The 72,089-nt window shown below is 40.5% G+C and overlaps 1 protein-coding gene across 2 annotated transcripts; it reads right to left on the bottom strand.

Moving 5' to 3' along the window:
* Positions 1 to 26,248: 26,248 nt before the first annotated feature.
* LONRF2 (LON peptidase N-terminal domain and ring finger 2) lies at positions 26,249 to 71,500 on the bottom strand. 2 transcript variants are annotated; one of them, XM_045445720.1, is made up of 12 exons: positions 71,357 to 71,500; positions 61,961 to 62,079; positions 45,939 to 46,061; positions 43,660 to 43,818; positions 42,928 to 43,129; positions 42,186 to 42,285; positions 41,798 to 41,912; positions 38,765 to 38,886; positions 36,398 to 36,556; positions 33,030 to 33,192; positions 29,718 to 29,867; positions 26,249 to 27,804 (listed from the first exon to the last, which is right to left on the bottom strand). In XM_045445720.1, exons 2-12 carry the CDS (start codon positions 62,027 to 62,029, stop codon positions 27,610 to 27,612), a joined length of 1,557 nt encoding a protein of 518 aa, XP_045301676.1. In that variant the 5' UTR covers positions 62,030 to 62,079; positions 71,357 to 71,500; the 3' UTR covers positions 26,249 to 27,609. The 2 variants fall into 2 exon arrangements, with proteins under 2 accessions (XP_045301676.1, XP_045301675.1); XM_045445719.1 differs by lacking the exon at positions 71,357 to 71,500 and adding an exon at positions 70,290 to 71,134.
* Positions 71,501 to 72,089: the final 589 nt, after the last annotated feature.

Raw genomic sequence — 72,089 nt, 5'->3', positions numbered from 1 at the left:
CCTGAGCTCCTTCTTGGCTTTGCTGATGCACCTTGTGCTGACTCTGGTTGAGACATCCGTCGGCTGTGCTTTGCTTGTTCACCTGCTATGGGCTCAGCGGCTCTCGCAGCAGTAACATGCACAGAAACCGGCTCAAAACGCCACATGTTGAAGAACGGTCCAGTAACATCATAACTCATTCGGGTGCTACAACTTGCTTTTTTTACGTGGCTTTATTCATGTGTTGATTTCAACTGCAACAGGAACCTAGGGCCTCTGGGCCTCTCAGAGCCTGTAAACAGCAGCTGGGGCGGGGCAGGGGCCCTGCCCCGTGCGGAGGTGGGTGGCAGGAAGAAAGCACCATAGAATCAGCTCTGGGTACAAACTAAGTATCCCCAAACCTAAGTACCCCTTCCCTTTCTCTAGCTCCAAGGCCCTGGCTCCAGCCACATTGGTTGTACTCTTCCAGTAAACAAAACACCAGAAAAATTACATTCCCCAGCAGCAATCTGGTGACCTCAGTTGTGAGCTGAGTTTTTTTTTTTTTTTTAATGTTTATTTATTTTTGAGAGAGAAACAGAGTGTGAGTGGGAGAGGAGCAGAGAGAGAGGGAGACACGGAATTCAAAGCAGGCTCCAGGCTCTGAGCTGTCAGCACAGAGCGCAGTGCGGGGCTTGAACTCATGGGCCGCGAGATCATGACCTGAGCTGAAGTCAGACACTTAACCGACTGAGCCATCCAGGCGCCCCATGAGCTGAGCTTTTAAAGGTCAGCTATTTATTTTAGGGCTGTGTTTATGCTAATTGCTAGGCTCTGCTTCTCAGGCTTCTAATGGAAATAAGCACTTTTCTCAAAAATGAATTTCTGAAAGAGTCTTGAAGTGGCAAAGAACCACAGGAAAAGGGATCTGGAACACAGCACTGACTTGCTCTCCCGTGCTGCTGCCCATGGGGTGGTCGTCTGTCCCGGGGAAGCCCATGCACTTAGCAACTGACCTACAGCTTATGGTCTGTCTGGGAGGAGTCGGTGACACTGTTGCCTCAAGAGGAAGAAATCTGCTACCTGTTTACTGTCCAAGCCCCTGGGTTTTTCCCCCTTCCTTCTGAAACAGGGCCCATCACTTTGTTCCGAAGTCAGCTTCCGAGGTTTCATACGGAATACTGACCTCTTACAAGTGCCGGGATGTGCATCTCCATGGCAGTCTTAGGTTTGAAGAGCCAAGGAGTAAGAGGTCTCTTTTTCTTTCAACAGAGCTGTCTCACCCATCCTGCCAAGAGAGGGCCTAGGAGATGGGTCAGGTCCTGGAAAGACAGCCATTCTGGAATGCATGCGTTTCCCCGGGGGCTGGCACAAATCACCACAAATTAGTTCTCTTTCAGTTCTGGTGGTCAGAAGTCTAACACAGGTCTCACTGGGCCCAAATCATGGTGTCCAGGCCTGCCTTCCTTCTGGAGCACCTAGGGGGGAAATCTGTTTTTTCAGAGTCTCCGGCTTTGCCCTTGCCAGGTTCTACATTCTGTGGCTCATGACTCTCTTCCATTTTCAAAGCCAGCACCTGCATTGCTCTGACCTCTGCTTCTGCCATCCCATCTCTGCCTGACTTTCCTGTCTCCCTCTTTCACTCTTAAGGACCTTCGTGATTACATTGGACCCACCCAGATAATCCAGGATAATCTCATCTCAAAATCCTTAATTCATTCCAATCCACAGAGTCCCTTTTGCCATGTAAGTTATCATGTTCACAGGTCTTGAAATGGGCATCTTCAGGGAGATATTATTTTGCCTACTCCACGGGGCCTCAACAGTCAGCCTGTGGGCACTTAGCCGGGCACTGGGCTCTTAGGCTGCAAGTAATGAGGAGCATGGGAACCTAACTAAGTAAGGTTTTCCTGCATGGCTCAGGCAGCATTCTGGATTTGGAATTATTGTTGGCCAAAAGAAGTCCATCCAATCCTTGCCTTGTGCTCCTGGTCTGTCCCTGGTTGCTAACAACCCCGTACTTCTGATTTGGTCACCAGACACAGGTTATGGTTGTTAACACATTCTGCAGCCTGTAGGTTTCCCTGATGTGATGTTGCAGGTTGGGTTCTGAGAAACCCGACTGAGACGGAGTTTGGCATGCAGAGTGTTTATTAAGGAATGTACCTGGAATCAGCACCTATGGAAGGGAAAGGAAGGAGGCAGAAGTGGACAGAGAGAGAAGTCAAATGGCAGCACAAGCCCAACAGTGGCCTGGGCTGACCCTCCTTTCGCCAGCCCTGGAAAGCTCTGGAATGGGAATGACCCTTCCAAGACGTCCAAGTTTGGCAGAGAGGGCCAGGCCTTCGTACTCTTGCATTGGTCAGTCATGGGATGTGAGCTATCTGGAAGCTCTGCACTGGAGACCGTTCCAGAAGGGGCAGGGGGCTGAAGGCTGTGTCAACGTACCCAGCCGCTTGAGCAACCAGCCCTCCACTGGAAGGGGTCTGGGCAGTACACCATATGCTCACTACATCCCACCCCTTGTGCCTCTCGGACATTTCTTCATACTCCGTTCGGGAAGCAGCTCCTTCAAGATACCGGTTGGCCTCTTCCTGGAGGAAACAAGACAAGACAGGTAGGGTGCTCTATAGCTCCCACGTCTGTTGCTGGTCTCACGGCCGTAACTGATGAGCGCTATCTCCTTCCCACACCATCCATTGCAGACTCCCTCACCTCAGCTTGCACCTCTGCTGGTCTCAGTGCCTTAACTGACTCAGAGCCTCCTCTCTGAGAAGTGTGCACCCTGGTCTACACACCCATCTTAGGCCGGGGTGCTGCACGTGTTCATTTTCCATCAAAACTGAGCAAGGGAGTTCTAGGAGGCACCCACGTGAGTCACCTGGGTTTCACACATTCCTCTCTTCCCCAGGGTGCAACAGCCCTGCCTCCTCCTCCTGATCAGAGTCAACTACCCCCCATCAGGATGGGGACACTCTTCCTGCTTGCTGGCTGGTTGGACGTGTCCAGGTGAAAACTGCAGCTTGTAACCCAGTGAGTCTGAGGGTGTTCGCAGGCAGAAATCTGCCTTTGGGAACCAAGACCTCTCAACCTGCAGAGCTGGGAAACGAGGCTTTGGGAAGTACAGGTGCTCCATCCAGGTGGTCACTGGGGGTTACAAGAACCCAGCCCTTGGCTCTCAGATCTGTGTCTTCTTCCTACTGGGGACATAGCACCACGTAAAGGTGCCAGCTCCAACATGTGTCCGCATCATGGAGGCTGGCATCCCATTCTTGTGTGGCAGTGCCCCCAAGGTGGCACTATTCCTGTAACAGGCCACTCCTTCTTGCCATCAGGGGTTCAGTCTGTGACAGGAGTCCAGGGCCACAGGCCCATTCTTGCCCTTTTGCCAGGAAGAGGATCTCTTGAGCTTGTGTGATGTGTGACAGTAATATTTGCCTCTGATGCAAATAAAACACTCCATGAGCATGTCAGAGTGCTTCTGACAGAGGCCCTGTTGTCAGGAAAGGTAAATTGATACCTGGAGGGTCTATTGCTGTCAGAATGAGTTACTGGCCCTTTTCTGGCTGGAGGGGGTCCAATGCAAGTCAGTGTGCTACCAAGTCTCCTGAAGGACTAGGCTGTGTCAGAGACTTGGTGTGTGTGTCTGTTAACGGCAGATTAGACATTTGGTGGTAGCAGTGGCTACATCGCCTTTGATAAGCGGAAGCCCATGCTGCTGGGCCCATTCATAGCCTTCATCCTGTCACCACCGTGTCAGCACAGGGATGATCAGTGACAGAGTCTGGCTGAATCATCTCGTCCCCCTGATTGCTCAGTGCCTCTTCTCTAGTGAAGGGTCTCCAGTTATCACCAACACGTGACACGAGTCTCCTCACACTCTGCCTACCATTCCCATATGCCATCCCTCCTGTCCCACATCTGCCCATCGTCTTCCTTCCGGGATCCTGCAGCCAGACAAGCCACTTGTCACTGCCCATGAGTCCACATATATTCTAATTTCCTCCTCCTTTTCTTTCTACTCCAAATGGACAGCCAGGTGCTCTGCTCAAAGTTCTGCCCATTGGGAGGTTTTCTCCTCCCTACTCATGTAAGACCACCCTTGAAGGAGCTGTAGACAGCTGTCACCTTTTCTCGGCTTCCATAGCCACATCAAGCCCACCTGACCATGGACGAAGGTTGAACTTTTTCTTCATCCTTCATCTGGTCATACAGAATTCCCAAACAGACATAAGTAGGAGCTGCCCAGCTGCACTGGGGCAAGACTGGGGGATCAAGGGGGGGAGGGGGTTTCGGCCACAGGCTGTGTCATGTGCTGCACCCTCTGCTCTTGTTTGCATGTGACTGTAGATATACCACTTCCGTCTTAAAACGGATTCTTGCCAGCCCACCCTACCTTATGACTTGGGTCAGAACCCAGCTCATCGTATGGGCACTTGTGGCTGCAGGGCCACTTTACGCCCCATGGTCAAGGGTTCTGTCTCTGCCAGGGCCCCACTAGCATACCAGGAGTGTTTTTAAAAGCTGTATCATTTTCTCCCGGAAATGGCATACACCTGCTCTCCTGAGGCCAAAGGTGTGCATGTGCTGCGACTGCCTTATTGTGGTTTGCCGTAAATTCTGCCTGGCTCCTTGCCCGCCAATGATACATGTGCCAGGTTATATGGTCTAAATGTCAGGGATCCTTCCACCACAGCCAGGCCTTCCTCTGCATTCTGGGCCCCACCGGAAGTCGGAAGCTCTTGTTTCAGCTTGCACATGGGTTAGAGCTGCATCAGCACTCCCAAACATGTAACACGGTGCCCCCAAAATCTAAAGAGGCTTTCAAGATGCTGCACTTTTTTCTTCACTACAGGAGGTGCAATAATGTGTCCTTTACTTTGGGTGGGATGTCCTGTACGCCTCTCATAACTGGACCCTCTTGAAACACAAGCCCTGTGTTTTTTTAGGGTTTATCTCCCATCTTCTGGAATGTATATGTTTTACCTGGGCCTTCCATGTGCTAGCCACTTCATGCTTGTCTGGTTTGATTAGAATCAGATCAGTGATGCAGTGGATTAATGTGATGTTCTGCAGAACTCCCAGATGGTCCAGATCTCTTTAGACTATGTCATGACAGAGGGCAGAAGGATCAACATTAGTCCAGAGGAAAGACTGTAAATGTATACATTATTTGTTGCATGTAAACGCAAAGTGCCTCTTTTCTGATAGGAAATGCATTTGCTAAATTAGTATCTGCACACCGTTTGCCGCAGCCTAAGTTATATGTCTTAGCAAAGATCGATCATCTGGCATGGCTGACTACAATCAGGGCCAGTACTCAGTTGAATTTAGAGAAGTCTGCTCTCACTTGCCAAAATCCACCTGGAGTTTTTTTGTTTGTTTGTTTTCTTTTTGAGATAGAGAGACAGAAAGAGAGAGTGCGAGCAGGGGAGGGGCAGAGAGAGAGGAAGGGAATCCTAAGTAGGCTCCACACTGGGCGTGGCTCGATCCCACGACCTTGAGATCATTACCTGAGCTGAAATAAGGAGTCAGTTGCTTAACCAATTCAGCCACTCAGGCACCCGGAACAGGGTTTTTCAGGGGCTAGATTAGTAAGTTAAGTGGAGAGATGATGGGATCACTACCTCTGCATCCTTTAGATATTTAACTGTGACAAAAATTTCTGCCATCCCACTGGGACAGGATATTGTTTTAATTTACTATCTTGGCTGAGGAAGAGGGAGAATAGTTTCAGCGGCTTCTACTTGCCCCTCCCCACTAGGATAGCTCTTACCTCTCAGGCCAAGGACACTAACGTAGGTCTATTCTGTTTATACATTCAGTCACCAGGGAAATGACCACCAGGGGGGGGTCTGTGAACCAACTGACCCATAGTGACTTGGATTCTGACTGGGACTGCATTTATTACTTGGTCCTCATATGCTCCACTCTAGTAAGAGTGCCATGATGGTGCTTCATGTACCTGGATAATGATACGGACTTGGATCCTGTGTTCAGGGGTCCTTGAAATGTGAAGTAATCTGCTTCCCTGGTATGTTGTTAGCTGAATGAATGGTTGAAGGTGTCTTTGGAGAAGGATCAGGGAAACTTACCATGGTGCTATAGTTCCCTTCCCTCTTGGGAAGCTGGTTATCCTCTTCCTTCAACAGGTTCTGGGCCTGAAACTGATTCAGATATGGAAGGCGGGCAAAGGAAGGTGAATTGTTACTGGAGTAACTCTTCTTCACCTCTTGATTTCTTTTGTTAGTACAGACTGGGTAGCTCTCTTGTTGGCTGTCCACTTATTTTGCCCCAGGGATACCTTATTTTAATATCCACCTTAGTATTCTATCTATGGGTCAACAGCACACCTCCCTCCACACCTAAGGCATTGGTGCACATTATAGTAACTGTTCATCTGGCAGTTCCATGCTGTCATGTGGCTTCTATTCCTTTGGAAGTCCATAATCCTAGTTGCCATCAATGGGCTGGGTTCTGCAATGCCCTTTCCTATCAACAGCTCTGGGTTGGATTTTAGGGCTGCTGGGACTCCTTTCACTAGGGCACTCTCCCGTCTCCTGGGGTCTTTACTAGTGTGTTATCTTAGGATAACTCCTGAATCTTAGGAGATTGCTCCCAAATTGGTCAGCTTTCTTTTAAGCAAGTTATATTCCAATTCCTTTGATGGAACACCCCACAATCCCATCCCATACAGTCTCCTGCCTTCTGCTGGTACATATGGGGTAGGTTTTGCTGTTCTTTGGGATATAGTACTCTCCCCAACCCCTTTATCAGGCTCAGAATATCCCTGGGTGGGTTCACTATTATTTAATCCTATTATAGACTTAGTGACCAGGAGGGTAGGTGGGCGTAGGTCTTGAGGAGTACAAGGTGTTATCCCTTATATGAAGGAGATTTACATCATCTCTAAGCTACTTCTTTGAATAGGTCACATAAATGAAAAATAAATCTTTGCCATTTGAAGACAATGAGATTGGGGGAATGTTTGTTATTGGGGCACCATGTAGTCTGTCCTGACTGATACATCTGACTTCATGCTGAAAGAAGGAAAAAGATCTTTCAAGTCTCAAGAACATTAAAAGAACATTTTCCCAGAACGCTATGTCTTTTCTTTTTTAAACACGTTGATTCAATAGTCATTGTGAGCACATAGGTAAGTGAGGCAGACAATTTTTTTTCATACCTCCATGTTCTTAATTAGTTTCACCAAATTTACTGGCTTGGGTCCCAGTTTGATAACACAGTCACCAGGCCTGAAGGGAGGCCCAGAAGAGGGCACTGAGGCCCAGAAAAGGGCACTGAGGTGGGCCACAGGGCTGGGAGTGGACAGATATATGGACAAAAAGCCAAGGTTAAAACTGAATTAAATAAAAAATTCAGTTTCTCAGCCACATTAGGCACTAAATGAGATACCTTTAAAAATGTATCTTATAGCTGATATACAAAGGAATATCAATTTAGGTTTTCCCTAATTTGTCAACAATCCTAATAATTTAAATGACATAACCAACAACTGCGAAAATTAAAAGAAACTTCTAAATCATAAAACTTTTTCAACAACCACATGAGAGGAAGAATTTAAATATCATCCTCTCTTGGGAAACTAATACAAAATTGTCATAGGAAGAGGTGATCAAAGTAAATGCAACCAAAAAAAAAAAAAAAAGGAAGGAAGGAATGTATCATAAAGGTGTCAGCAGTTTAATGAAAATAGTTTCTAGTATTTTGCAATAAGTGTGGTATGCCAGCTTTAAAATTTTTTAACTTACTCCTTTTAATATTCTAAATAAATATACAGTTTCATAACCTAGCTCTGTATTTGAAATTTTATATTCTTTTTTTGATGAAGACCTACCCCCACTCAGTTCCTATAAAATCTTCTATGACTTGGATAGAACTGTTCTTAAAAAGTAATTTTTCATAAGAGACTCTTTGATATGGAGAACAGAGGGTTACTGGGAGGGGTGGGAGGGGGGATTGGCTAAATGGGTAAGGGGCAATAAGGAATCTACTCCTGAAATCATTGTTGCACTGTATGCTAATTTAAATGTAAATTAAAAAATCAAATTAATAAATAGGTAATTTTTGTTTCTAAGACAAAGCCATTTACAGTCTCTTCTCTTATTTTTCTATTACCGAATTAAGCTGGAATAGTTTCACATCTGCACTGGGTTGAATAGTGTTCTTTGGGACAGGGTCTTTGCAAATGTAATCAAGTTAAGATCATGCTGGATTAGGGTGGGCCCTAAATCCAATGACTGGTGTTCTTATAGAAGAAAGGTGAGACATGGACACATATAGGGAGGAAGGCCATGTGATTGCCAAGACAGACATGCAGTTAAGTGCCACAAGCCAAGGCCTGCTGGCTAGACCACCATGAACTAGAAGAGCCAGGGAAGGATTCTTTCTGGGGCCTTTGGAGAAAGTGTGATCCTGCTGGTGCCCTGACTTGGGACTTCTAACCTCCATCCAAAACTGTGAGAGAATAAATTTCTGTTGTTTTAGGCCACCGAGTTTGTGGTGATTGGTTGGAGCAGCCACAGGAAACAAATATGATATGCTACACATTGAGCTGATCTAACTTCTGGTCACTGTACCCTATCACTTGGGTGCAATTATTTATTAAAGATCATTTACAACACCGTAAGTTTTATTTACTCCAAGTATCACATCTCAGATATCAAATTCCAAGGAATGAAAATGAACAGTACAAGAATACATAAAGTAAATATTGCAACATTTAAGACTGGTCTCACTCAAGCAACAGGAAATGCCAAATATCGTTGCTCCAGCTTTAACCCTGACTTGAACTTAGAAAATAAAAGGCAAGAAGAATAACATACATTACATGAATGTGAGAACACATTGCCTATTTCTGAACAGGTGAAAGCATAACTTATAAGTTTATCTACATTGACTTATTGGTTCAAACCTGTGTTTCTAATTAAAAGGAAAAAAATACATATCAAATTTTAAACTGGTAAAATCATTTCACAGATATAAAAAATGCTAATGACACCACTCTCTACTAGCACAGAACAATATACAAATAGAGCTGCCCAACCTATCTATTCACAGTTTTGTTTTTTTTTTTTTTTCCAGAGTTCAGTGGAAAATTGTGTGTATAGGTTAGGGGGGAGGGGGAATGGGGAGTGAGTAGTTTGAGAAGTAAGATAAGCCAGTCACTGATCCAACTGTTAGCATCCAAAACTTGACCAAGCCATTCAAGTTAAAAGACTACGGTAAGTAACAAAAGTCCCAATGCAATGCTTCAAATGATCCCTAAAAATAAAAGGTTAGAGATATTCCATGTTGCAAATGCCATTTGTGTCCTTAAGGGCCACATATGCCAACTCAGCTTCATGACTTAGGCAGACGTGCTCTGTGTAGTCTGCTGTTACCTAGGTTCGAGCTCTTAACCTGGACACTGGCTCATGCTGAGGAGCCTCTCCGCTCCGCAGACCTGTTCCTTTGCTGCACGACTATGACAGTGGTTCTGCTGCTGAGCTCTGCACAAAGGTCTGTGCCTGCAGGCCCAGGCCCCTCTGTAGAGAAATACCTACTCACTGGAGAGTTTCATGTCTCTTACTGAAGCTGAAGCCAGAAATGCTAGAATGAGCATGCTTTAAAAATATTTTGTGACATTTTGGCAACTTGGTGGACTCCCTGACTGTGGAGAGCCTGCTCCTCACGGACTGGCCAATTCTTAGAGACAGCAAAAGGCCCACCAGGGAACACACCTTTCACAGGAAAACCAATCCAGAGCCAAATTCTGAGCCACTTCCTCTACCTAGCTCTTACCCTCCAGGAGGCAATATTCCTCTGGCCTAATCACCCAGGGTCAGCACCACACAACTAGAGATCAATCTGCCCTATAGCCCAGAGCCAGCTGACCTTATCCAAACTAGCCAATCCTCAACTGTTCCTCTGCCCTGCCTGGCCTTTCTTGCAAAAACACTCACACTTCTCTTCTCCCCCATATTTTCCCAGCAAGCCTGTTCCTGCCTCCTGACTAGCTCTGGTGTGCCCCCTTGCAGGCTTTTGTGGCATGGCATTAGCTTCTCCATGTCGGCTCCTCAGTCACCTCCATAAATTAGAGTCCCATGGGTATATTTTAACAGTGCAGAAGGGTGACTGGTTTTGACAGAGGGACATGCCTCTTAATTGCTCTTGACTTACTGAACAGATTCCACTAAGTGGCCCACACTGCCTATGAAAGGATAGCCCGATGCTGACACACCTGGACTCTGGCAGCTACCACTTATGCTGCAGCTGCCATAGGCTGACACAGTGCTCCAGCCTAACTTGCAGGAGGACCTCAAAGGCGTGCACATCCATGGTCCCCATTTACCTTAGGTTCTGTAGCCTAGGCTGATGGTAATCCACATTCCCTAATGGACACCTTCTGGGATAAATAATTGGATCCGTGGGTCACATGTGATTCCCTACCCTGATATGCTTCGTTTCTGGACTGATGACCCCTCAGTGACTAGGATAACTGGCCAACATACAAGGCAGAGGCTTTTTGCAACAAGGAGTGAGGAGTAATTTTCTCCGACAGACTGTGTTGGGATGTAAGCCTGACTGACTGAGCCAGCAAAGCTCACGTCAGTGGGGGCTGCATGACTGAGTCACCTCCCTCCTCATTCGGTGAACTGATGCCATCACACTGATGCCAACTTCCTCCAGATTGTCTCCCTTTTAGAAAGTGTCTCTGGCAGAAGTCTGGGTGTTAGTCTCAAGTACGCTATCAGGATCCACTGGTAACACAGTGCTGAGCGCCCTCCTCATGGAAACCATGGCCCCCAAAAGGCTTAGAAAGTTGCTTAAATGGCAGATCTCTCTGTTGTCACTTGCCTTTCTGCTATTGCAATTTGTCCCGAGACCCAGAGTGATATAGGAAATCCCTTCCGTGGAGACTGGTAGCTCAAGGTTGTGCTTCAAGCTTCCTCCTTAAAACTATGTGCTCGGGGGGGGGGGGGGGGGGGGGCCTGGGTGGTTCAGTCACTTAAGCCTCTGACTCTCGGTTTTGGCTCGGGTCAAGATCTCATGGTTCTTGGGTTCAAGCCCCACATCAGGCTCTGCACTGGTAGCGTGGAGCTTGCTTGGGATTCTATCTTTCCCTCTCTCTCTGCTCCTCTCCCACTCTCTCTCTAAGTAAATAAATAAACTTTAAAAAGACAAACAAACTACATGCTCACACACTCAGGATGCTGCCACCACTGCTCTCTTGGATACAACATTTTTTTTAAAATTTTTTTTTAACGTTTATTTATTTTTGAGACAGAGAGAGACAGAGCATGAACGGGGGAGGGTCAGAGAGAGAGGGAGACACAGAATCTGAAACAGGCTCCAGGCTCTGAGCTGTCAGCACAGAGCCCGACGCGGGGCTCGAACTCACAGACCGCGAGATCATGACCTGAGCCGAAGTTGGACACTTAACTGACTGAGCCACCCAGGCGCCCCAGGATACAACATTTTATATAACAAATTATGTAGAATAATTATATATGCAGCAAATATATAATAAAATTGATTTACTAAAAGGTTTATATAGCCAAAAGATTTTTTAAAAAGTTTTCATTGGTTTTTGTGCCTCTACAACCTAGGTTCTACGTTACCTCAAACATTTTGCTAAAATGCACCAATTAACAAAACTTTTAGACTGAATACTGGGGCTCAAATTATAGTTATATCTGAGGATTCGACTAAGTTTAGACACTGTACCTCCTATAATCTCAAATAAAGTAACCACATAGAAAATAGAAAAAAACATAGGTACACTGTAAGTGTAGCCTTGTCTCAATCTCCTGTAGTGATGGTACCAATTCCCTTAAAATACCCCATGTTGAGTATAGACACTCTAACATAATGAATAATAAATTAAGTTACAGTAAGTCTTTGTCACTTACAAATTAGATCGATAAAAATGGGACTCCATGATCCCCCTCCCCCCATTAAAATAGTTTAACTGGCCCAATGTAAGTGAATAAGGCCTTTCAAGATATAAATTTATTAGATTTATTCTAGGGGCTGGCTGCTGGGTGGCTCAGTCAGTTTAGTGTCCGACTTTGGCTTAGGTGATGGTCTCATGGTTCATGAGTTCGAGCCCCACATGTGGCTCATTGCTGTCAGTGCAGAGTCAGCTTGGGATCCTCTGTCTCCCTCTCTCTCTGCCCCTCCCCTGCTCACTCTCTCTCAAAAATAAACAAACATAAAAAAAATTAAGATGTATTCCATAAAACCTAATTCACAAAGGGGTGATTATCCCAAATGCCTCTCCATTTTTATAGCTCAAATGTGCCTGTTCTTAAACCCGGGGAACATAAAGGGTCCCTCATGGTGGATTACTGCAGCCTTGTTGCTATGGTCCTATTGCATTAGGGCCCCCATAACCAATATCCAATATTCTTAAAATTACTAATTCTATTCAATCAGTAACTGGTAAATATTTTGCTCTTACAGACTTGGCTAGTACACTCTGCTCAGCACCTACTTCAACAGTCTCTCAGGCACACTTTGCCTTCACCTCAAAGGGATGGACCCATCTTCTCCAGCTCCCTGTGGGGTACCTCAGCAGCTTTTCAGACAAGATCTTAGCTGCACCCATCTTCTCCAGGAGCACAGGCATGACATCACAGTAATACCACCCTTGCTCCAAGGAGACTCACCTCACACACTCCCCAAGTGACATACAAGCCCAACATCTTTCAGTATTTTGGGGGTTCTGAAAGTAGTCCTCTGAAATATTCTGTAATAGTCCTCATTTACAAATTGCCCTTAATCTCATGGATGCTGCTACTTACAAATCAGCCCCCTTAAATGGGGCTGCCTCGGAAAAACATCTGAAATCTGATCAAATTAACACCAACAGGCACTGCCCTCAGAGACTCCCTCATTCAAGAGATGTTGGCAACCTCTTCTCAGGTCTCCCAGCATCTCTGGACCACCGATGCGGCTGTAAGTGGCCAAAAGGCTGTAGATGCAAAAATTGAGCCTCTCGGTCTCATGCTATGTACCATTAAAACAACAAATGACTGACCACATACCAGACTCTCCTGAAAACACAGGCTCTCACAGACCCTGGGCTATATCTCTGCATCCAGATGCCCCTGGGCCATGGAAGTAGCACCCCACAAGGTCTGCATGGGTACTGAGGCTTCCCTGATATAGGATGGAGCCAAACCTGACACAGTTCAGCTACAAGAGAGGGTGGTCTCTCCTGTCCTTAGTCCTTTTCCAGATGCCACTGTGCTGGAGGAGGTCACTCTCCCCAGACTCCCGGGCTACCTGAGAAGCCCTTGGGATTAAATGAGTGAACAGGAGGTAAAATTCACAGACCACATGAATGACCTTGTCCACCATCATGAAAATGATGGAGCTCAATGGAACACTGAAACGTTCTGTCTCTCAGCTAGGATGTCTCTAAAAGGATTGGACCCCAAGTGTCAGCACAAATGGCCAAACTTCAGACAGTCATATTAGCACTGGATGCTCTCCTTGGCAAATATCACAACTGTTGCCATTGCCTAAGCATTGTCCCTTTTGGGATAAAAATGCCTGGGAATCTTATCCCTCACAGCTATCTAAAACACAAATCAAACTCACATACATACTAGACCCACAACACAAGCCTTTGCCAGGACACTTCTTACTCCTCTGGGGTTGCAGGCATTTTCAATAGTAATCAAGACATACATGTCACTTCTCAGAATATGCAATGCCGGGCATTTGGAAAAGATGTTCAACAGAGCTTTCATGTCCCTGTTAGGTCCCAGATAACCAGTGTGAAAAATAATGACGTCCTCAAACATTTCCTTTTCAAAGTCGAGTCTAGCAAACAGACCCTTCGATGGCCCCAACTGTGCCCCAGGCCTTAATGTCTCTTAATTCAGGACCTCTTGGCTGCCTCACTCCTCATACAAACTTTTAAAAACTTCCCCCCAAAATATCTGGCGGTTGATGGGGTAGGTAGTCCTAGTGCTCTTCTCTCCCTGCCAAAAATAGCAAAAGCAACAAATAAATAACTCCACACCAAGTGGAAACAGCTCTGGATGACAAAAAAGCAGCAGCCACAACCCTGTAGAGCTCAAAACCTGAGGATGGCCACTTACAAAAGTGCAGGAAGCATTTTACATGCAAGACCCCAACTCAGTCCAGAGCAGCTCAGCACCAAAAGTGATGCCCTCAGAGGGATGTCACCCCACAGGGAAAGGAGAGCAGTGCCCCCCAGCAGTGGACATTTGCAGCCTTTATTACTGAGGACTCTGACATTCTTTATCAGTGCTGAACCCAGCTAACAGAGCTGCTCAGAGTCCTACAGGGTCTTCTTCCTGAGGCTGGAGTGGTCCCTGCGGTGAGACCTGCCCCCAGGGTCCTAAGTCACAGCTTTGACCCGCCATCACAAGCTTGTGCTGTTGCAGCTCTGTGTCTGACTCCAGGGTTCTAGTCAGGGTTTCAACCCACCATTACTGGGGCAGAGGTGCTGCTGCTCTACACCTCTTCCCCAGGTCCTAAGTCACAGTTCTGCCCTGTCATCATCAGGCCATGCCACTGTAGTTCTGTGTTCCCCCCAGTTCCTGAGTTGGAGCCTTGATCCAGCATGACTACTGGCCAAACTGCTGTTGCTCTGTCTCCTGCCCCCTGGACTCAGAGTTGGAACTTTGACACACTACCCCCAGGGTGTGCTGATAGATGCCGGCCACTGCCCCCTAGGCCCAGGCCACTGCTGCACTCTGTCATCCTAGGGTCTGTGCCACTACTGCATCCCCTGCTCCCGGGACCCAAATCATGCAGCAAGCTCCCAACCCTGGTCCCATTGTAGTTCTGCAAATGCCAGTACCTCAGACATGGGTGCCACAGCTGCAGCAGGCACACCTATGCCTCAGGACCCAGGCACCATGGTAGTTCTGTGTGCAACTGACCTGGACCACAGCTCCACTGAGTATCAGTGTACTGACTTGGTGCCGGGAAGGATGCTCTCAGCTAGAACTTCCTTCCATGGGCAACAAAGGAGAACAGGAGAACTCTAGCAACCTTCACCACCAAGGACTCCAGTAGCCCTAGCTGCCATTGCCACCAGCAAGCCCTGCACAATCTTGGCCACTAAAGATCTCCACAGTCCTCACTAACACTCATCTAACAGACCTGTATGGGGTGCCTGGGTGGCTCAGTCAGGTGACATCTGACTTCGGCTCAGGTCATGATCTCACAGTTCTTAGGTTTGAGCCCCACATCGGGTTTTGCACTGACAGCACATAGCCTGCTTTGGGTTTCTCTTTCTCTCTGCCCCTTCCCTGCTTGTGCTCTCTCAGTCTCAAAAATGAATAAACATTACAATTTTTTAAAAAACTGAAAAAAATTAACAGACCTGCATGGAGACTATGCCACTGTACCCTTCCCAGAACAAGAAATGCATCCTACTAAGCCAGGGCCCTCACAGCCCACCTTCAGGTGAAAGTCGTTCCCCACCATAGCCAGTCTGAAAAACCTAGAGGAGGTTAATTCTCCCTCAAATGCTCAGACATCAATGTAAAACCCACTAGAAACACAAAAAAAGCAAGGAGACATGACATGACAAAAGGAACACAGTTAACTTCCTGGCAACTGACCCCAAAGAATTGGAACTCTATGAGTTACCTGAAAAATAATTCAGAATAATTATTTTTAAAAAGCTCAGTGAAATTCAAGAAAACAGAGATAAACAACTCAATGAACTCAGGAAAAAATAATGCATGAACAAAACAAAAAGTTCAACATTTAGAAATCATTAAAAAGAACCACACAGAAGTTCTAGAATATAATACTGTGAAGAATATAATAAAGTAAATGAAAAAATGCAACAGAGAGCTTCAACAGCAGCCTCAACAAGCTGAAGAAAGAATCTGCAAACTTAAAGACAGAGCATTGATATTATCCAATCAGAGGCCAAAAAAAAAAGAAAAAGAGTGAAGAAAACCTATGTTATGGGACACCATCAAGCAAAAAAATATCCATATTATGAATGTCACAGAAAAAGAAGAGAGACAGAAAACCATTTAAAGAAATAATGGAAGAAAACTTCCCAAATTGGGGGAGAGATATGGATCATTCAGGCATATGAAGCTCAAACAGATTCAACTTGAAGAGATCTTCACTGAGACACATTATAATGAGACTCTCAAAAATCAAAGGCAGAGAGAATTTTGAAAAAAGCCAAAGAGAAAAAAAAAAAAAAAGACTCATCACATCACATACACGGAAACCTCATAAGGCTATCAGCAGATTTCTCTGCAGAAACCTTGTAGACCAGGAGAGAATGAGATGATATATTTAGAGTTCTCCAAGAAAAAAACCTGACAAACAAGAATGCTTTGCCCAGCAAAGCTGTCCCTCCATGAGGAAGGAGAGATAAAGACTTTCTCAGATACACAAAAGCTGAGGGAATTCATCACCACTGGACCTGCCTCACAAGAAATGCCAAAGGAAGTTCTTCAGGATAAAACCAAAGGATGCTAATTAGTAACATGAAAACATATAAAAATATAAAACCACTGGTAAAGATAAACATACAGGCAAGATCAAAATACCCTAATACTGTAATGGTAGTGTGCAAAGTACTTTCAACTCTAGCATCTACGTTAAAAGACAAAAGTGTTAAAAATAACTATAGCTACAATATTTTGTTAATGGACACACAATATAAAAAGATGGAAATTGTGACATCAACAACATAAAATGTAGAGGACAAGTAAATGTGTAGAACTTTTTACGCAATTAAAATTAACTTTTTATTAGCTTAAAATAGACTATTGAAACTACAAGATGCATTATGAAAGCCTCATGGAAATCATAAAGCAAAAACCTATTAACAGATACACCAATGATAAAGAGAAAAAAAACTCAAGGCATATCGCTACAAAAATCATTAATTTAGAAAGTCAGACAACAGAAGAAAAAAGGAACAAATGAACTACAAAACAGTCAGAAAACAATTCACAAAATGATGATAGTAAGTCATTGCCTATCAATAATTATTCTAAGGTAAATGGTTTAAGTCCTTCAGTTAAATGACATAAAGTGGCTAAGGATTAAAAAAAAAATAAGACCCAACTATATGCTGGGACTCAATTAAGCTTTAACCATACTCATAGGCTAAAAGTCAGGACACAGAAAAATATATTCCATGCAAATGGAAACCAAAAGAGAACAGAGGTAGCTATACTTAAAGTCAAACAAAATAGACTTTAAGTCAAAAGCTGTAACAAGAGACAAAGAAGATCATTATAAAAAGATAAAGGAATCGATTCATCAAGAGGATATAATAACTGCACATATACGGATAACACATATCAGGGCACCTAAATAAAATGAACAATTATTAACAGATCTGAAGTCAGAAGCAGACAGCAAAGCAGTTAACAGCAGGCGTCTTCAACCCCACTTTCAGCAAGGATATCATCCAGAGAGAAAATCAATTAGAAAATAATGGACTTGAACTACACTTTATACCAAATGGGTCTAACAGATATATACTGAATATTCTACCCAACAGCAGCAAAATATACATTCATCTCATGTACACATGGAACATTCTCTAGGATAGATCATATAAAGGTCACAAAGCAAGTCTTAATAAATTTAAAAGATGAAATTTTATCAAGTATCTTTTCCAAGCACAATGATATGAAGCTAGAAATCAATAACAGAAGGAAAGCTACAATATTCACAAATATGTAGGAGTTAAATAACATACTTCTGAACAATCAATGAATCAAAAAAGAAATCAAAAGGGTTTGTCTTGAGACAAATGAAAATGGAAACATAGCATACCAAAACTTATGGGATGTAGCAAAAGCAGCTCTAAAGAGGGAAGTTTACATTAATGCCTAGTAAATGTGTACAAAGAAATAAACCTAACCTTAAACTTTAACGAATTAGGAAAAGAGGAACTAAGTCCAAGTTTGCAAAAGGAAGGAAATAATAAAAATTAGAGCAGAAAGTAAATAAAATAGACACTAGAAAGACAACAGAAAAGATCAATGAAGAATTGTTTTTTTTAAAATAAAACTGACAGGGGCGCCTGGGTGGTGCAGTCGGTTAAGCGTCCGACTTCAGCCAGGTCACGATCTCGCGGTCCGTGAGTTCGAGCCCCGCGTCGGGCTCTGGGCTGATGGCTCAGAGCCTGGAGCCTGCTTCCAATTCTGTGTCTCCCTCTCTCTCTGCCCCTCCCCCGTTCATGCTCTGTCTCTCTCTGTCTCAAAAATGAATAAAACATTAAAAAAATAATAATGAAATAAAAATAAAACTGACAATCCTTCAGCCAGACTAAGAAAAAAGTGAGATGATTCAAGTATGTGATAAACAAAATAGGAGACATTACAAATGATATCACAGAAATACAAAGGCTCTTAAGAGAATTCTCTGAACATTTATGTCAACAAATGAGATGACTTAGAAGAAATGGATATATTCAAAGAAATATACAATTTACCAAGACACAATCATGAAGTAATAGAAAATATGAGTGTCAATAATAAGCAAGGAGACTGAATCAGTAATCTAAAATTTCTTAAAAGGAAAAGCCTAGAAACAGATGGCCTCACACGCGAATTCTACCAATGATTTAAACAATTAATACTAATCTTTCTCAAACCATCTCAGAAATCGAAGAAGAGGGAGCACTTCCAAGCTTACTTTACAAGGCCATCACTACTATCATTACTATGACACAAAACCAGGCAAGGACACTATAAGAAAAAAATTACAGGTCAATATCTATGATGAAGACAGATTCACAAAATCCTCAACTAAATACTCATAAACCAAATTCAAGAGCATATTAAAAAGATTATACAACATGATTATGATGGATTTACCCCTGGGATGCAAAGAAAAATCAACATATACAAATCGAACAGTGTGATCCCCACATTAACAGAATGAAGGATAAAATGTATATGATCTTTTCAATAGTGCAGAAAAAGTATATGACAAAATTCAAAACCACTTCATGACAAAAACTCTCAATAAATTAGGCATAGAATCAATGTTTCTCAATGTCATAAAGGCTATGAATCATAAGCCCATAGCTAACATCACACTCAACAGCAAAAAGTTAAAAGCCTTTCCTCTAAGGTCGCAAACAAGCCTAGTACTCACCATTTTTATTAAATACAGTGCTGGAAATCCTAGAAATAAAAGGCATTCAAACTGGAAAGGAAGAAGTAAAATTATCTCTTATAAATAGAAAACCCCAAAGATCCCACCAAAAAACTATAAGAACTAATCAATGAATTCAGTAAAGTTGCAGGATATGAAATCAATATATAAAGATTGGTTGTGTTTTTATACACTAACAAACTATCAGAAACAAAAATTTTTAAAAATCCCATTTATAATTGCATCAAAAATACACAGAAATAAGTTTACCCCAGGAAATGAAAGACCCGTACACTGAAAACTAAGAGACACTGATGAAATAAACTGAAGACACAGATAAATGGAAAGATAGCCTAGGTTCCTAGATTGGAAGAACTGACACTGTTACAATGTCCGTACTATCCAAAGTGATCTACAAGTTAAGTGTGGTCCCTACCAAAATTCCAATGGTATTTTTTACAGAAACAGAAAAAAAAAGTCCTAAAAATCATATGGAACCGCAAAAGACCCCAAAAGCCAAAGCAATCTTGAGAAAGATGAATAAAGTTGGGAGCATCACACTTCCTGATTTCAACCTACATTACAAAGTTATAATAATCAAGGGAGTTTCATACTGGCCTAAAAAGGCACACAGACCAGTAGAACAGAACAGACAGCCCCCAAATAAACCTGTGCAGATATGGTCCACTAATCCTGACAAGGGTGCCAAGAAAACACAATGAGTAAATGATGGGCTCTTCAAAAAATGGGTGTTGGAAAAACTGGATATCTACATGCAAAATAATGAAATTGACAGCTATCTTATACCTATAAAAATCACCTCAAAAAAGGGGCACCTGGGTGACTGTCAGTTAAGCACCCAACTCCTGACTTCAGCTCAGGTCATGATCTCATGTTTTGTGGGTTCAAGCCCCACATTGGGCTCTGCACTGACAGTGTGGAGCCTGCTTGGGATTCTCTCTCTCCTTCTCTCTCTCTGCCCTTCCCTTACTTGTGCATGTTCTCTCTCTCTCTTAAAAAAAAATAAAAAAAATTAATTCAAAATGGATTAAAGACTTAAATGTAAGAGCTGAAACTGTAAAACTCCTAGAAAAAAGCTCCTTGATACTGGTATTAGCAATGCTTTCTTTTTGGATAAGATGCCCAAAGCCCAGGCAATGAAACAAACAAGTAGGACCACATAAAACTAAAGTACTTCTGCATAGCAAGAAAGCAATTAATAATTTGGAAATGCACCTATAGAATGGGAAACAAATATTTGTAAACCATTTAGGAAATAAAATGAAATCCTATAAGGAAAGAAATCAGTATTTTGAAGAAATATCTTCATTTCCCAGGTTCACTGCAGCTTATTCACACAATAGCCAAGATATGGAAACAACCTAAATGTCTTTCAAGGGATGACTGGAAAAAGATAATCTGATACATACACACACATATTTATATACATACAGTAGAGTATGATTTTGTCTTAAAAGGAAGGAAATCTTGGTATTTGTCACAAATAGGATGAACACAGAGGACATTATGCTAAGTGAAAATAAACCAGACACAAAAAGATAAATACTTATGATATCACTATATATGGGATCTTGAAAAAGCTGATTTCATAGAAATAAAGAATAGAATTGCAGAGTTGCTAGGGGCTGAGGAGAGGGGGAAATGAGGGGATGTAGGTCAAAGGGTACAAACTTTCAGTTATAAGAAGAATAAGTTATGAGGCTCTAATGTACAGCACAGGGACTAAATTATACAGCATTGTGTTCTTAAAAGTTGCTGACAGTAGATCTTAAGCATTCTTATCACACACACACATACACGCATACACAAGGTTAACTATGTGAGGTGATGGAGGTGTTAATTATCTCAGTGTGTATGTATAACAAATCATATTACACACTTGGAATGTATATATTTGTCCATTTTCCTCAAAAAAGTTGGGGAAAATTTTTTCTGATTGCACTTTCCTCTATTTAAGAGGAAGAGGAGCACCTGGGTGGCTGAGTCAGTTGAGTGGCTGACTCTTGATTTTGCCTCAGGTCATGATCTCAAGGTCATGAGATCAAGCCCTGCATCAGGCTCCGCACTGAGTGTGGAGGTTAAGATTCTCTCTTTCTCTCCTTCTTCCCCCTCCCCTACTCATGCAGGTGCGCCTGCATATGTGTGCACACACATTCTCAAAAATAAAAAAAAGAAAACAAAATAAAATAAAGGGGGATATGTGTTGCCTTCATGTATATTAAAAACTCATTATATATGTTAGGCCCTTTAACAATGTTTCCCCCTCCCTTTATAAATGTTTCTATCTTTCCCCCATCTAACAAGAGCTAGCGGCCAGATCGAGGGCACATGCTTTCTTGGGATGCATTAATCATGGACATTCCCATAAGTCAGGCAGCTGCGCAGCTGATAAGGGACCCAAGTGAACCTGAAGCAAAAATCAAAACCAAAAACTCTGCCAGGTGTAGCTGCCTACCATTCTGCTGACTGTTGGTCTTATTACTGTTGATCTGGACGTTTTCATTGGTTTGCAAACACCTGAAGTAAACCACTGTTTCAAGCAAACATAGCAAACATTGAGACCCACATCGACCTGAGTGGGTACCTACTTAAAATGGATACCCCAAGTCCCAAACCCCATACGACATCACTCTGGCCTGGAAGCTCACCGCCCAGACCCCAAGCTTGCCACTGGAGATAACTCTACACTGGACACTAGAACTTATGCCCACAGACTACCTTTGCTAAGTCACAAAGTAAACCCAGGACATTTTTACTTCTCTTCCTTCAATATCAGGGATTCTATTATGTTTCTGAGCTTGCTGCCTATTTAGTGCATTACTCTGGTATATTCCTTGCTCTCTGCCAAAACACACACCCCTACACTCCCCTGCCTAAAGTGAAATCTGATGGAGTTTACTATCTGTACACTATTCCAAAAATCAATGGTGATTATTACTTTCCCTAGGAAGAGCCTGCCTTGTCTCTGCCAACCCCTCCAGTGTCTGGGAGAGGACTACTCACTCTCCACTGCCGCCTTCTACTGCCCTCTCCAGCTTTCCACCACCTCTCCTGCCCTGTGTCTCTAATTGTAACACTCCTTTTCCTTGGTTACACACACGTAACTGCTTAATCGTTAATGTATTTACTAAGTTATCATACCCTCCAATAGCGTAACTGCTGGGCCCGCCATCTTAACTCAAGAAATACATTGAGATATTATCACACTCATACTTCTTATACACTTTACAATTCCACCAAGATAGTGTTGAAGACCCCCCGGAGTTCCAGATCTATGATCTTGACTAAGGCCTATAAGTGGGAACCTTAGTTATAGACTGGCCTCAAGGACTCCTTATGCTTCTCCTTTTTACTCTCATAATAAAATGCTTTCTATGTGTTTAAGGTAACTTATGCCTTACTCTTTAATGTCTCCATTGTCATCACCCCGAAGTTTCCTTAATATGATGTCAGAATATTGGAGGACCAATTGTACTAATCATGCTTAAAAATCATGCATTTGACATCTCCAGGGCCTCACTGGCTGGGGAGATTGACCCTCCTGGGCTGGCCAGTCAGAGACAGCAAAGGGTCCACAAGGAAGCATGCCTTTCATATGAGAACTAAACAACCCAGAGCCCATATTCGGAGCCACCTCCTTTGTCTGGCTCTTACAGTCTAGGAGAAAAGAGTCCTGGCCTTAATCACCCAGGACTCAATACCAGACAAGTAGATCCCACTCTTACAGCCCAGAGCCAATCATGATCATCCAAACTAGACAATCCTAAGCTATTTCCCCTGACCTGTCTGGTGTTTCCCACAGAAACACAATAAAGGCCCTCCCCACGCTTTGCCTTCACTCCTGCTTCTGCCTTCTAGCTCTGGTGCTTCCCCGTGTGGCCTTAAGTTCATGCCTCTCATTTCTAGTGGAACTATGAGTAACAACAACCTTGCCTTTCAGTGGCATGGACCTCTCTGCATTGTCACCCAGTCACCTTTAGAAATTAAGACTTGGCCACAAGTCAGAACTAATGTCCCCCAAATGGTCCACCTGGGGTAGCAGCACTCTAATTTCCTCAATAGTTTATGCTACTTCAATATTCTAATAGTCAATATGCTAATATTCACCTAAAAGCAGACCTACTACTAAAAGCTACTTGACAGGATTCAGCAGATATTGGTAATTTTTTTTATCAGTCAAGAAGCCAAAATTAAGGTGAAGTTAAGGTGAGGAGTTGCAAAGGCGGAAAGACCTTCTCCTACAAGTCAGAAGTCAATGGCTCAGAATGAAGCAGTGCCAGTAGGGACAAGGTGATACTGGGAAACATGAAGCGTTCAATTTTTCCCATGTGTGGTTGATACAGCTCACCCTACTCATCCAGATCTAGTCTCCCGGGTTTTGATGAAACATAGAATCATAACAGGGTCTTTCAGCAGGGGTAGAGCTACAGAGGAAGAGTTTCTTTCTTCAAGCCGCCGTGGCTATCCAGGTTGAAAATGGGACATGGGAGCCTCTCTACCCTGTTTCATAAGGGTATTTAGAAAAAAATAAAACCCCATGCCTGTTGAACCAACAAAAATCACCCACATTTATTTTCCTTCCTAATGGCTCTTTCTTCTTCATATCTGTCACTTGATTTGATAAATAGCATCTAAATTTTATTTTATTTATTTTTTTAATATATGAAATTTATTGTCAAATTGGTTTCCATACAACACCCAGTGCTCATCCCAAAAGATGCCCTCCTCAATGCCCATCACCTCCCCTCCCCTCCCTCCCACCCCCCATCAACCCTCAGTTTGTTCTCAGTTTTTAAGAGTCTCTTATGCTTTGGCTCTCTCCCACTCTAACCTTTTTTTTTTTCCTTCCCCTCCCCCATGGGTTTCTGTTAAGTTTCTCAGGATCCACATAAGAGTGAAAACATATGGTACCTGTCTTTCTCTGTATGGCTTATTTCACTTAGCATCACACTCTCCAGTTCCATCCACGTTAATAGCATCTAAATGTTAAAGAGTGGTATCTACCGAAGTAATTTAAGTAGTGGGAGAAAACACAAAAGGAGAAAAGAAGAAACAGATGAGTACTTTTAAAAAGCAACTTAAAAAGCATAATGACTTCTATGTGATACAGCTAGGTCAGGCAATGGAATACTTTGATTGTACCAACTGCCAATTTTCAAATAATTTTATGACAAAATGATAATATCATAGTTCATGGTAACTCTACCATCTATTTTGTTCCTTGATGATTTAAAAGTCCTGTGGTAAGGCTTACTGTATGTTAATAGTTGAGATACAACTTACTAAACAGTCTTGGTGCTTTTTGGTTTGGGAGGTCGAGGAGGGTGATGCTTAAGAGAAAGACTTTGTTGTGGTTGTAAAAATGGGATAACACTCCAAAATTTGGCACATGAATCAGCTAATACTTATTGTGGTTCCATGGATAAACCTTAAAATTTAAAATTTTTTAAATTTGGAACATTAAAAAGTATTCTAACTTTCAATTCTGAAGATGAGGACACATAGGGAATGTGGCACCCTAAAAATCTAAGCTTTCAGAATACTGCCTGTCAGGATATCAGTTGTATTTCAGAGACATAGGAATGCAGGGATGGAATTATGAGTCAAGCCACTTAGGAGAGTGAAATGGAAAAATACCTAACAAAGTGTATAGAATGTACTTCAATTACTATATTTAAAGAAGAAAAATTACTCCCCCACACTGTTATTATTACTCTAAGTAGATTCAGCTTTTATTCTGATGCAGAACTAACTAGACCATTAGTGTTGGGACATTTTCAGTAAAATTAAACTTGAATGTTCTGACTCTGAATAAGAGCTTATTTTCTGAGAAATATTAGAAACGACATCTCCATGACAGCAAAGAGGGCAGGGGCAGGGGCAAAGCTATTCTGCGTTAGCTAAATTTGTAACAAACCAGAATTTAGGTGTCCTTCTTTAAGTTTTTGAAAGGAAGCTTCCTTCATAATATGACTTGAAATATTCTTTCCTTGATCCGACTTCCTGTCATTTAAGTGCTCGGGAAATACCCATCTACTCTTGCTCTGCTCTGGGCAGAGAGGTGAGATACTGGACACAGCATGAAGCAGTCGCAGTCCATTCCCTTGGGTGTCAAGAGACTAAAACAACCAAAACTTTGGCTGTTTTATCTACATCATTACTTGTTTGAATAGTCTTTTACATAAGAGCACTAGGAACAAGGTGACAATTCAGAAAGAGGCAGACAGAATCAGGAAGCGATAATTAATGATTCCGATCAGAGATCTGTGCCAGTTATGACATTTCAGGCATAAGGGTGAGAAAGCCACAGCATGTGATGGGGACAGGAAAAGCCCTGGTACTCCAAGCACAGAGACTTAACTTCAGGAAGGCTCCTGCAGAAACTAGGATCACACTGTGGCTATTTTACACACTCCCAAATGGAAACAGCACTGATATGATTTTAACGTAGGAAAGATTCTCCAAAAAAAAAGAAAATGGTCAATGCATACCCATTTTTAGGAGCCATTTCTAAGAAAGGTCCTCTGGCATACTAGACACAGTTTTGCTTTCTTTTAGATGATCAGATTAGGATACAATGCCTAAGAATGTTGAATACTATCATTAGCACATGAATCAATAAAATATTTTAGAAATCACATTGCCAAATTGCCTTTAAACCATATTAAGATGAGATATGCAATAAGTGAGGTACCAGAAACATCTGACTGGAAATACTTTCACATTTTCTCTTTATGATTAAGTTATACAAGAAGAGGATTTTCTCACTCCCATAATGAAACCGAGAATTAGCTATTGAAAACCCATACAATTAAAAAAAATACAATTATAAAGTTTCTAATAAAATGTTTGATGGATTGATAAACAGCCAACTTCTGACATATGAAATATTCTGTTAAAACTCAAAGAGACTTTTAAAAACTGAGAACAAACTGAGGGTTGATGGGGGGTGGGAGGGAGGGGGGGTCGGTGATGGGTATTGAGGAGGGCACCTTTTGGGATCAGCACTGGGTGTTGTATGGAAACCAATTTGACAATAAATTTCATTTATTGAAAAAAAAATAAATTACCTGGAAAAAAAAAAAACAACAAACAAACAAACAAAAAACCTCAAATATGATACACCTTGAATGAAAAAAGCAAAACTTAAAGCTGTGATTTATTCTCCGGTCTGGTTCTCATCATCTTTTAGTTAAGAGCATCCATGGCACAGCCCAAGAAGCCAACTCAGTGCACCAGCTGGTTAGGCCAGTGCTAGTGATCCAGTACCTTAGTTCACACAGTTATTCCAATTAATACTACCAATATGCATTAGAGGTCGAAGTTGTAATGTACTGTTCTGCAATAGATAACACTGGGTCTGATCACTTTTAAAACTTCTCTTCAAAAGACACAGAGACAATTTTTAGGTTGAGGATGGAAAACAATTTTTAGATTGCTGAATATTTACACCCCATATGCACCCCCGTCTTCTTGCACACTGTCCTGATATATTTTCCTGGAAGAGATAGAGTCCCATTCCAGAGCGGACGTTAATGTCCTCATATATGAGTGGATGGATGGTGAACTCAAATTAACTGATGGGCGTAATTTCCAATGCAAATACTGGTAGGAAGAGGACTATTTCCTAAATGTTTAGTGTTCACCAAATTAATGACACAGGCTTATACTTTCAAGGGGGTTTTGTACTAGTTTGGTTGCATGTTTGACATTCCAATACACATACAGTTTTAGTGAACTTTTGCTCACTCTTTATTGAGTGCATATAAATATATATCCTCAAATCAACTATACTGTTGTCAGATTTTTCTATATCCAAGGTACACCTTCGTGTATTCTGATGTTCATCTGATTACAACATGCAATGTACGATATCTGAACTACTACGGGACACACAACATAGTTCTATCTGGTAGCTACTACTTCTTGGGTGAGGACTAATTTTGGCTCCTGTACTGGACAACAGTTCAATCCCTCAATTTCGTACACAACTTCACAGCGACACACAAAGCCGAAGCGCATTTTCAGTTAGCCTGTGCTCTGAGAAATCTGCTTCCAGATAAAAATGTGGTTTCCCTCTTACTCTCTAGCCACCAAAGCATGCTGTTCCCATCTGGTGTAGTGAGATACTTTACCAGGGAGGGAGTCCTTCTTTCTCGCAAAACCTAAACCACTTGCCAACCATCTGTGGTGTTCCCTGCTGTCAGTGAACTGCACATTAAAGCATCTGCTTCAAGGAGATTTTCTTAGGTTGGTTTCCAACTGTGGGCTCCATGCAAACTTCAGGCTAACCTGGTACCCAGTCAGGTTCCGCCAGGCACCAACTTTTAACATTTGAGCAGGAGTCAATGTTTGCTAAGTGTTCCGTTTTGTAACCCTTAACAAGCATTTTACAAAGCACGATGAGTGGGATGCTACTTGTCCATGTCTAGCGCTCCTCATAAAAGTACAAGGGCTTCCAGAAACCTTGACAGAGAGAAAAAAAAATCAATTATTTCTCTCCCTGCTATTAACCAGCTCCTGCCGACTATTCATCTTACGCGTAATGATGACTAATATCCGCCGAATGGCGAGCAGACGTTCTTTCAATGAGATCATGCCAAGAATAGCCAGCTGAGCCTTGCGCTCCAGAGGCAGCACTGCCAGGATCCACCAGGACCACGCAGGACCACTAGGGTTACTCTGCAAGGGACATGAAAGGGAAGGAAAATCAGCACCTAAAATGCAAGTCTCTTCTCTTTGTTTCACCAACAAGGCGTGGGCAAGGATTAAATGCCACCTTCTATTTTAGATCTACTTTCCATCCATTCAACCCTTGAGATACAAAGTTTAATTTTCTGTTACAAATTTCAATGTGGGAGAATTCACAAAACGTAAAGCCTGCAAAGAGAAGCATCTTTTATAGGGAAATTCCATGAATTGATTGCTTCTGTTCTCTCAAAGCTCTTATTATGAGTATATACCAGTCAGAAGAGGGGACCATAAATTTTACCTCTACTTTCCAATGTTCTGTGTTATTATTTTTTAAGTTTTAAATATACTATAGAAAGCTCAATATTCGGAAGGCTAAAAGTAGGTGTACAAGTCTGAGTATTATAAATCTTTTAACAATATCCGTGTGATAAATATGCACATGTATACAAAACATCTATATACGAATTATTGTTAATTATATATAGATTGGAGTCATCATGAATTAAATATATAAGAATTATTCTGCTACCTGATAGCTTATATTTCACATAACCCAACACACACTTCTGGACTGAGATCTAAGCAAAAGCTAGTCATAAAGTTGTTCTCAGTATTCCTTGCATTAAGAACCAAGATATCTAGGCTGCCTGGCTTCCCATCTTGGATTCTCCTCCAATCCTACCCCTAAAGGAATACAGAATCCAACTGAGAACTAGAGAGGGTGGACTCTGAAGTCACTTTATTTATTTATTTATTTATTTATTTATTTATTTATTTATTTATTTTTTATTTTTTTTTTTTCAACGTTTATTTATTTTTGGGACAGAGAGAGACAGAGCATGAACGGGGGAGGGGCAGAGAGAGAGGGAGACACAGAATCGGAAACAGGCTCCAGGCTCTGAGCCATCAGCCCAGAGCCTGACGCAGGGCTCGAACCCACGGACCGCGAGATTGTGACCTGGCTGAAGTCGGACGCTTAACCGACTGCGCCACCCAGGCGCCCCATGAGGTCACTTTAGCTTAGGATGTGGAAGCTTCTATTGGAAGATTAGGAGTAACACTGAGGCAGTTTTTGGCTTAAAGGCTGGTCTTGAGTTTGGAAAAGACATAACTCAGGTGGGGTAAAAGACAGAAGTCGGCCAGAGATAGAACAAGAGTGTAACAGTGGATGGGAAAAATACAAAGTACATTTCATCTTTCCCCAAACCTGCTGAGAGCTGGTCCCGGATGCTGCTTTCTCCACAAGACAGGTGAGTTTGTACAGAAGGAACTTTATACTCTGTCATAGGCCTAAGCCATCCCTGCCTGGCTCTGTCACCCGGAGGAGGAAGAAAGGATTCATGTACACTTAGAAGTGCTTCACAGCCCGAAGCCACGCCCTGCTTGCAGAGCCAAGTTCACTGAAAGCACGCTGGCGGAACACAGAGAAAGTGACTGGATATAGAGGGCAAGGAAGACTCCTAATTTAACAGGAGTTAGATTTTCTCTGCATTTATTCAACATCTGTTGATGAGGCACAAGGCAATAGTATGTGCAAAATATGGACTGTTCATGCCAATACACACAAATTATTACTCTCTAAGTCATAAGATTGAAACAGCTGATTTAAACAGTGGGTGAGAGAAGCAAAAGTACCAAAGCCAACAGCCAGTCAGAATAAACTGATTTTTGATAGAAAAGAAATGACCTTCACACATTATTAATCAAAAAGCATTGGTTGTTTTGCTCCAAAAGGCACATGCTACTACATTAGGTGATTCTTTGGGCTGTTGACAAATGAACCCATTCATAAGTGATCACAATGGAGTACACAGCACGGGCAAATTTTCCTTCAGAATAATGTGTCTTAACATATAGCAGGAAATAATAATAGCATTCTAAAAGAAATAAGGAGAATATACCTGAGGCTCAGACTCCCTGTCTGGCATCAACCCAAAATGGCTTAAGATTTGTTCTTTCATGTGATCCTGAAGTGAAGTAAACCAGGAAACTGACTGCTGATATACTGAATCATGAAGACTGGTAAGTTCTTCATACTCTGTTCCTTCCACCTGATCAAGGAAAGAGGGATGACCATTTTAGCAATTCATTATTAGCACACGAAATATAGTGATCATCTGCCGTATTTGGTAAGTGGAGCTGGGACATTTAGTATTCAGATAATTCATCAGTGTTTTATAAACATGATATATGCTCAACATAGAAATTTGTACTTTTTTTATACAGTGAAGATCTACCTATCCTGTCTATCCATAACATCCCGATTTTTCTTTTAACAACATAAACATATATGCCATGTTACTATGAATCATTTTCAATGGCTACATGTAGAGATATACTATAACTTACTCCACCATTAAGATAAAATAGACTTTAATATTACACAGTAATATAAATATTTATGCAAAAGTGGTTTGTTTTTTGTCAGTGGTGGTGACAGAAGGGGCTGTCATTCCCTCAGGATAGTTTCCTAGAAGCAGAATTGCCAAGTCAAAGAGTGAGACATTTAAAAAATTATATTCCATATCACCAAACTATATTCCAGAAAACATGACAGCTACCCTGTATCACTGTATTAGCCTTAAGCAGCAGTAAGCCCTGATACCTTAGATTTATCATGCTTTACTGCTGGGTGCCTATCTCACAGCCAAGTCACTATTTTAAGTATATCCCACCCCTATTGAGGAACACCTGAGTGGGAAAAGCTTGGGCTGGGGACCGAGGGACCCAGGTTTGTTCTGGCTTCACTACTGATTCTCATGAGCCACACAGCCTCCTGAGGGTAGAGTTTTCTCATCTACAAAATGGGAATAAACCATTCAGGTCCTTTCTGGTTATAAAATTCAAGGATCTCTGAAAACTAGGGTAAACTGAGGAATTAGATTATAATGCATGCAACCATTCTCAATTTATTTATACAAATCAAATATTCCTATGTAGTAGAGGGTTTTCTTTAAAAAAAAACACCAAAATTATTTTATTTGTAGTTAGGTAAGCTCTTGTTTTGAAATAAATACAAACACCACTAAAAACTGCCATCGACAACAGTCAGTAAACTCTTCCATCAGATTTGTTACCCAGGCAGCAGAGAACAATCACATTCAGTCTCATCCTTTAAACCCACTCCCTGCTCCTGAGATGCTGGGGTTGACTTGCTGCCCTTGGCTCCTCTGAGCTGTATAGCCCTGTGCCTAGGATGACCAGAAACAGCAGCTGGAAAGGGGGCAGTGCTGGCAGTGTGGGTGTGGGTCTCCTGATGGGCATCACAAATGTACAGCACTGTCCTCAAAGCGACTTCCAGTGTGATGTCAGACAGCTAAAGACTCTCACTCGCCACGGTGAGAACCATGGTGTGGTTCTAAATGTGAAGGACAGAATTCAAAAGAGGGATACAGTAATTCCAAGGATCCCCTCCTTCTAAACAGTTATAATGTTTTTGTTGCAGGATAATTTACATACAGAAAATGCACAGATCTTACTGGCTGGCTCAGAGTTTTGCCAGCCACACACACCAGTGGAATCACCGTCCTGAACAGGACAGAGAACATTTCCATGGCCCACAATGGCCCTACACCCTCCTCTGGTCAGTTACAAACCCTCACCCCAGCCTGTCTCTGCCCTCCAAAACCAGAGACAGGTGATGCCTGGTCTTGGAAGCATATAAATGGAGCCACACAGCGCACGTGGTTGTGCATCTGGCTTCCCCGGCTTAGCAGGATGTTGAGAGATGTGTTTGTTGAGAGATCTAGGAGATTCTTTCATATGGTTTTGTGTATCATTAGCTCCTTCCTTTTTATTGTCAAGTAGTATTCCATTGTATAAATGTATTACAATTTGTTTATCCATTCCCCTGTTGATGAGTATCTGCACTATTTCTTGTTTGTGGCCATTAATGAGTAAGACTGCTAGAGACATCTTTGTACACATCTTCTGAGAATCCCTTCAAAACATTTTGTTAATTTGTCAAAACATGGGTTCTGTTATTTCTATTTGGCATATAAATAATTCTTAAGGGGTAAGAGAGCCGAACCTTTTATATTTAGCTTTAGAAGGTATTTTTTTTTTAATTTTTTTTTTATAAAGATCAGTTTTTTTTTATTTTTATTTTTTTCAATATATGAAATTTATTGTCAAATTGGTTTCCATACAACACCCAGTGCTCATCCCAAAAGGTGCCCTCCTCAATACCCATCACCCACCCTCTCCTCCCTCCCACCCCCCATCAACCCTCAGTTTGTTCTCAGTTTTTTTTAAATTCTTTTTTTCAACGTTTATTTATTTTTGGGACAGAGACAGAGCATGAACGGGGGAGGGGCAGAGAGAGAGGGAGACACAGAATCAGAAGCAGGCTCCAGGCTCCGAGCCATCAGCCCAGAGCCCGACGCGGGGCTCGAACTCACGGACCGCGAGATCGTGACCTGGCTGAAGTCGGACGCTTAACCGACTGCGCCACCCAGGCGCCCCTCAGTTTTTAAGAGTCTCTTATGCTTTGGCTCTCTCCCACTCTAACCTCTTTTTTTTTTTTTTTTTCCTTCCCCTCCCCCATGGGTTTCTGTTAAGTTTCTCAGGATCCACATAAGAGTGAAAATATATGGTATCTGTCTTTCTCTGTATGGCTTATTTCACTTAGCATCACACTCTCCAGTTCCATCCACGTTGCTACAAAAGGCCATATTTCGTTCTTTCTCATTGCCACATAGTATTCCATTGTGTATATAAACCACAATTTCTTTATCCATTCATCAGTTGATGGACATTTAGGCTCTTTCCATAATTTGGCTATTGTTGAGAGTGCTGCTATAAACATTGGGGTACAAGTGCCCCTATGCATCAGTACTCCTGTATCCCTTGGATAAATTCCTAGCAGTGCTACTGCTGGGTCATAGGGTAGGTCTATTTTTAATTTTCTGAGGAACTTCCACACTGCTTTTAGAAGGTATTTTTAAATGCTACTTTTTATATCTCATTCTGAACTAATACCAGTATCTAGAACAGGGATGGACTACTACTCACAAATTAAATCCTGTTCACTCCATATGTAAGCAGCATTTTATTGGAAACCAGTCATGCCAACTCATTTACATATTGTCTATGGCTGCTTCTGGGCTAGAAGAGCATAGCTGAGGAGTTGCAACCAAGACTGCATGGCCTGGACAAGTCTACAGTATTGACTCGATGGCCCTCTAAACATACGCCAGGAAAATAAACCTCACCTTTTCATCTTCGAGATATTCAATGTCGGCTGTGTTATAGCCATCTCTGTGACGATGGCTTAGAACTCTGAACCGACTAATTCCAATGGCATCCACAACTGAACTCCCATCAGGAAATGTTCTGACATCCTTAATCTCCAGCATGCAGCCGTACTCTGAAATTCTGACAGGACAGGCGGGAGAAAAAACCGTGATTTTAAAAACGCAGGAGGTCCAAACAAAACAAATGGTGTCTCTGCATGGGACCAGCAAGCTTGTTTTCTCTAACAGATACCTGCAGATGATTCCTTCTGTTAAATGCAAAACACACTGGTGTGCAAGGCCACTGAGGGAGAGGTGGAGGGGAAAGGGCCCTTGTGCCTCAGTAGTTGAAATAAGCTAGTGCTTTGGAAGGACCTAAGAGGTGGACAGAGACAGGATCCTCAGTCCTCTTAGCCAGGGCACCAGCAGGGGGCACAGAAAGCACAAAGTATGCCTGGGCCCCGCACTACTCACAGATTCTGCTCCCTCCTCTCTCATTTCCACTGATGCTGGCCAATTCTATCGTCCCCAACAAACTACTATGGGAAGTCATCTACAGTCACTGCCTTCCATCTCCTACCTCCCCATCAGGCCTCCGTTTCACCGAAACAACCCCAGTGGAAGTCACAAATGACTCTGGCATGACCCCATCTGCTACTTATATCCTCTACTGATCTGTCACTGACCTAACACCCACTGCTGCTCTCAGTTGCCCTCCCCGACCAGTGCACCCCTTCACAGCTTGGCTCCTCCACATGTCCCTTAAACACCAGGGCCACCCACAATGGCATCTTCGCTCCAAAGCTCTCCTGTGTGACCTTACCCACTCTCACCCTTTTGAACTATCATCTGTATCCTGAGGATACTGATTGTGCCTACTATGTGTCATGCACTATTAGGAGCAGTTTATAATATGCGCTCATTCAAGCACAAAAACAGAAAGGCTTAGAAAAGGCTTAGAAAAATCAAACAACTTCTATAAGGCCACAGTAAGATTCAGACCTGAGATCTGAACCCAAGGCTACCCAATTCTAAAGTGAATGAATAACTTCACTACATGCCTTCAAACTAACAATGAGTGATGGTTCCCAAGTCACATGCCTGTAAGGCTGGACACCTCTACTTGAATCTCTAATAAAACGATCTCTTCTTGCTTATCTAACAGGGCTATCTTATCCATAGCTGTGGCATGGACGGAGGTGCCCTGAAGATCCCTTTCAAGAGAGGACTTGCTGCCCCAACTATCAGCAGACAAATGTCTTCCAATACCAGCTCTTCCAAAGCTCGTCTCAGCTGCAGAACCTGTCTCTCCAATGAGCCATCCTGTCTTGTATGTGGACAAGAATTTGTGAGTGGATGCAAACTCCCCTTGCACCTGAAACTCCCAGGGTTTTCTGGACTCTTGTGCTTGTCCACATGAGGCCATTAGAACTTGGTCCCAAAAATCTAGCTGAATTCCTCCTACACACCTGCAGGTCTCCTTCTCCTAGGCTCTGCCACAGATGAGCCACACTTTTGTTTACTCTCTCCCTGGATAGACTTACCTTTCCTCACTTCCCCTGAGCAACTTCTGCTCACCAGAGCAAGGTTCAAGAGACTTATGTCCTATACTTTATATGGAGTAATTTACTTCTTAGTGTTCTATGTCCTCAGTGGAAGCAGAACTTCTGGATGTTTTATCACTTTGCTTTTGCTGATTTTGATGAATCAAATTTTAACATATTCAAATTTATTCATCTCTCCCTTTATGTTACGTGCTCTTAGCATCTTGTGTAAAAAAAGGTCTTTTCCTAATTATAGTCTCCAACATTTTCTCTTAAAATTTTTATACGTTATTTTTCACATTGAGAATGTAAATAACATGTGTTACTTTGTGTGTACAGTGCAAGGCAGAGAAGAGATTATTTTCCACATTTGGACTGCCCACTAATTTTCTGAGCACCTTTTAAAAATGAGTGGCTTGCTTTTTCTCACATAATTATATCTAAATATGGGTCCAAATATGAATGATCTGTTTCTTATCTCCATATACTGTAATGGTCTACTCACTAGGATTTACAAGATGGGAGGGTTCTCCCATCTTGCTCAGCTGATTTCCTCAAAACTATCATGGTCTTGGTCTTTTGATTTTCCATAATAATTCTAAAGTCAGCTTGAACAAGTCCATGAAAAAGTCCTCTTGGAATGTTGACTGAAACTACTTTAGATTTAGAGACTAATTTGAGTAAAACTGGCATTTCTACTATGACATTGAATCTATGCATCCATCCATGGATATGGTACTTCTGTTTATTTAGGCCTTCTTGAATATTTTTCAATAAAGCTGTAGAATTTTTTCCATAAAGGTGCTACACATATCTTTAAAAAGATCTGTTCCTAGGTATATATTATGGAAGCTAGTGGATGGTCCTATGTATCCACTCTCCTTTTCTTCCTGGGCACATGGATGGGCTACATTTCCCAGCCTCCTTTGCAGTAGGTATGAACAATAGTGATGAGTACCCCTTTTCTTCAAATCCTTTCAGAGCACCTGTGCCTCTTCTACCAGCTAGAACTTACATGTAGAGACCTCATCATGACCATGCAGTAATGACAAAGTCCTAGGGGATAAGGAAGCCAACAGATGGGATTCCTTCCCATCTGTTGGGAGTCTCCTTCCCAGAGTCCTCAGAGCAGCCCATGGAAAGGAGCTGCCTGTCGATTTGGAACACCTTCCCTACACAAATGATGTAAAATGAGGAGAGGTCAAAACTAAGAGCTGTGGGTTTTTATAAGACTGAAATTTGTCTGGCTGTATAGGTGGAGGTTTCACGGAAGATGCATGTACATATGTATGTAAGTATGCATGTATGTACGTATGTATCTATCTCCTAACTACCTGCCTATAAGTAGGCTTCATGCCCATGCAGAGCTCAATGCAGGGCTTGAACTCACAACCCTGAGGTCAAGACCTAAGCTGAGATCAAGAGTTGGACACTCAACCGACTAAACCACCCAGGTGCTCCTACATAGCAAATTTCTGGATCTTAAAAAGTTAGACTGGATTTGTTTGTATGATGATGAACTACAAAAGACTTACAGGCAGAAGCATGGAAGTATGGATATGAAGTATATTTACAGAAAAGCAAATAATATGATAATGGACTAGCAAATATTATGTCTGAAAGAAAGAAGTAGGAGATGAGGCTAGAAGGAAAGCTGGGATCACATCATGGATGGCCTTGGATTTATACTTTGTTATGTGATGGAAGCCACCAGAATTTTTCAACATCACCTTAAATTGTTCTTCAAGAAAAATAACAGGTTATGCATTTATTCAGGACCCTCTGAACGCTGGCAATTCTTACCCTGCGTGTTCAGCAGATAAACACATGCCAAACCGTTTGGTGCCGGTTTCCATGCATCTTCTTATCATAAGCCGATAGCGGGGCTCAAACACATGCAGTGGACATGGGACGGTGGGGAAGGCCATGGCACACACAAAGATGGGGACATCTCTGGTCAGACTGTGGGGTGAGGAAAAATGTTAACTTAGAAGTGGGAGCTGTCAGAAACAGAAGGGAGTATTAGTCACTGTAAAACAGCAAAAGCTAGCTAGCCTCAATTCTCTCATTTACAAAATAAAACCCTGAAGCCTGTTTCTGTCTCTATTATATTTGTAAAAATTTTCTTAATGTTTATTTATTTTTGAGAGAGAGGGAAGGAGAGAGAGAGAAGGAGGGAGGGGGAGAAAGAGAGAGAGAACGAGAACATGAGTGGGAGAGGGGCAGAGAGAGAGGGAGACACAGAATCTGCAGCAAGCTCCAGCCTCTGAGCTGTCAGCCCGGAGCCCAAAGTGGGGCTCAAACACACGAACCATGAGATCATGACCTGAACTGAAGTCGGATGCTTAACTGACTGAGCCACCCAGGCACTCCCTTCCTCAGTCTCTAGTGGGAAAAGAAAGCCCACCACATGAGAAAGTTTTCAACTCACCAGGCTTCCTGCCAAGCCTTTCTTAATTTGATGAGCTAGAACATACTATATTGTATTAGTTTTCTTAGAAAAGTTATAGCTTATGACTCCTATAAAAAAGTTCTGATGACCTTGAGGGCACCATCATAAGTGAAATAAGTGTCCAACTCTTGATTTCAGCTCAGGTCACGATCTCATCGTTTGTGAGATCAAGCCCCATGTCAGGCTCTACACTGACAGCAAAGAGACTGCTTGGGGTTCTCTCTCTTCCTCTTTCTCTCTTTCAAAATAAATAAGTAAACATTTTAAACAGAAAAACAGAAGTCAGAGAAAAATGAATACCACAAGACCTCACATACATGTGGAATCTTAAAAACAAACAAACAAACAAACAAACAAACAACACCAAGTTCATAGATATAGACAAAAGATTGGTGGTTGCCAGAGGCTGGAATCGGGGTGGGGGGGGGAAGGTGGGCAATGGGTGAAGGGGTCAAATATACAAGTTTCGGGGCGCCTGGGTGGCTCAGTCGGTTGGGCGTCCGACTTCAGCTCAGGTCACGATCTCGCGGTCCGCGAGTTCGAGCCCTGCATCGGGCTCTGGACTGATGGCTCAGAGCTTGGAGCCTGCTTCTGATTCTGTGTCTCCCTCTCTCTCTGCCCCTCCCCCATTCATGCTCTGTCTCTCTCTGTCTCAAAAATAAATAAACGTTAAAAAAAAATTAAAAAAAAAAAAAAGATATAAGTTTCCAGTTGCATAGTAAGTAAGTCCTGGGGATGTAATGCCAAGCATTGTGACTACAGTTAATAATACTGCATTGTAGGGGCGCCTGGGTGGCGCAGTCGGTTAAGCGTCCGACTTCAGCCAGGTCACGATCTCGCGGTCCGTGAGTTCGAGCCCCGCGTCAGGCTCTGGGCTGATGGCTCAGAGCCTGGAGCCTGTTTCCGATTCTGTGTCTCCCTCTCTCTCTGCCCCTCCCCTGTTCATGCTCTGTCTCTCTCTGTCCCAAAAATAAATAAACGTTGAAAAAAAAAAAATTTAAATTAAAAAAATAAATAATAATACTGCATTGTATATTTGAAAGTTGCTAAGAAAATCGATCTTAAAAGTGCTCACCACAAGAAAAAAAAATTAACTATGTATAGCGATAGACATTAAGCCTTACTGTGGTGATCATTTTGCAATATACATAAATATCAAAGCATTATGTTACATACCTGAAATTAATGTAATGTTATGTGCCAATTACACCTCAATAAAAACAAATAAGAAAAAGAGAAAAAAGTTCTGATGAAAGCATAAACTACATAGTAGTCAAAAGTAGTGAGTTCTAACTAAAAAAAAGTAGCAGAATTTTAAGACTTTTAACTTTTAGTTAAAAGTTGCTACAACACAGAACTCTGCTCACTTTAAAAGATAAAAACAACTGTCAAGCCTATTTTGAGTGGTAATCCTGCTCTCCCTTCTGTTTCTATATACTGTACCTTTCAATTCTGAAAAATTCAGTACCATTTATTTAGATACAAAAAGCAACTACATACTTTTTATGAAGCCACACCTTTGAAGTAGTTCTTATAATCCCAATTAAATTTCTATAAGTCTCTGTAATTAATTTTTTTCTATTTGTGGGATTTCTAATTTCTCTGCCAAGGAGGAAAAAAAAAAAAAAAACAACACCTGAGATAAAGCTATTAAGTTAACAAGGATTTCCTTCTTTAATCTGAACTCAAGACCAAGTATATACAACATGAGGACTTACTTTGACAATTCTGTCATTTCTTCATCATAAATTCTCTTTCTATCAGAGAGTTCATCTGACAAATATCGAAATATTAATTCTTCGGCCAGACTAGTTATATTAAAATTTCTGCTTGCCAACAACTGTAACAAAAGGCAATATTAGTACCAGATGGCAATTAATTCCAAAGGACAAAGCACTCTTCTCCCAGTAGGAAAGGTCGACAACAAGGTAGAGGGGTGAAGTCTTTGGGAAGACAAAAGGATGGGGATAGAGAGCTTGGAGGTCAGCCAGTCTGGGATATGGAGAGGGGCAGGGCAGTTCCTCCCCTCTGAGAAAAGGGCAGGAGAAGGTGTTCACCCAGAGGAAGGATTAGTGAGTTGGCTTCTGTATTCTCAATCACGTATCATAATGTCAGGGAGGGGAGAGGAAGTGAGTAGATATGTTGTCAAAGAAGAGAAAGAGGAAATACTCATCCGGGAAAGTAGAAAACAGAAGCTACTAGAGAAGCATAGTAAGGATGAGTACTAATGTTTTCAGTCTAAGATTTAAGATTGTGAATTTAAACTGAAACCAATCTTACCAATTTTGTGGCTTTTCTCTAGCTCTGCTTTGTTATTTATATGGACATGTGCAAGAAGCAGAGTTGACTTTATTTGGATTGGGAAAGGAACTGACAGACCAAGGAATTACAGGTGGATATGAAGGAAAATAGGTGGAAACTGAATTAAAATGTGCTAGGATCAGTGGGTGAAAGAGTTACACGTAGCTGAAGATCTATCATTCTGTGTCTGTGCGTGCACTGCTTTTATCTTAGACACATGAATTTGCAAATAACAGTTTTCAATAACATTTGAATACGTATCAGGTACCAGCTGAAGATGCTTCATATAAATTAAGTTAGGCCTTAAAACAGCACTGTCCCACAGGCACCATCTACAATGCACTAATACAGAAGATGGGTCTCAGAAAGGTTAAGGGACTAGTGTAGAGTGACAGTGGCACAGCTAGGACCCCAGGGCCGGTAGGTTTCAATGTCCTATTGTTTCTTTGTTAACTTGTTGCATTTCTGGGCTGCAAGCTACATGAAACAAAGTATATGAAGCAAGCTACATGTGTTGCTATAACCCACTAAGAACTAGAAGTTCAACTCTGGGAAACAACAACTGTGTTTGAGACCCTCAGTAACGGAGTAACTAGCAGAAACAAGTTTCACTTAATTCACAACTAGTATTATTCACAACATAGTATTATTAATAACTAGTATTAATTCACAACATAGTATTATTAATGACATCAGTATTTTATACTGTTCTTTTAGGGTATCATTTTATTGAAGAGTAATACAATAAAATTTGCTTCACTTGGCTTTATGTCAACCAAGACTTCGGCACATACACAGATAATTGACAATTCGTGTTTATAATAACGCATGTGAAAAAGTCTAACCTCATGAAAGTATTTCTGCATTGAAGAAAGATCAAATTATTATTATTTTAGTTTGTTTTATTATATTCTAATTTCTGGAACACCGGCAATCTACACAGAACTTGCACTTAGCCATTCACTCATTCACTCATTTAATCATTCATTCAACATGGACTTGCTGAACCTTTAGTACATGTTCTGGTCTCTGGAGGTAGAGTGAAAACAAGACAGAAGTCATCTCTGTCCCTAAGGAGCTTATATTATAGTGCCAACCTCAATGCACTGGTTCATCACACAGCCCCCTAACCAAATAGCACTGAACGCAGACATGAATGAAGGGTCTGTGTTACAAACAGTGGTCATAAAGACATGCATCTTACTCTCTGAGAATAAGAAAGCTGCCTCCAGGTCCACCGGTCCAGACAAGCATGGGTACAACAAGGCAGTGGGCCAGATGCTACCCACTGTTAGCAAGAAGAGAGAGCAAATACTGTGGAGTAGACCTGCACAGGAACAGCTGAAGGAAACTGCTAGAAAGACTCAAAAAGCATCCACCATCAGGACACATGGTGCATGGTACAATGAATGATATTCATGATTATTCAGGCTCTCCCTGAGTAACTTAGAAAGATTCAGGATGTATGCAATTAAAAGAAACTATGTACAGATAATGCTCTAGAAAGGTCTCAATTATAGTTTTGGCAGTAAACTAAGTCACAATTATTTAAAAACTCATGTAAGTATGATATCTCCTGTACCATATCAAATTCAAAAATAAATTTTACTGTATATTTGTTTTTTTAAAAAAACACTTGATCGTATTTAAAATGCATTGAGTGAGTTTGATCTCTCGAAGTAATTAAGGCAAATATTTGTAGTATCATTTTACAGGTAACTGCCCTCCCAGAAGTTAAATAACTTGCTTCGTGGAAGGATAGTGGCACCAAAAGTACCAGAGCCCACACAGTTGACAGAGTCATGATGTGCAAAGTTGATCAGAAAGCTTTTAAAAGCTTTTAAGTGCTGTTTATTGTATTTACCACACCTATGGTATGGATTTAAACAGTTTATTTTTGAGTTAGACATAACTAAGCAGCTTCCCTTCATGGAAACTTATGTATTACTGGCTTTGAATTCAGACAAAAGATGCAACTGACAGGGCACCAAAGGGACTTCCCAGTATCGAAAATGATCAAGTCTTCGATCCTAAGAAAAACTAAGTACTATAATATGACTTCACCTTGAGATGAAGTAAAGGACCGAATCCTTGGCACATATTAAGTATGCCATTATGTTACCTCAACCCTTTATGATTAACATAGGGTAAGGACTCAGCAATGTTATCTCAGTTATTTATAATTAACGCATAGTAAGAACTCCAATTATGTTACCTGTTTTCGATACTCATGCCTGAAAATTTCCCTGAAGTTTAATGGGTTCTGTATCTAAACTTCCTCTGTGTATCTTTTGAGAAATCCAATAGGAAAAAGACCTATCTTTGATTGGAGAAATCCAACTTTCTTTAATAAATGGGTAGTCAAAACAAAGCCAACCCAAGAAATGAGCACCTGCTGAGGGGTAAGAAGAGGGGCCGAACAGTCTTCTTATTTCAGAAGAAATACTTACTTCTGAAAGTTTTTCTTTGCACAACGGACAATGCGGGGCATGGTCAAGGCAGCGCTCAAGGCATTTTAGGCAAAATGTATGTCCACATGGCGTAGTCACAGGCTCAAAGAGCAACCTGGAAAATATATCTGAGTTTTTAGCCAAAAATTGTCCAGAAGAGATTTTCAAATAATCTATTTTCTAAGAATTCCTTAAGACAATTTCCCTACTGTTGTAGAAATCAATTATATCTATTTCCATTTATAGCTTCCTTATCAAATTTTTAGAAATCATTTATTGCTAAGGTATATATAATTTCTCTGATAATGAAAAGCCTATTATGTTTATGATATCAAATTCAGGAAGGATGGATATTTCAAAGAGTTGCACAGATTCTACGTCATCCTACCTCATGCAAAGGGCACACTCAAAGTCCGTTACATCTATGGAGAGCTCTGGACCTTCTCCTACATTAGAGGTCATATTCCTTTGAGGTGAGGAATCTGCCTCTGAAAAAGTTTAAAATGCTAAAATTAACACTGCTTATATGGATACCAGCATGCAATAATTGTATTTCCTCTGGCTAAAAGTGTTACATCAATGTAACAAATCATGCTAGGAAGGAATAGTTCCTAACCTGATTAAAAATATACAGCAATAATTTATCTGGACAGTGGACTTGAATAAAAGTTAAAGTTATAACTAAATTTTCCCTCGTTTTGACTATGAAATCCTTGTGGGATTAACCATTCAAATTGTTCTATAATCTTAAAGCTGACATATTCCTTTCATTATTAATTTTAAACTATCTGTGTAAAAATTAAAAAAAAGAAAACATTGGGGGTGCCTGGGTGGCTCAGTCAGTTAAGTGTCCGACATTGGCTCGTGTCATGATCTCACGGTTAGTGAGTCGAGCCCCGCGTCAGGCTCTATGCTAACAGCTCGGAGCCTGGAGGCTGCTTTGCATTCTGTGTCTCCCTCTCTCTCTGTTCCTCCCCCACTTGCACTCTGTCTCTGTCTCTCTCTCTCTCTCTCAAAAATAAATAAAGATTAAGAAAAATAAAAAAATAAATAAAAAAAATACATTGAATATTAGCTAACATCCTATCACTCTGGAGTCACACAACTCCACGATAAAATAGTTTACTGACCTTTTTTGGGAATTTTCCCAGGACCATTCAGGTCATGCACATCCTCCATATCATTTGGAAACTGTCTCTTTAAACTGGTGCTGGGTGCTCCTGGAAGGATACTTTCTAACACTTCTTTATCCTCCTCAAAGTGCAGACCCAGTATAAAATACAAAACCGAAGAATTTGTATTTCTGAACACATCGGATTTCTCAGATGGATTCTGGTTAAGTAGGAAAAAAGAATCCAAAATATTAAAGAAATCACAAAATAAGAGAAAACAGTATTCATGCAGTAGCCTTTCTTAGACATCTTTGGAAAAAATAGGATTGTACTCTTCATTCATGACTGGTTTCATCTATTAACTTCTAAGATGAGCTTTGCACTTCCTGTAGTAAAATACAGAATAATTCTCCTTGAGACAGATCAACTGAATATCAGTCTTCATATATTCAAATCATCCCTCTGCTTTCTTTTCTCCAAGCCAAAATAAGTTCAGGTCTCCTGATGCTCGGGGTTCCCAATGTGTGCTGTCCTAAATCTTTCTTTCTACATGTTTCTTTGCATCGTTTTCGTTACTTCCATCAATTTCCTTTAAAAGGTTCAACTCTCAGGTTGAGGAGCTAGAACCTGTCTTGAGAAGTACTTCCAACTAATATAACACCACAGTTTGAATAACTTGTAAACGTTGAAAATTAAGGAATTACATAAAGTTTAATCAAGATAAAATTGACAAACACATGCACTTCGTACCTTAGAACTCCCTGCATTGTCACCTTCTTCCAGAGGCTGGGTGTTTATATCACTGGCACACTGAGCCTTCAATCTGCTGTTCAATATTCTGCTTTGGATGGAAGGTGTTAAATTTTGATGCACATTTTCTGAAGCTGGGAACAACACCTCACACATTACCTGTAAAATTTCCAAGAAGAAAAAAATATATTTTAAAACACTTTTGAAAAATACATAGTATACCTTAAAGATCCAAAGGGAACTACAGGGCAAATTGATCCAAGACATTGAAAAGAATAGTTACCATATTCCAATTGCCAATGTTTTAAAACTCAAGTTTCTGAAACCATAATCAATGCTTTAAGCATTTTGGCTAGCACTATCTTTCCACTTTAGTCTAACCAACTACAAAATATGAGCATCACTATTTCTGTCTGGCCCTTACACATCTGCTACAGAAAATCACCCCTAAAGTCTCAGGGTTAAGAGAGAAAAGTGGGGTCTAGAGGTTGCAGGGATCTTAAATTAAACAAGTCGTGATCACCCACAGGACTGAGACATTTCTAGAAGACTGCTCAACTTACAAGAGAACTGGAAGAGCAACCTAGTAAAGAACTATAAAAGGAAGACAAGGTGAAGGGCCGTAATTCTAGTTCAAGAGCCACAGACCAGCCTTTGGTGGTAGCGGGAAGTAACTGCCAATCACTCGATAGTCCTGCCAATCCTCATGGACTCAGCTGAAATCCAAGGGCTTAAGAGAAGTACAAAGCAGTGACTGAAACCTAATAAAGAGTCCTCCATGGTTCTTCATGTCACAGGTCAGTGCACCACGCCCATAACTGCTGTATCAAGAAGAAACAGCACTCAGCATGGACATCAATGTCCTCAGCACTGGCTCTGAGGGCTTCACTAGAGCAGCAGAAGGCTGCCTGGGAGGATACCATGTTTCATGGGCACCACCAGGCACTGTTTTGGGACTGTGTGAGACAGAAGACATCTACCACAGACAGAATGCTACAGGGAAAAACATCATATCTGAAATAGCACCAGACTGACAAGAAGCACCACAAGATCTAGATTCTGGTTCTGGGACCTTTATACATCTGCTTAATTTTGAGCTCAAGCTGAATTTCCTATGATGCTGTTGTAAAAAGCAGTTGAGATGCATTTTAACATTCTTGTGAAATGTGCAGGTGGAACAAAGCAGGCAGGGATAGTTAGAAAAGCCAATGTTAAGATTCAATGTTATTTTGACAAGTTGAAACAACGGCCAAAACCAGTAAGTGATGATTTGGCAGCATTAGCGAAGACCGATAGACTGCATAATAAAAGGATAAAAAAAATATTGCTACAAGGTTCTCACTGAAAACAAACAAAAAAGATGTAGGTGTTTTGTCTAACTATGAGCCAATGGTGTGATAGTATTAGGCTAAAAATAAACATGCCTCATGAAATGAACACAAGGGAAGGTGAAAGGTGCCCCCTATAGTTGTCAGATTTGGATGCCGGGGTACACTAAATGTATCCAAAGGAGGAAACCTTACGACCTTATAAGGATGTTTAGGCCAAAGAAAGACTCGAGACAAAGATAACAGTCCATCTCAAATATCTAAGGTGCTTTAAAATGGAGAAGGAAGAATAGATTCATTATTCCTTGCTGCCAAAAATAAAACTAGACTGGAAAGTGGAAATTACAAGGTAAATGTGTGGTAGAAGTCAGCGATAGTGTTAAAATAGGGAAACACTGACATAAAAACAAGAACTGCTGGTCACTGCACCTGCTAAGACTGTAACTATTGTACAGGCTCTTTTACAGTAAGTGTGACTCAGTGACTTCTAAGAAGACTGGGTTAAAGACCTGAATAAGAGAGAAGATATTTCTGCATTGTTCTGGTGAAGCTTTGCTAAAACTTTCAAGTCAACCTATGCAGCTAGACTGGTATATTTTGCGTATTATCACAATGTCTTTTATAGGGCTCCTATACAAACGATAATGCTTGAAATTACCACTCTAAGAAAACTCACTTTGCCTCTCCAGTCTCACACATGGATCCTCCCTCACTAGCACGTGCCATTATTTCAGCAGAACAGAGCTATACGAAAGCCATCTCACTGTACTTTATCCCTGGATGAAAGTTATCAAGTGCATGAAACTCATCATTATTCCTGTGTGTTTTTAATCATATTGTTATGAATATTCAGAATTATATTTCTTGTTTATGTGACAGGAGTCACTAGCATGGACACAAGGGCTATATAAATGAGACTTAAAGAAGAAAGTCATTTAAAGAAAATCACACCTTCTGTGCTTCTTTCTTCACAGAGTTACACTCAGGATTTAAAGCAAGGCAGTAGAGAAACTCCTTCAACACTTCCTTACTTCTTCCCAATCCAGAAAGAGCCTGAGCTTTCACATGATGCCCCTGGATTCATCAAAAAACAAGATACACATTTAAAAAAATGGTGTGATTATATTCTTGTATACAAGGAGACCTGAAAAAACCATTAGAACTATTTAATTTTCAAATTAGCTAGAATAAACAAAAACCCATCAAGGTTGGCTCTAGCTCTTCTGCCTTGGAAACCAAGCAAACCCAAATGTCTCATAAACACAATCCACAATCAGCCAACAGGGGTCACCAGACTAGGAATTTGAGCCCAAGGCAGTTCCAAGGTACATGCTAAGAGAGAACTGGCTATCTACCAACTTTAAATACACTCAGCAATCACAGATCACAACCATGTTCCTGTCTTCATGGAGCATATAGACTTGTGAGGTAAGACAGACATGAGCAGAAATATCTATAACACAAAGCATAGCCTACAAAATACTACAACAGAAATAAACAAAGTATAATATGGATCAGAATTTTCCACCAGCATTTTTTTTTGGTAATTGCAGTATTTTCTCAAATCATTGTAAATACTGTAATTTATCAGTTCACATATTATCTTTAGTCTTTTTCTTATTTATTTTTTCTTGTTACTCTCTGGTTCTTTGTTCATGTTTAAGAAAGATGTACTGTTTCCAACTGTTTTTCTCTTATGTTGAGTCAGACCCTCGTCCTCCATAGTCTTCACTGCTGAATGGAAGCTTTTTTGGGTCCTTTGTCTACATAAAAGAGATCTATTTGAGAGATTTTATTTTCGGGTGTGTGACAGGGAAGTCAGGCCTTATGCTGGGAGCCCCATGTACCAGGATTTAGAGGGGCTTACTTGGGGGGGGCGGAAGAAGGACCTGTCACATGCATTGGCAGCCACAATTTTCCCCAGGCAGTTTGTGCAATTCTTTGCAGGAAGTCGGGGTGAGGCACCAGGACTTTTCTTTCTCCACAACTGATCTGCATGGCAGAGTGAACTGGCACCATCAAGCAAACCTTCTCTCTTATTCCTTTCCTAAGCGCTTAAATCGAATCCTTCCTGGAGTTTATATTATGATGTGAACTCGGCTCCCATTGAATTATAACATCCTCTGCTCTTTCATCCATTAACCAGCATTCCAAACATTTTCTGAGCTTTCTAATCTCATGAATGTTCCTCATTCTCTTCAGCTATAGACTTATACTTGCTTACACATTCTTGCCACCACAGTTTTAGGGACATATAATTTATATATAATAAAATCCACAAATTTTTATGAATACTTTTAAATTTTAAATTTTAGTTAATATACAGTGCAATATTGGTTTCAGGAGTAAATTTAGTCGTTCATCACTTATATACAACGCTCAATGCTCATAAGTGCCCTCATTAATACCCATCACCCATCTAGATTATCTCCCACCCACCTACCTCCATAAACCCTCGGTTTGTTCTCTCAGAGTCTCTTGTGGTTTGTTCCCCTCTCTTCTCTTCCTCTACCTTACCACATGTTCTGTTTGGTTTCTTAAATTCCACATGTGAGTGCAATCATATGGTATTTGTCATTATCTGATTGATTTATTTCACTTAGCAAAATACATTCTAGCTCCATGCATGTTGTTGCAAATGGCAAGATTTCAATCTTTTTGATGGCTGAGTAATATTCCATTATATGCATACAACTGTATGTATGGATACAATTCCATTGTGTGTGTATGTGTGTGTGTGTGTGTTTATGATGTATACCACATCTTCTTTATCCATTCATCAGTTGATGGACCTTTGGGCTCTCTTCATAGTTTGGCTATTGTTGATAATGCTGCTATAAACACTGGGGTGCATATATTCCTCTGAATCTGTATTTTTGTATCCTTTGGGTAAATACCTAATAGTGCAATTGCTGGATCGCAGGGTAGGTCTATTTTTAGTTTTTTGAGGAACCCCCACACTGTTCTCCAGAGTGGCTGCACCAATGTGCATTCCTACCAGCAGTACAAGAGGGTTCCCCTTTCTCTGCATCCTCACCAACACCTGTTGTTTCTTGTGTTGTTAATTTTAGCCATTTTGACCAGTGTGAGGTGATACCTCATTGTGGTTTTGATTTGTATTTGCCTTATGATAAGTGATGTTGAGCATCTTTTCATGTGTCTGTTAGCCATCTGGATGCCTTCTTTGGGAAAGTTCCTATTCATGTCTTCTGCCCATTTCTTAACTGGGTTATTTGTTTTTTGAGTGTTGAGTTTGATTTTGGATACTAACCCATTACCAGATGTGTCATTTGCAAATATCTTTTCCCAATCTGTAGGCTTCCTTTTAGTTTTGTTTATTGTTTCCTTCATTGTGCAGAAGTTTTTTTTTATCTTAATGAGGTCCCAATAGTTCATGTTTGTTTTTGTTTCCTTTGCCTTTGGTGATGTGTCCAGTAAGTTGCTCCAGCCAAGGTCAAAGAGGTTGCTGCCTATGTTCTCTAGGATTTTGATGGTTTCCTATCTCACATTTAGGTCTTTCATCCATTTTGAATTCATTTTTGTGTATGGTGTAAGAAAGTGGTCCAGTTTCATTCTTCTGCATGTTGCTGTCCAGTTTTCCCAGCACCATTTGTTGAAGAGACTGTCTTTTTTCCATTAGATATTCTTTCCTGCTTTGTCAACGATTACTTGACCATATAGCTGTGGGTCCATTTTTGGGTTTTCTATTCTGTTCTATTGATCTGTCTGTTTTTGTGCCAATACCATATGGTCTCAATGACTACAGCTTTATCATATAGCTTAAAATCTAGAATTGTGATGCCTCCAGTTTTTTCTTTTCCAGGATTGCTTTAGCTATTCAGGGTCTTTTCTGGTTCCATACAAATTTTACATAGACATGTATTGTTTGTTCTAGTTCTGCAAAGAATGCTGGTGGTATTTTGATTGCATTAAATGCATAGGTTCCTTTGGGTAACAAGCAACTAGAACAATGTTTGTTCTTCCAATCCGTGAGCATGGAATGCTTTTCCATTTCTTTGTGTCCCTTCAATTTCTTTCATAAGTCTTCTGTAGTTTTTGGAGTACAGATCTTTTGTCTCTTAATTAGGTTTATTCTTAGGTATCTTATTGGTTTGGGTGCAATTGTAAATAGGAATAATTCCTTGATTTTTCTGTTTTGTTATTTGTGTATAGAAATGCAACAGATTCCTGCACATTGATTTTATATTCTAAAATTTTGCTGAATTCATGTATCAGTTCTAACAATTTTTTGGTGGAGTCTTTCAGATTTTCTACATAGGTACAGTGTCATCTGCAAACAGTAAAAGTTTGCCTTCTTCCTTGATTTGTATACCCTTTCTTTTTGTTGTCTGATTGCTGAGGCTAGGACTTCCAGGACTATGTTAAATGGTAATGTTGAAAGTGGGCATCCTTGTCTTGTTCCTGACCATAAGGGAAAGGAGTTTTTCCCCACTGAGTATGATGTTAGCTACGGGCCTTTCCTATATGGCCTTTATGATGTTGAGGTATGTTCCATCTATTCCTATTTTGTTAAGACTTTTTACCAATAATCGGTGCTGTATTTTGTCAAATGGTCTTTCTGCATCTATTGACCGGATCATATGGCTCTTATTCTTTTATTTTTTAAATGTTTTCATTTACTTTTCAGAGAGAAAGCATGACAAGGGCAGGGGGATCTAAAGCAGGTTCAGCAGACAGCCCAATGTGGGACTCAAACTCACAAACCATGAGATCATGACCTGAGCCAAAGTCCAATGCTCAACCTACTGAGCCACCTAGGTGCCCCATATCCTTTCTTTTATTAATGTGGTGTATCATGTTGATTGATTTGTGAATATTAAGCCATCCCTGCAGCCCAGGAATAAATCCCACTTGATCATAGTGAATAACTCTTTTAATGTACTGCTGAATTCAATTTGCTAGTATCTTGTTGAGAATTTTTGCATCCAGGTCCATCAGGGACAGATATTGGCCTGTAATTCTCCTTTGCCAGGTATTGGAATCAAGGTAATGCTGGCTTCGTAGAATGAGTTTGGAAGTTTTCCTTCCATTTCTGTTTTTTTTTTTTTTTGAACAGTTTGAGAAGAATAAGTATTAACTCTTCTTTAAATGTCTGGTAAAACTCCCCTGGGAAGCCATCTGGCCCAGGACTCTTGTTTGTTGGGAGATTTTTAAAAAATGTAATTTATTGTCAAGTTGGCTAATATACAGCGTATACAGTGTGCTCTTGGTTTTGGGGGTAGATTCCCGTGATTTATCACTTATATGCAACACCCAGGGCTCATCCCAACAAGTGCCCTCCTCAATGCCCATCACCAATTTTCCCCTTTCCCCCACACCCCCACCCCATCAACCCTCAGGTTTTTCTCTGTATTTAAGAGTCTCTTATGGTTTGCCTCCCTCTCTGTTTGAAACTATTTTTTCCCTTCCTTTCTCCCATGGTCTTCTGTTAAGTTTCTCAAGTTCCACATATGAGTGAAAACATATGATATCTGTCTTTCTCTGACTTATTTCACTTAGCATAATATCCTCCAGTTCCATCCATGTTGTTGCAAATGACAGGATTTCATTCTTTCTCATTGCCAAGTAGTATTCCATTATATATATAAACCACATCTTCTTCATCCATTCATCAGTTGATGGACATTTGGGCTCTTTCCATAATTTGGCTATTGAAAGTGCTGCTATAAACATTGGGTACATGTGCCCCTATAAATCAGCACTCCTGTATCCTTTGGATAAATTCCTAGTAGTGCTATTTCTGGGTCATAGGGTAGTTCTATTTTCAATTTTTTGAGGAACCTCCCCACTGTTTTCCAGAGTGGCTGCACCAGTTTGCATTTGTTGGGAGATTTTTGATTACTGATTCAATTTCTTTGCTTGTTATGGGTCTATTCAAATTTTCTATTTCTTCCTGTTCCAGTTTTGGTAGTTTGTGATATTCTAGGAATTTGTTCATTTCTTCCAGATTTCCCAGTTTGCTGGCATATAATTTTTCATAGTATTCTCTTATAATTGTTCTATTTCTATGGTGTTGGTTGTGATCTGTCCTCTTTATTTTTTTTTTTCAACGTTTATTTATTTTTGGGACAGAGAGAGACAAAGCATGAACGGGGGAGGGGCAGAGAGAGAGGGAGACACAGAATCGGAAACAGGCTCCAGGCTCTGAGCCATCAGCCCAGAGCCCGACGCGGGGCTCGAACTCACGGACCGCGAGATCGTGACCTGGCTGAAGTCGGACGCTTAACCGACTGCGCCACCCAGGCGCCCCATGATCTGTCCTCTTTAATTGGTGATTTTATCTATCTGTTTGGTTCCTATCTTTTTTCTTTTTGAGAAGTCTAGCTAGGGGTTTACCAATTTTAAATGTGCAATGTATGACATTTGACAAATGTATACACTGTGTAACTACAACCACAATCATGATGTAGCACATTTTCATCACCCCAGAAAGTTCCCTCATGCCCTTTTAAGTCAATCCTCTCCTCTCTCCAAGTTCAGAAACAACTGATCTGTCACTACAGTTTTGCCTTTTTGACAATTTCATATAAATGTAATCACACATGTTTTTGTGTTCCTTCCTTCACTTAACGTGATGCTTCTGAGGTTCACCCGCATTGTTGAATAGACAGATACTTCATTATTCCCTATCACCATGTAGGGTTCCACTGAATGATTATACTACAATCTGCTTATTTGAATTTTTTAATTTTTAAAAAGAAATTTTATTAATTTCATAGTACTTCATTCAGACAAGTGACACACGCACAATAAACCAGAAATTTTTAAGTTACCAGACATTTGCTGACCAGTAACCTTACTCAAATGGACAGTTATGATAGGTCATATACACAGTACAACTCATCTTGTTTATCTCCTTGAAAAGTCTCAGGAATGACAGGTTGTGGGAGTTAAAGCAAACAAACACAAAAAAATACTGTCACATAGCCCAAAACTAAGAATTTAAACTCCTCTAGATGATAGCTGAATCCAGTGTTCTCAATCCAGATTTATTGAAGAACAATTAACAAATATAACATATAAAACGTAGCACCCAACATGATGATTTGATACACACATACACTGTGAAATGATTCCCACAATCAAGGTAATTAATACATCTACCACCTCACACAGTTAACTCTTTTCTTTCTTTCTTCCTTTTCTTTTTTTTTTTTTTTTTTTTTTTTTTTTTTTTGCAGTGAGGACACTTAAAATCTACTTTTAACAAATTTCAGGTATGTAATCCTGTATTACTAACTATAGTCACCATGCTGTATATTAGATCCTCAGAACCTGCTCTTCTTATAGTTGTACCTTTGACTTACATCTCCCCATTTTCCCCTGCCTCCAGGCACTGGCAATCACCACTCTATTCTTTTTTTTTTCAATATATGAAATTTATTGTCAGATTGGTTTCCATACAACACCCAGTACTCATCCCAAAAGGTGCCCTCCTCAATACCCACCACCCACCCTCCCCTCCCTCCCACCCCCCATCAACCCTCAGTTTGTTCTCAGTTTTTAAGAGTCTCTTATGCTTTGGCTCTCTCCCACTCTAACCTCTTTTTTTTTTTTCCTTCCCCTCCCCCATGGGTTTCTGTAAATTTCTCAGGATCCACATAAGAGTGAAAACATATGGTATCTGTGTTTCTCTGTATGGCTTATTTCACTTAGCATCACACTCTCCAGTTCCATCCACGTTGCTACAAAGGGCCATATTTCGTTCTTTCTCATTGCCACGTAGTACTCCATTGTGTATATAAACCACAATTTCTTTATCCATTCATCAGCTGATGGACATTTAGGCTCTTTCCATGATTTGGCTATTGTTGAGAGTGCTGCTACAAACAATGGGGTACAAGTGCCCCTATGCATCAGAACTCCTGTATTCCTTGGGTAAATTCCTAGCAGTGCTACTGCTGGGTCATAGGGTAGATCTATTTTTAATTTTTTGAGGAACCTCCACACTGTTTTCCAGAGTGGCTGCACCAATTTGCATTCCCACCAACAGTGCAAGAGGGTTCCCGTTTCTCCACATCCTCTCCAGCATCTATAGTCTCCTGATTTGTTCATTTCGGCAACTCTGACTGGTGTGAGGTGATATCTGAGTGTGGTTTTGATTTGTATTTCCCTGATGAGGAGCGACGTTGAACATCTTTTCATGTGCCTGTTGGCCATCCGGATGTCTTCTTTAGAGAAGACATGTCTATTCATGTTTTCTGCCCATTTCTTCACGGGGTTATTTGTTTTTCGGGTGTGGAGTTTGGTGAGCTCTTTATAGATTCTGGATACTAGCCCTTTATCAGATATGTCATTTGCAAATATCTTTTCCCATTCCGTTGGTTGCCTTTTAGTTTTGTTGGTTGTTTCCTTTGCTGTGCAGAAGCTTTTTATCTTCATAAGGTCCCAGTAGTTCATTTCTGTTTTTAATTTCCTTGCCTTTGGGGATGTGTCGAGTAAGAAATTGCTACGACTGAGGTCAGAGAGGTCTTTTCCTGCTTTCTCCTCTAGGGTTTTGATGGTTTTCTGTCTCACATTCAGGTCCTTTATCCATTTTGAGTTTATTTTTGTGAATGGTGTGAGAAAGTGGTCTAGTTTCAATCTTCTGCATGTTGCTGTCCAGTTCTCCCAGCACCATTTGTTAAAGAGACTGTCTTTTTTCCTGCTTTGTCAAATGTTCTTTCCTGCTTTGTCAAAGATGAGTTGGCCATACGTTTGTGGGTCTAGTTCTGGGGTTTCTATTCTATTCCATTGGTCTATGTGTCTGTTTTTGTGCCAATACCATGCTGTCTTGATGATGACAGCTTTGTAGTAGAGGCTAAAGTCTGGGATTGTGATGCCTCCTGCTTTGGTCTTCTTCTTCAAAATTATTTTGGCTATTTGGGGCCTTTTGTGGTTCCATATGAATTTTAGGATTGCTTGTTCTAGTTTCGAGAAGAATGCTGGTGCAATTTTGATTGGGATTGCATTGAATGTGTAGATAGCTTTGGGTAGTATTGACATTTTGACAATATTTATTCTTCCAGTCCATGAGCACGGACTGTTTCTCCATTTCTTTATATCTTCCTCAATTACCTTCATAAGCTTTCTATAATTTTCAGCCTACAGATCTTTTACATCTTTGGTTAGATTTATTCCTAGGTATTTTATGCTTCTTGGTGCAATTGTGAATGGGATCAGTTTCTTTATTTGTCTTTCTGTTGCTTCATTGTTAGTGTATAAGAATGCAACTGATTTCTGTACATTGATGTTGTATCCTGCAACTTTGCTGAATTCATGTATCAGTTCTAGCAGACTTTTGGTGGAGTCTATCAGATTTTCCATGTATAGTATCATGTCATCTGCAAAAAGTGAAAGCTTGACTTCATCTTTGCCAATTTTGATGCCTTTGATTTCCTTTTGTTGTCTGATTGCTGATGCTAGAACTTCCAACACTATGTTAAACGACAGCGAATCACCACTCTATTCTATGAAATCAGATTTTATTTTTTTTAGGTTCCACATATACTGGTAGCACACAGTATCTGTCTTCTCTATCTGGTTTACTTCACTTAGCGCAGTGCCCTCCCAGTTCATCCACATTGTTACAAATAACACAATTTCCTTCTGTTTTAAGGCTGAATAATTTATCCATTTCTTCCAAGTTATATAACTTGTTGGCACATAATTATTCATAGTCTTTTATGATCCTTTGTATTTCTGTGGCATCAGTTATAATGCTTCCTCCATTTATAATTTCATTTCTTTCAGTCATCTTTTTTTTCTTAGTCTACCTAAAGGTTTATCAATTTTTTCTTTTCAAGAAACCAATTCTTAGTTTCATTGATCTTTTGTCTTTCTAGTCTCTATTTCATTTCTGCTCTAATCTTTAGTCCTTCTGCTAAATTTGGGCTTAGTTTGTTCTTTTTATAGTTATTTGAGAAATAAGATTAAGTTGTTTGGGATCTTTATTTATTTATTTTTTAATTAATGTAGGTGTCCTATAAACCTCCCTACTAGAATTGCTTCTGTTGCACCCCCATAAATTTTGGTATATGTGTTTCCATTTCCATTTGTCTCGAGATTTTTTTTTTAATTTCTCTTTTGATTTCTTCTTTGACTCATTGGTTGTTTGGAAGTCGTTGTTTCATTTCCATGTATTTGTGAATTTTTTTTAGCTTTCCTCCTGTTACTTTTTCTAGTAACCATTGTGTTTGGAAAGGATATTTGATAAGATTTTAATCTTCTTAAATTTGTTAAGACTTGTTTTTTGACCTAACATATGATCCATCCTGGAGAATGTTCTCTGTGGCCTTCAAAACAATACATATTTTTTTTTGCTCTTGGGTGGAATATTCTGTATATGTTTGTCAGATTCATTGGCCTAAAGTATAGTCCAAGTCCATTATTTCCTTGCTGATTTTCTGTCTGGATGATGTGTATTTGATGGGGAAAGATTTTCATCTAAAGTTGGCTGCAAGGGCACTGGCTGGCTAGGGTGCAGTGGCATAGTCTCCATGCAGATCCGTCTACTGAGTCCAATGCTGGCAAAGGCAGTGGGAATCCTCAGCGGCCAAGACTGTGGGCATTCTGTGGGGGTCTGTGATGGCAGTGGTGGCTGGGGCTGTTGGGTGTCCTCGTTGGTAAAGGCTGCTGGGATCCTCCTGTTCTACTTTGTCTGTGGGTGTTAAGTTCTAGCCAAGAGGATCCCTTTATTTATTTTTTAAGTAGGCTTCATGCCCATCACAGAGCCCAACATGGGGCTTGAACTCATGTCCCTGAAATCATGACCTGAGCTGAGATCAAGAGTCAGACGCTTAGCCAACTGAGTCATCCAGGTGCCCTGCCAAGAGGATCCCTCTTCGTGACAGTTCTGATGTGCTGGCATTCAGAACAGCAAAGGAGCTAGAGTCATGGGCTTAGTGACATGCAGAACTACCCGAGCCCATGGCCTGGGACACAGACTTATTTGCTGTGATGATAGTATCTGAGATGTAAGAGTGTGTGCATGGGTTCCTGGGTGGCTCAGTTAGTTAAGTGTCTGACTTCAGCTCAGGTCATGATCTCACTGCTCATGAGTTTCAGCCCTGTATTGGGCTCTTTGCTGACAGCTCAGAGCCTGGAGACTGGTTCAGATTCTGTGTGTCTCCCTCTCTCTTTGCCCCTCCCTCACTTTCTCTCATTCTCTCTCTCTCTCTCAAATTTAAATAAACATTAAAAAAAAAAAGAAGAGTATGTGCAGATCACCCATGGAAACGGGATCTGGGAAACTCATATAATGACATTAGTTTAAGGGGATAAAGGGGAAAGCAAGATGCATCAGCAGCACAGCCCAGGGATGACAGGGCACAGAGGTATCCCTATTCAGGACTGAGGGGTAGGGCACACAGAAGCAGCTGTGTGGCCGTAGTGATGGCACAACAGCAGCTACACAACCCCCAACTCAGGACCAAAGGGGTGGGATACAGAGCAAAGGCAACATGACCCAGTGATAGCAGGTAAAAGCTGTCACTTAGGACCCAGGATGCAGGGCATAGAGCAGAAGCTCAGCTTTGGTAATGGTGGGCCAATGACAGGGCTTAGGACTGAGGGGGGTGGGGCACAACACAGAGGTAGCTCTGGTCCCTGTAGATGGTGAGGCCCTGTGGCATCCCAGTCCTGCAGAACTGGGCACAGCAATAACTCGGGCTCCAGTGGGCAAGTGTCACCATAGCAATGGCTCCAGCCCTGGGAAGGAGACCCTGAGACAGGATTCTGGACAGTTCCATCAGCTGGGTTCGCCATTGGTTAAGAGTTCTGGGGTCCTCAGTAGTAAAGGCTGCAGAAGTTCCTGGTGAAAACAAGGACTGCTGGAATCCTCTTGTTCTCTTTACCCTATGTGGTGAAATCCCTGAGGGGATCCTTCTTGGTGCTGAGCTGCTCTGAACTGGGGGATGTAGTGATATAAGTAAAATACTTCCTACACTTTTCTATGTGACCATCCTTAGTTTTGGAGCTCTATAGGTTTTCTGCTGCTGCTTTGCTGTAGTCCAGAGCTTTCCCACAGTTTTCATGTTTTGTAGTTGTTTATTGCTTTGGTTGTTTTCATGGGGGAGATAAGTGTTGGGACCACCTGGTCTGCCATCTTGTGATAGCCTCTACTTACATGCTGATGGACAAACATATGGGTTATATTCAGTCTTTGACTATTATGAATTAAGCTACTATGAATACTGTATTAGTATCTTTTACTTTTCTTGGGAAATATCTAAGAGTGACTGTTGGATCACATAGGAAGTGTATACTTAACTTTAAAGAAACTTCCAAACTGTCTTCTGTTGTGACTGTACCATTTTGCATTCACACACTGTGTGAGAGTTTTAGTTGCTGGACATCCTTCTCCTCACTTAGTATGGTATTTTAAATTTAAGCCATTTTAGTGAGTACTGAGTGGTATCTCCTTGAGGTTTTAATTTGTATTTCCCTAATGACTAATGATATGGAACATCTTTTCATGTGTTTACTTGATATTCCTAGGTCTTCTTTGGTGAAGTATCTGCTAAAATCCTTCCCGTTACTTAATTGAGTTATTTAAATTATTATTGAGTTGGTAAGTATTCTTTATATATGCTATATACAGATACATGCCTTGCAAATATGTTCTCCCATTCTGCCTTTTCATTTTTATAGCAGTATCTTTTGAACAGAAGTTTTCAATTTTGATGAAGACCAATTTACTAACTTTTTCTTTTACAATTTGTCTTGACTAAGAAATCTTTGCTTAACAAAAAGTGACAAAGATTTTTACATTTTGTTTCAGATACTCTATAGTTATAGCCTACATATTTAAGGCTATGCTCCATTTTGAATTAATTTTTATATATGATGTAAAGAGAGGGGTGAGGTTCATTTTTTCTTTTGCAAATAGATATGCAATTGCCCCTTACTACAAATTATGAAAAGATGATCTTTTCCCTAAATCTTTGCACTATTGTAAAAAAACTAATTCGCCATTTATGTGTAGGTCTATTTCTGGACTGCCTTCTGTTTTAGTGATCTTATGTCTATTCTTAAGCAAATATCACACAATTCTCATTACTTTAGCTTTATAGAAAGTCTTGGAATCAAGTAGTATATTTCCTGGAACTCCATTCTTATATTTTAAAATTGTTTGGCTATTCTTTCCCTTGTATTTCCATAAATACACACAGACATATACATACATACACACATACATACATATGTATATAATTTGTACTAATGAGTAATTAGATATATACATATATACATATATACATATATACATATATACATATATACATATATACATATATACATATATACATATATACATTGAGGACAAATTCCCCAAATAAAAACAACACAGTACCGATTAAAATTCTGGTAGGCTTCTTTGCAGAATTTGGCAAATTAGCTCTATTTATTTGGGGAATTTGTCATCTTACTAAAATTGAGTCTTCTGATCCATGAACCTAGTATGTATTTATACTTATTTAAGTGCTACTTAATTTCTCTCAGCAATGGTTTATAGTTTTCAGTGTATAGATCTTTTAGGGACTTCGTTAACTTTATCCCTAAACATGTCATGTTTTTTTAAGCTATTTTAACAATATTATTTTTAAAATTTCATTTTTACAATTATTTCTTGTTGGTGTGTAGAAATATGATTGGTTTCATTTTTGCATATTCAGCTTGTACACTGCAAGCTTTTTATAAATTTCTTGAGATTTCCTCACAGTTATGTCAACTGTGAATAGACAGTATTACATTTTTCTTTCCATTATGTATGCCTTTTATTTCTTCCTTTTTTTTTTTTTTTTTTTTTTTGCTTTACCTTCCTGGCTAGGAACTCAAGTACCATATTGGTAAGTGGTAAAAGCAAACATATTTATTTTTCTTGGTCTCAGTAGAAAGGCATTCCATTTCCTACCATTAAGTATGATGTTTGCTGTAAGGTTTTTCATAGATACTCGTTACCAGATTGAGGAAATCCCTTGCTCTTCCTATTTCATTCAAAGTTTTAACATGAAGGATGTTCAATTTTATCAAGTGCTTTAGCTTCATTTATTGCTTTTTTTCAGTCTGCCAATACAAATTGATTTTCAAATGAGATAATGAGAGATAGTGGTTTGAAGTTTGTTTTTTAACATTTTTGCCTGGTTTTGTTATTACAAAAATGCTGTTCTCATAAAATAAGTGTTCCCTCGTTTTCTGTTTTACAGAAGAATTTTTGAAGGGCTGGTATTATTTCTTTCTTAAATGCATGATAGAATTCAACAGTAATTCCATCTAGTCCTGATATTTGGTGTGGGGCAGGGGGAGATGATTAACTACAACTTTATTTATTTTTTTTTTCAACGTTTATTTATTTTGGGGACAGAGAGAGACAGAGCATGAACGGGGGAGGTGCAGAGAGAGAGGGAGACACAGAATCGGAAACAGGCTCCAGGCTCCGAGCCATCAGCCCAGAGCCTGATGCGGGGCTCGAACTCGTGGACCGCGAGATCGTGACCTGGCTGAAGTCGGACGTTTAACCGACTGCGCCACCCAGGCGCCCCTACAACTTTAATTTCTCTAAATAGGGATAGGGCTATTGAGGTTATCTACTTCTTCTTGAATGAATAATGGCAGTTTGTGTCTTTCAAGGAGTTTGTTAACTTCTTCTATGTTGTTGAATGTATTAATACAAAGTTGTTCATAAAACTGTTCCTTTTTTATCCTTTTAATATCTGTGGGATCTATAGTGATGTCTCCACTTTCATTCATGATATTAGTAACCTGTGCATTCTCTCTTTCTTCCTGATTAGTCTGGTGAGATATATCAATTTCATTGATCTTTTCAAAAACAACAGGTTTTTGTTTCATTGACTTTTCTTTATTGTTTTTTGTCTTCCATTTATCGACTCCAATCTCTTCTACATATTTTTTTGTTCTTTCTGCTTACCTTTAATTTGCTCTTTTCTTAGTTTTTTAAGGTGGAAATTTAGATCACTCATTTGAGAGCTTACTTCTTTAATAATTTATTCATGTTACAAATTTCCCTCAAAAAGTGGCTTTAGTTGCACATGACAAATTAGATATAATGTGCTTTTATTATCAATGATTTCAAAATATTTCCTGGTTTCCTTGTGATTTCTTCTTTGTTCTATGGATTGTTTAAAGGTGACCTAATTAAAAAATAGATATTTAAGGATTTCCTGGATATTTTACTATCATTGATTACTCTTTTCATTCTATTGTCAGTATATTCTTCAAGATTTCAATGATTTGAAATCTACTGAGACATGTTTTACCAGCATAGGATTCTATGAACATTAAAAAGCACAGGTATGCTTACCCATTTAGATAAGGTCAAACTCATCACATGCCTATTTATATTTCTGAATGTGGTCAAATATTTTGTTAGCACTAACTTACCTCCATTTGTACCAAAAGTTGTGAATCAGTATCAGCCATGGCTGGTAGCTTGAAAGAATAGTTTTGCCTGGATAAAACACATTGCTCTGGTAGCCCCCAACAGAAAACTCAGTTGATTCTACAAGTGCTTCCATCTCAGCTCAGCCATAGTTGGACAACCTCATCCTTCCCTCAGTGCTTTCAACATACTTAACAATGTTGCTTCTGCCCTAATCTTTTAGTTATGATGTTAGCCTGGAAACAAATTTCTATCCTTCACATCTTAAAGTTATTTCAGGGTACATTTCTGCTAAAGCTGTTCTTTACTAAGCATTTATCAAGAATTGAGGCCCACATATTTGCAACAAATTCTCAAGACAGGACCAAAATCCCAAAAGCTAATGATGCATTTGCTGGGTCTCTTACAGTTAAAATTATCTATGTAACTTTGTAGTAATGAAGTCTGTCTTTTGTCACAGACACACTGCCAAGTTTTTAGCTGAAAGGCCAATATTGTGGAGAAGAAACTAGCTTCACAGGTTACTACAGGTCTACTGTCAGTCAGAAATACTAAGCTTATAATTCATAACAATTAAGGCTCAGTCACTGATGATGAAATTAGCTCAGAAGATTAACAGATCAAGGGATAGAAGAAAAGTCATCAAAAAAGGAGGAGAAAATGTCTTTAGTAAAGCAAGCAAGCAACAATACAGATTTCTGGACTTGGTCCAATAAACATTTGTTTCCCATCCTAAGGCTCATCCCTAATTCCAATTTAACACTCAATCTAATCTGAAAACACTTTGTTTTAAAGAACAGAAGGCTGGATGGAAGGAAGGAAAGGGCATCTTTTCTATTAACCTGGGTTAATGCCTCTTCAATGTTTCTAAAATGAAAATGATAAAAAGTAATACAGCGGGACAAAAATATTTTTAATTACTAGCTAATAGAGTATGAAATTGGTATTAATTTCATCACAAATTCTTTAAAACTTCAAAACCCCTTTTGGGTTTAAAATTCCAGAGATTCATGAAAAAAGCTACAACTTTGATTATGTGGCTTCTTAATCTTCAAGGGCAACTTAAGCTATTGTTATTACATTAACAAAGCTTATTCTGTGTCATCACAGACATATTAGAACTTTCCAACACAGACACTAAAATTATTCCAAAATACATACAAAACATTCACCCTTTCACTAACAACATTTATATGTTCCCTGCATAGCAGGGCCTTTTATTCATGATTATTTTACAATCTTCCTATTTAAAGTATAATTTTAAACATTTCCCCTAAACTCACAAATTTATCCAATTTTATCATTGTGTTTATGTATTTATTTAGTATATAAGGTATATCATTCGGCTAAATATCTCCTAAGAATAATCTAAATTAGTGTTTCTTAATTAAATCCAGCTGGGAACATTTTGATCTTTTAAACTGAGTTGGTTTATCATGAAGTGAATTGCCACATTGCTATTATTGATAGATATATACACTGTGTGTAGGTACCTCATCACAGTCATCTTAGTTTATTCTTAAGAAAATCCCATAAACTTACATTTCTTATCTCTAAAACCAGCCAATACAAATACCTTAGTCAAGAGAGGTTCATTCTGACAAACTGCATTGGCATCCTGTAGAGCCTGCTCATAGTTCTTCATGGTTAAATACAACTCTGCTCGCAGCAGCAATAACGAATTATCTCTAGGAACTGAAAGACACAGGGAATAGAAAAAAATTAAAATGACTACAATTTAAAAACAAATCTTTAAGTCACTAAAAATAATAAACTGGAAAGTAAATATAAAGGCAAAATAAACACTTCCTCCCTCAAATTATAATGTGGTTTAGTAACTTGATAAATATATTTTACACAGCTTCTCTCAGGAAAACAGATGATTGGCAAGACTTCAAAATGCAGCCAGAGGGGCACCTGAGTGGCTCAGCCGGTCAAGCATCTGACTTTGGCTCGTGTCATGATCTCACCGTTCATGATCTTTGTGCTGACAGCTTAGAGCCTGGAGCCTGCTTCAGATTGTGTCTCCCTCTCTCTCTGTCCATCCCCAGCTTGCTGTTTCTGACTCTCAAAAATAAATAAATGTTGAAATGCACCCAGAAAAAGACACTAGGTACAAATAAGTTGCAATAATACTGAGTAAATGCTGAAGCATCCTAATGCTATAACTACATATTAAAAATGAAAAGATTGAAAATAATTTTTTGAAATTACACAAGGAAATTCACGCTCAAGAAACTAACAGGCAGCTGGGTGGCTCAGTCAGTTAAGTGTCTGACTCTTGATTTCGTCTCAGGTCATGATCTCACAGTCACGAGATCAAGCTCCATGCATTGGGATCCACTCTAACATGGAGACTGCTTGGGATTCTCTCTCTCCCTCTCAAAATAAATAAACATTTTATAAAATAGTTTAAGAAACTAAAAAAAAATAAAGCACATAATTTGCTTTCCTATACAACTGCATGGATGTGAACTTGTCATCATAATTGTACCTATAGTATGTTAAGTGGGAAAATGAGGGAAAAAATAACTGCCTTTTCCCTAGAGTCCTCAAACAGATGCAAGCTTGAGAACTGCTCATATGAGACTATGGACAGAGCCTAGCTATGCAAAGGCCAAGAGTGACTCTTATGAACTATGATATGTAGTATATGAAGTCATTGACTTGGCAAGGTACCATGGAAAAGTGACAGAGCTCATGAAAGCCATTTTTCATACTGCTGGACCTGGTTCACTCTCTATAGTCATTGCAGGATCTTTGTAATACAGCTATAGCATTTCATTTTAATTGATAAGAAATATTCTCAGTACCTAAAATATGTTCTCATCTCTCTACCTAATACCCATTTCAGTTTGCTCCAAATCCTTGAACTTGGCTCTTTCTCAAACTAGCCACTTGGAACTTTGCAAATGCCACTACATCTCCTCTTAGTTTATGTAGGTAACTGAGCAAGTGTGCATAACAAATCATACAAAAAGATATTACAGCCACTACTTGTAACTGTGTTATCGCTGCATATGTGTTTCATAGAGCAATGTATGCCAAGGAAAAGAATGGGAAAAAGAGGAAAGAAATGGCAAGAAAGGAGAATCTAACAATAAAAGTTGAATCCTTTAAAATAACATTGACTGGTGACAGTTAAGGATCGACAACTTTTTTCTGTTAAAATCAAACAGTAAATATTTTAGGTTTTGCAGGCCAGTTAGAAGCTTGAGGATATTGTACAGGAACAGAATTATTTGGGTAAGGGATAACATTTTCCTTAAAATTCAAAGTTAATGTTCCCTATCATCAAAATAAATTGAAGATGTTCATGTGTTGGTTATGATCTGTAATGAGATTTTTCATATTTCATCTTTGAAAACACACATAGGTACTATAAAATACAGATGTCCATCCACAAGCATAAAATTTTTATTGAGCATTTGATTGCTTGGGAGTTATTTGCAGAATTCTATTAGATTCTTCTTATATCTTTAGTATGTCATTATACAGTAAATGTAGTTACAGATTAATCATTTCCAACTAAAGATTAAGTGAAATCTCCTCAAACTGCACAGTTAAATACATTATCAAGTACAGAAATAATCTTTGGAGATTTTGGAAATCTCAAACAAAAAAATGCTTCTAGAACTATAGTTCAAGCTTGAGATATACACTTGCTGCAAGTGTGAGAATGAAGTTCTCCCACCTTGCTCCCACTTGAATCTTCTAAACAACCATATCATATGCTAACAATCAGCTTTGACTGTGGCATTCTAAATTTTATTTCGTGTTTCTTTTCACTCCCACGTTGCAGTAACAGGGGAGACAGCAACAGCGGACATTTTGCTCTTATTCTTGAATTTGAAAAAGGATATGTATAATGTTTTAACATGAAATATGCTTATTGTAAACTCTTGACAGAGAATATTTATCAAATTAGGTAAGTTCCTTCCTATTCCTAGTTTTCTATATAGGCATTATAACAAGTGGCTGTTGAATTTTATAGGATGCTCTTTCAACATGTGGGAGATTACATGAAATATATCTCCTTTAATCTGTCCTTATAGTGAATTACATTGAACAATTTGTCTAATACTGAAGTATCCTTATATTCTTAGAATAAGCACATCTTGACCTTAACTCTTATTATATTGCTGGATTCAAATACAAGTTTAACTAAGATTTTGGCAACCATGTATATATGTAAGACTAGTCTACAAAATTTTTCCTAGGCTTTACCTGATTATAATATCAAGATTATATAAATCTTATAAAATTAAATGTGGCGCACCTGGGTGGCTCAGTCAATTGAGTGTCTGACTCTTGATTTCAGCTCAGGTCATGAACCCAGGGTCGTGGGATTGACCCCATGTCAGCATGGGCCTGCGTAAAACTCTTCTACCCCTCTACCCCATTCATGCATTCTAAAATAAAACAATGAAAAATCTTCCATATCTCTCCATGATCTGAAATGAAAGTTTATCTTCCTTGAAAGTTTGTTAAAACTTGTTTGATCTTAGTGTTTTGTTTTGTTTGTCAAAAGAAAAGCCCCAAGTAGTACTTCTATTTCATTTATTTTTGGTCACTGTTAGGCTTTTATTTCTTCCTGGGTAAATTTTGATAATTTATAGTTTCCTTAAAACTGTCCTTTTTTTATAGGCTTTAAAATCTGTTATATTCCTTTACATCTGCAATTCTGCTACTTCTTCACTCCTGATCCTCCTGTTTGTGGTTTGCTTCTTCTTCATTACATTTGCCAAACATTTGTTTCTTTTGTTGGTCTTTGTAATGAACCAGCTTCTGACTTCTTAACCAACTCAATCTTTTTGTTTCACTAATGTTTTCTTCATTATCTCTTTGCTTACACTTGTGTTACCTTAATTGATTTTGACAAAGTTTTTGCAGTGAAAAGCACTCTTCATTTGCATTTGTTTTTAATCATTCTTTTCTAATAAATGCATTTAAGCCTCTACTCCACACATTCTAAAGGCTATTTTTAATGAAGTCCAAAAAAGTCACTTCCCATCCAGACACTGAATGAATCAAACTGTTTTCTCTGTTGACTTCTACTATTTATGAAGCCAGAGCTTCATAATTTAATCTTTTAAAATATTTCTAATAAATCTCTACACATTTCACAACCATTAAGCCTTAAGCTTAGTAAAACTGAGAAAATTTATGGAGGAATCACTAAAAAAATAAATGGAAGAGGAAAAGCAACTTAAAATCCTTCATATGAAGACAGCTTATGGAAGAAAAACGCACATGTGCACCTTCCAAGAAACTGACACAAATATCCAAAGGGTTTATCAATTAACCCCTGTATGGAGAAATGAGTCAAAAAGAGTACAATCTGAGAACCTGGCATCGTGAGGAAGAGAAGAGATAATCTACTCTCTACATTTGTGTTTAGGGTTAATCTAAGGCTGTTCTCCTCCAACTCCAACCCAGAGTTGTCGTAGTGTTGGGAGCTAGCTACCGGTGTAAAATGTGTCAAATGAGTGGACAGTGGTGAGAAGTAGAGAACTGTACAAGTGTTATTTTTTTAAGTTTGAGAGAGAGAGCATGTGCATGGAAGTGGGGGAGGGGAGGGGTGGGCAGAGGGTGGGGGGGGAGAGAGAGAGAGAGAGAGAGAGAGAATTCCAAGCAGCCTCTGCACTGTCAGCACAGACTCCTATTCAGGGCTCCATCTCACAATGAGACCATGATCTGAGTCAAAATCAAGAGTGGGATGCATAATCAACTGAGCCACCTAGGCATCCCAAGTATTATTTAGAAAGAGCTGAATGAGTGGACATAAAGCAAGGACAGCTATGTAGTGGTCCCAGTAAATAGAATAAACAGCAATTCTCCTCAGAGGTTATTTGTTCAAAGTGATGTAGGACTCAAAAGTCAAGGCCACAAATTTTAAGTGTGTATCTTGACTTTTATATACCTACACACCTGAATGGTCACCACCCAGATCAGGACCTAAGAAGGCTACTTTGTGCACTTTCTCAGGTAGTACACCTTTCCTGAGGGGAACCACCATCTGACGTCTATCGTTAGATTACTTGAGCCTGTTTATGAACTTAGCATGGGGTTATATGAATAGAATGTACTCTTTCGTATAGGTCACTCAGTATCATTCTGTGAGATTCCTCCACATTGCTGTATGTCTCAGTTTTTTTCTTTTTAATAAACTGTTGCATAATACACTGTATGACTTGACTTACATACTTATTCTACCACTGGGTTGTTATCTAAATGTTTTTTTGGCACATATATCTAGAAATGAACATTCCTGTATATTACTTTTAGTGGACATAAGCATTAATTTCTACTTGATATATACTCAAGAGTGGAAATGTGCCAGAGGTTATATCTATGTTTAAACTTACTTGGTACTCCCAAACATACTTAACTTGTACCAATTTGCACTTCCCACAGCAATCTCAAGAGTCCCGATTACTTCAAATACTTGCCAGAACTAGGTACCATGACCCTTTCATTTTCATCATTCTGAAAGACATGTAGTAATATTTTAGTTTAAATTTTCAATTGGTCAGTAATTACTTTGGGCACCCTTTCATATATTTATTGCCATTTGAGATCCAGTTTACAAAGCATCTGTTCAATCTGCCTATTATTTAGATAGACTTCCTATTTTCCTTTCGAACTGTAGGCATTCTTTCAACATTCTGGATTCGCATTTTCATTTGGATATATTGCAAATACACATCACCTTTTCACTCTTTGGGGGGTCTCTGAGGAAGAGAAGTTATTAATTTTAAATTGAATTTATCTATCTTTTCCTGTATGGATATGTTTTTTGTGTCTTAAGAAAAAAAAAGAACTGCCTAACAATCATGAAAATATTGTATGATTTTAGATATGGGATTATAATTTCCATGTATGGTGTGTAGTGGGCATCTAGGTTCATTTTTTTACCAAATGGATATGCAACAGACTTAGACTATTTAAAAGCCTTTTTCCCTCATTGAATTCTTTTGGCATCTTTGTAGCAAACCAAGTGACCATGTATGTGAGAGTCAGTTTCTATGTGTCTAAACTTGGGCCAATACAACTCTGTGCTAGTTACTGCAGCTACATTATAGTAAGTCTCCGTATCTTACAGTATCCGTTCTCCAGCTTTGTTATTTTTCTTCATTATTGCCTTGGCCATTCATCAACTTCCACCAAAACCCCTGGCTAAAATTCTGACTGAGAATGCACTCAATCTATAGTTCCATATGCACAGAACTGACATCAATACTGAGTTTTGCAATCTGTGAAAATAACATGTTTCCATCTAAGTCAATTGTAATTTCTCCCAGAAATATTTTGTATTTTCAGTGTAGAGGTCTTGAACAACTTTCAGATATTTCAACATTTACTCCAAAGAATTTTTGTTATATAAATGAGCTTTCTTTCTGTTTGTTTTTTTACTAGGTATATATATCAGTGATCTTTCTATATTAACCTTATAGTCAACAATCTTGATAATCTGCTTATAATTTCTAACAGTTCAAATATTCCTCTGGAGTTTCTACGTACTCCAGCATGTCATCTACAAATAGTAAGTTTTATTTTTCCAATCTTAATACCTTTTATTTTCTCACTGTACTAGCTAAAATCTTAATACAATGCTGAATGAATGGCAGTGATGGCAGGTGAACACCCTTGTCAACCTTTTCCTTCAGTAGTAAAACATTCAACATTTCATCATTACAATGGTTGCTACAGATTTTTGTATATACTCCTTAACATATTAAGAAATTCCCTTTTATTCCAACTTTCCTGAGAGATCCATTCTCTATTCTGTAGATGCAGTGAATTACACTGGTTGATTTATAACGATTAAACATTTGACAATGATTACATAATGACATTTTACTTGACCATGATGTGTTTTAAGTGTATCACTGGATTCAATCTGCCAATATTTTGTCCCCCCTGCCCACCCCCCCCCCAGAGGTAACCACTGCCCTTACTTCCAACATGCTATAATAGTTTTGCGTATTTGGACTTACAAAAAAATAGAATCAGATCATAAAAATGCCTTTGAGTCTTGGCTTCTTTCACCCAACATTATGTCTGTGATTTGTCCACATTGTAATGTGTGTGTCTGTAGCCAGTTTACTTTCTTTCTATACAGTATTAGAAAAGGCATTTATTCTCTTCTTAGCCATTCATTCTGTTCTTATTGGACATGTGGGTTGCTTCTACTTCAGGGCTATCTCTAAATAAGGATATACACTCTTGCACATTCTTATAATTCTCTCAGTGCACATATACATGCACCTTGTTGAAACAGCTTGGCCAAAAGTCACATTTAATATTTTCAGATACTATAAGCAATTTTCCAGGTGTACAATTCGCAGATCTGCAGTATATATGATAATCCTCATTTTATCCATCTTCTCCAACAGTTGGTATTGTGATCTTCTACATTTCCAGCAGCTGTTTTTAAAAGTTCTAGATTTCCACTAATACAGTTGCCACTAGCTACATGTGGCTACTGGGCAACTAAAATGGGACTAGAGGAACAAAGTTATTAACTTTTTAATTAACTGAAACTTAAATTTGAAACCTGATACCCTATTGACTAGTGGAAAACTTTTAATTTGGAACTTCAATGTGCCAACCTAGTTTTTCAACTCCAAATATTAAAAAAATCTAAATATAAAGCAAGTATTTCTGATGAAAAATTTGTGCCCAAATTGGGGTGGGCAGTGCATGTAAAACACGTAATGCATTTGAAAGGTTGGTTTAAAAAAAAAAAAAAGTAAAATCTCCATCATTTTTTATATTGAAGGTATGCTGAAATAGTATTTTGAATGTATAGGTTTAAAAAATAGTGTTAAGATAAATTTCATCTGCTTCTTTTTACCTTTTACATGTGACTACTAGAAATTTAAAATTGCATATATGTGGTTTACACAGTATTTCCACTGGATAGTGCTGTTCCACCTTGCACGTGCATGAACAAGATGGACAAAAGTTCAGAAACATGCAGCCATATTAAGGTATGGAATATACTGGCTGCAGAAATGGTACACAATATTTTTTTACATAAAGCAATTCAACTGTTCTACTCCAACAAAGCATCTTCCAACTTAGATATAGGTGAATTTAAAATAAAATGGATGAGTACAGCATACAAGACTCTTAGTAACAGAGATTAAACCAAGTCTTCTTGGCCAGTGATTTAAATCACATACAACCTGTAAAAAAACAGTGAAGCCAAATCACCCTCCACACACACTTCACCCCAATAACTGTCAATAGAGCATATGGCAGTGGGAATCAAATACAATGACAGGAAATTTGGTCTTTTAAATTACATATTCTTAACAGGTGGGCTGGAGTGGGGGGTGGGTAGGAAATCAGATCCTTTGTGCTGGTCACAGATTTCAGTTATTTTTTAAAACTTAAACACACACACACACTAGTTAATGTAACTAATAAGCTAATTACACGACATCTAATGCCCTTTGAGAGAGAACGTACAAGTAGCAAAAGCAGAATGGACGGCGATCCTTCCTGGATTCATTAGCCGAAACCCCCAGAGCAAATCCTTCCACATCACAAGGCAACGGTCCTAGTGCGCCTCTAGGGTGTTAGTTATTTGCACATTCCTGCTGGACAAGTAAAAACACTAGGTCATCCTCCCACTCCTAGACAGCTGAGATGGGAGTAAAAGACAGTCCTGGCCTTACGGGTTACTCAGGAAGGCTGCGGAGGTACCGGCTGCGGAGGTAAAAGACGCAACCAGCGGGGCGCACCTGCCCTCTGACACCAGCCACTCTGGGTGCAGGTTCATCTTCCCACCTTTATCAAGAGAATAACCCCTACGCCTGAACAAAGCTCTCCACGCCCACCCCTGCAGTCGACAGGTGGGCAGGCCGGCGGGCCAACTCCCAAGGCCGACTTACCTAGATCCAGAGCCTGGTCGCACCTGAGCAGCGCGGCCTCGGGCTGCTGCTGGCGCTGCAGACTCCGCGCCTGGCCCGCCAGCCTGCGCACACGGCACTCGGTCGGAAAGCACTTCTCCAGCAGGCCGCTCAGCACCACGTTGACTCGCCGCGCTTGCGGCCGGACAGGGCCGGACTCCACGCAGCGCTTGCACACCGTCAGCCCACACGGCAGGGTCACCGGCTTGTGGAGCAGCCGCTGGCAGCGCGGGCAGCCCAGCAGATCACGGGGCGCGGCGGGCGCCGAGGCCGGCTGCTCCCCACGCGGCTCCTCGGGGGCGCGGCCCGGCCCCGCAGCCGGCAGCCGCCACTCTCTCTGGCCCAGGGCGCGCGCGAGGCCGCCCGCCAACTCCCCCAGCTCCTCCGGCCGCAGCGCCCCGAGCCGCGCCGCCCCGCGGAACGCACCCAAGGCCTCGGGGAGCCGGCCGGCACGGGCCAGCGCGTCCCCCAGCCGCAGGCACAGGCCGCGGTCCGGCTGCGCCAGCCCGGCCAGCATCGAGCGGAAGAGCTCCGCGGCCATCTCATACTCGCCAGCGCGGAAGGCCTCATCGCCCTTCTCCAGGCGCTTGGCGAAAGGCTCCCCGCAGTCGCAGCCGGGGCACTGGGGCGGCGGCGGCGGCGGCGGGACCGGCTCGGGGCTCATAGCCTCGAGCCTGCGGCGCCGTAGGCCCGGACGGGATAAGTCTAGGCAAGCGGATGCTCTGCTGCCTGGGGCGCGGCGGCCGCCGCCTTCTCCGAGAGCCACGCGCGTCTGGAGGCGGCCGCTACGGGCCACCGCGACCACTGGCACGGGCAGGAGCAAGGCTGCGGCGGTGTCCCCCACGCGGCGTGGGCGGCTGGTCCCGCAGGACCACAACCGGGCCCGGGCGGGGGCGAGGCAGGCACTGCCCGAGCCCCCGCGCACGCGAAGCGCCTTCCTTGCCCCACTCGCTTATGTAACCCAGGCCGCCTGTGAGAACGCGGCGACCCCCTCCCCACGTCCGCGTCTCGGGGCGGCTGGGCGCGTGTGTGCGTGCGCGTTCACCTACACGTGCCCTTCGCCGCGCGCTCTCTTCCCGCAGCCGCGGCCGTGCCTGGAACAGGTGTCCGCGGCCGGCAGGGCGCCCAGCTCTCTCCCGCTTTCCCCAGAGGCCTGGCCGCCGAGACAACCTGTGGCCGCGGTTCAAAAGAGAACCGAGGCAGTTACCGAGCACATCACGAATTTGATTTAGGAAATTGTCTTAAGTGACAGGGAAGCCTGAAGTGGGTACTGAACAGATCTCCAGCAAGCTTCCTAACGGAACTCTGAATTTTAGACTGAAACATTTTAGAACTCTAATTTAGAACAATAGTTTTAAAAGAGAACGTAAAGGAATACCGTGCTAGGTGTTGGGAGAGGAGGGATTTTCCAAGTCGACGTTGTACTGTGCCCTTGATTTAGGAAGCAGAAATATAATTTTTTTAAATGTCTCCTAACGCAGAGTATCACAGACAGAAGTTGCTGGAAGGAGGGAGTTAAAAGCTATATTGGTATATAAGCAAGGACTAAATGTTCCTTCTGTGATCATTAGCCAGTTTTTAGAGTACTCACTGCACATAGCCTATTGTCTCCTTATTGTTCCATCATTTATTTTATGCTCTGTATTTGAATGCAATAAAATGCAACATTCCAGAATCCATATGTTCATTATGTCAAGTCTAAATTTAAGTTTGTGAGGTTTAACATTAAAACGGATGGCTAAAGAAAATATAAAATACCTTAATCAAATCTGGCTTTGGAGA

This window comes from Leopardus geoffroyi, chromosome A3 (genome assembly GCF_018350155.1).
Source record: "Leopardus geoffroyi isolate Oge1 chromosome A3, O.geoffroyi_Oge1_pat1.0, whole genome shotgun sequence".
In the NCBI taxonomy this organism is placed as follows: domain Eukaryota; kingdom Metazoa; phylum Chordata; class Mammalia; order Carnivora; family Felidae; genus Leopardus; species Leopardus geoffroyi.
The sequence above is the reverse complement of the archived record's forward strand: the minus strand, read 5'-3'. Positions and strand labels throughout refer to the sequence as shown.

Excerpts from the sequence above, each read along its gene's own strand:
- LONRF2 (XM_045445719.1), bottom strand. The coding sequence starts at position 70,971 with ATGAGCCCCGAGCCGGTCCCGCCGCCGCCGCCGCCGCCCCAGTGCCCC. Across the intron at positions 62,080-70,289 it reads CGACCAGGCTCTGGATCTAG|TTCCTAGAGATAATTCGTTA; the intron begins GTAAGTCGGCCT and ends TGTGTCTTTCAG. Across the intron at positions 42,286-42,927 it reads TGGGAAAATTCCCAAAAAAG|AGGCAGATTCCTCACCTCAA; the intron begins GTCAGTAAACTA and ends AAACTTTTTCAG.